We start from the raw sequence: 72,089 nt of genomic DNA, 5'->3' as shown, positions 1-72,089 counted from the left end.
AAAAAAAAAACCTAAAAACTCATCCAAACTTGGGTGACCAAATAATTCACATTAAATAATCCATGGCTCAAAGAAGGAATCACAGAGTAACTAAGAAATACTTTAAACTTGAAGGGGAAGAAAGCATACTGGCATTCGTGGGATGCACTTACTGCAGCATAATGAGGAATTTACACCAGTGACTGCTTCCTTGGGACAGAAAAACATGGCTAATACTAATTGTCTAGGACGGTACTGAAGAAGTGAACAAGTTTAACCCAAAGCAAGCAGAAGGGAGAAAATATTGAAAATAAAATGAGCATAATCAAATACAATAGGCTAAATCAAAGAGAATAAGCAAAACTGATTCCTAAAATGACAATGGAATGGACAACTTTTGGCTAGACTGACCAAGAGAGCAAGAGATGAGACAGAAATCACCCACACCAAAAACAAAGGAAGAGAAATCACAACAGACCCCGCAGACACTCACAGGAGAATGAGAGATTACTGTGGGCAGATCATGCAGTAGAATCAGTAACTTAAACAAAGGGACACACACATTCTTTAAAAGAAACAAACTACCAACTTTGACTTAAGAACAAACAGCCGGACAGTCCTAAAGCTGTTTAAGAAATACAGCTCACAGCTTAAATAGATAAATGCCTTTATACAATAATTAAGTAATAAATACAAACTCCGTAGCAAATTAGTAGTTAGTAGTAAATCCTACCAAAAAATTTGAGAAAGCAGTATATAAGATTACTTCTAAATACATCCTTCAAAAAAAAAAACAAACAAACAGGAGAGCAAATTTCTCAAATCATTTATTGAAGCGGTATTACTCTGACAAAATCAGATGAAGCTATTATAACAAAATTACAAATCTCTCTAAGGAACAAAGAAATATATTCTCAATAGGATATAATTAAGTTAAGTGCATAAAAGTAATAAAATTATTATATATCACTTATTATTTTATACCAAAATTACTAAAACTGATAGATTTTGCAGTGTCATAGGATATAAGAGTTATACATAGAACTCATTTTCACCCCTACACAGTAACGATGAAAAATTATAAACTGAAACTAAAAATAATATTTATTATAATATCAAGATTTGAAAATTTAGGGGTAGCTTTAAATATGTGCAGTCCCTATGGCTAGCAATTAGAAAATGTTGCTAAGAGAAATTAAAGAAGCACTAAACCACTGAAGACATATAATGTGGTTATGGAGTGGAAGTTCATGGATTGTTAAAATGTCTAGTCTCGCCACAGTGATATAAATATTCTCTTAAAAGAGATACCAATTAACATTGACTGAGAAGTTTTAAACTAAGTGATAATCTGATTCCTAAACTTTCAAGATAATACAAACTCAATAGAGGAGGCAAAATGATTTTTAAGGAGAAAAGAAAAAAGGGATAATTTATGCTCCTGACTTCAAACTTAGGATAAAATTACATTAATCAAAATGATATAATACTGAAATGAGGTAGACATATATGTAAACAGAAAAGAACTGTATGTTAAAAAATTTGACTAATGTATATATTGCTATTTGAAATACTGAAAATGCTAAATAAGTTGATTTATCAACTTAGTAGTTTATCAACAAATGGTGCTAGAACAACTAGATATTCATAATTGATATAATACACAAAATTAAATAAAAATAAGTCATGGTCCTAAGTATTAAATTAAAACTATAAAACCAAAACTTCTATGAAGTTTTTTTCCATAGAAAAAAACATTTTTGGCTTTTACTTAGGCAAAAATTTTCTTTTATAACACCAATCATAAGAGAAAAATAATTGATTTTGTATATGGCAGAGGATAAGAGTAGAATTTTGTTCTTTTCCTATTTCTAGAATTGAAGAAAACTATTTGCTGCAGTTCCTGTTTAGTAGTCATGAATTCTTTTAGTTCATGCATATCACGGAAGGTTTTTAACTCACCTTTAACTCTGAAGGATAGATTTGCTGAATTATAGAATCTTTACTGACAATTGTTATCTTCCAGAGCATGGTATGTATGATCCCAAGCCTTCTTCATGGCTTTTAAATTCTGGGCTGAGACACCAGCAGTGATTTGTGTTGGTTTGCCTATAAATGTGACCTCCCATTTTTTCTTTTTTTTTAATTTATATTTTTAAATACCTTGATTTTATTTACTTATTTCTATGTGGTGCTGAGGACTGAACCCAGGGTCTCTCCCATGCTAGGTGAGCACTCTACCACTGAGCTACAACCCCCAACCCTGACCTCCCATTTTCCTCTTGAATCTTTTGAAATCTCATACATGCTCCATATGTTAGACATTTTAATTATAATGTGTCTTGGAGAAGATTGTGTTGGATCTTATCTACTTGGTGGTCTGAATGATTCCTGTATTTGTATATATCCATTTCATTCCCAAGGTTTGAAAATTTTTCTGGTATTATTTCATTGAAAAGTCCTTGCATGATCTCAGTCTGTATCTCACTCAGTTCCTTCCTAGATACCAGTGATTCTTAGATTTGGCCTCCTCCTGTCCCATATCTCCTGAATATTCCCATCATGTTTTCTTATCATCTTTATTGCTAAGATTTTAAGATTACATATCTTGGCTTTGAGGCCTAAAAATCTGCCTTTAGGTGGTCTAATCTATTATTGATACTTTCCATTGAACTTTTAATTTGACTTCCTCATTGTTTTTATTTCCAGCATATTTTTGGTGCCTTTTCATAATCTTGCACTCTTTATTGATATCTTTCACTTCCTGTATTTTCTCTCTTTGTTTATTTTTCATATATATATATATATATATATATATATATATATATATAGTCCCTTGATCATTTTAACCATCAATATTTGAATTCTTTGTCTGACATTTCATCCACGTGGATACCTGAAGATTCTGTTGCTGGGGTTGCAGACTCTTGAAAGCAGTTTACTTTCTTGCTTTCTCACATTTCTCCTGAGCTGCTTCTCTGAGTTTGGGCCCAGCTCTTCCTCCAGCGGCCCCACAACCGTTGATGGCGTGCAGGCAGGGTGCTGGCAGGGGCAGCCAGCATGAGGGGCTGCTACTCATCCTCATGTTCAGGGATGCTTTTGCCTCTTTGTCTTACAGGGGTGTCTAGGACAATGATTAGGTCTAATCTGAATGTACCCAGCTCGATCACTTCAACAACCAAGGATTACAGAAGATACTCAAAGGGATACTGAAGTGTTTCCAGATGCCATTGGTGATGGTGTTGGTGCTTTTATTTATATGCATAGTCGTCTCTTGTTCTTTTCTCTCCTCTGACTGCTTTGCCATTGCCTTCACATGTTGTTTACACAAAGAAATGTTGGCAGGGACATTTGGACCCACCAGATTTCCTTGTAATAGCAGCTGACTGTTAACCTGGCTGTCATAATGACAATGAGAAGAACACAAGATTAGGAAAAAAAAAAAAAGAACTACTATTTACTTAACTCCAGTTACATGCAAAGTCCCTCAAAAGTTATATCTTGCTTAGTTTTCAAGACATCTCATAAAACACTGATGGTTTCAGTGTCATTTCTCTTGGGGAAATGGAGATTTAGGAGCCTGACCAAGCCCAGGCATGAAGGACTCAGCAGTGACTTCATTCGCATAGAGATCTTTCTGGTCCAGGGCCCAGGTGTATTTTGCTGCTTCTTGCTGTGCCCAGGAGAATGGGGCCTGAGCTCCAGTGTCGTGGCCCACCAGTGAGTCCTGGGTGAGACACTTGGGCTGTCTCAGAATTCTGCCCACAGTACTCCCCAGCAACTGGCCAATGACATGGGCATGGCCCTTGGCTTCTCCCAGAGCAAGCAATCCAAGAAAAGGAGCCAGGAGGGACAAATCGCCAGAGTCTTGCACTGTGACTTCTGCACATCATATCCTATGATCAAGAAGGATGCCACTAAGTTGGCCCGACTCTCAAGGACAGAGGAATTATTAAGCTTCACCATTTGAGGGGCTCTTATAAGAGGGCTGGATGAGTGTTAAAGTCACCACAGATGGATGGTAGAGCTCTCAGTTCTTTGTCTCCTCATCTGGTTCAAGCCAGTGGGCGGCTAAGGTTCTTGAAGTATGTTGTGTGTGGTGCGTGTTTATGTGTTTGCATTTAAGGTGGACTCGTCCTTGGGCTTCCACAAGGAATGCTCTCTGGTGAGCACTTGCCAGAAAATAAATTCATGCTGAAATCAGTCGGTCTTCACTTTATATCCCTGCCTTTTGCAGCAGCCAAGAACGTCACTCTGTAATGGAAGGAACAGACCCTGACTCAGAGGATGGCTTGAGAGTGTGTGTGTGTGTGTGTGTGTGTGTGTGTGTTGCCACACCCACTTGTGATATTCCATACCCTTTCTCTGCAGGAAGGATTTTTATAAGTTACCTTTTCCTGTGAAATGATGGGTGGAGCCAGCTATGCTTATTATTGTGAAAGCAAAGGGAGAAAAATCAAATAAATACATAAAAACAGTGATTAGCTTATCCATCCTGACCACCCTGGTTCTCAGGGAAATGTACTAACTAACCCATGTCCAGCTTTCCCACCAAGGGAAAACTGTGGTTAACGGCCTATCTGTCAGACCCATGACCTCATGTAGAAAGCATCTTTACTGTAAAACACTCATGCTTCTGAAATATATCCTGCCTCCTGTGTGCTCGTGCGGCTGCCTGGGAACACATTAGAGAAACCTTCCGTTGGTAAGATACCTGATCTCAGACAGAACACTTTCTTGGGGAGGACCGAATGAGCTGACACCCTTTCTCTCTGACATTTTGTGAATTAAATGCTGCTGTGCCATTTCAGAGTATTATTGCCAAAGGAAATTTTTTCCATTAGAGAAAGCTACAGCCACATTTTATCCTTTGCAAAATTTCTAAAGGAGTAAGGATTCAAAATTAATCTGAAACTATGATCTTTTCACAGGTCGACACAACTGTCACTGGGTTTAGCACTGTTTGTCGTATAAGTTTAAACATATCAAAGAGGTTGTGGAAGACCTGTTACTTTTAGGCCTCATAAGCCAATCCAAACTGGAGTGGATTCCAGGTGCTTCCTTAGAGAGCCATCCTCCCAGGGTACCCAAAGCCAAGAGACGACAGGACTGAAGAATAAGGTTCATGAAGTATTCTGAATTTTTTATTCAAGATAGGGACGGAGTACTTACGATCATGTAGTGATGTCTAATTTTTTTTTTAACAACTTGCCATTTTCCAGGGCTGTTTCATGCCGTATGTTAATCCTCACTACTGTATTAAGGACATTCTATTGTTATATGAAAATGAAAAACCAGGTCAGTCAAGGGGAGTCAAATAATGGGCCCAAAGTTTACGTGGCTGGAAGGTGGAAGAATGGAGGTTCTCTTCAGGGAAAGTCTGTCCCAAGGCTTGAGCTCCTCCATGTGGTCTAGTGACAGCTGATGACCTTACTGCTACTAACAAGTGCTGTGGCCATGGCTGTGAACTTCCCCTGGCTGCATGTGAAGGTCATCTAAATTATGGGACTGCCACCAACGGAGCACCTTCTTCTGCCATCTCTGCCATGACCCTCACTGTCTCTTCTAAAGAAATGTGCTGCAGTCCAGCTACAGCAAAATAACTGGGGGGTGACGAGCAACTTGTGTAGATTGACACAGCAGGAGTGGGAGCCGTTTACTGTAGGACAGGAGGGGTATAGATACATTCCACACAGCTTATCTTAATTAACATAAACTAGATACAGCAGTCAACCAATAAGGAATCTCCACACTTAATGGCTCACTGGCCTTACTTCACAAACCACTCCCTCTGCAAAATGCCAGGCGCCATCCAGACTTGTTTACAGACTCCAACAGAAATGTATTGAAGCAATAAAGAATATCTGTTCAAAAGGGTATATCCTAGTCTAATTTCTGCTACAATACTACGTAATCAACAATTCCCCACATCTCAGTGGTTTTTAGTGACTAACATGCATTTATTTGCCACGTGGACAGGTCTATGGGAGATAGCTCTAGTTTTGAGTGAGGTTCTGCACTCTTCCACGTGTAAACCACCTTGGTGTCAGGAGATTCGTGCAGTGGGCTCTTTGCATGGTAGGGGGCAGAAGTGTGAGCCAAGAAAAAGCACACACGCCTATTTCAAGCCTGTGTTCACGGAGAAATAGCGCACATTTTATTGACAAAAGTGTATTCAAGATGAAGGTGGGAGGGGTGGAGACGCCACACCCAGGCCAGGCCATGAACACGGAACTGAGGACAAGCGTACCTTCCACCACGAGAAGCCATGTATCAGCTCACTTGTGAGGTGGGCGTGGCTCTGTGGGGCCTGTTTGCAGAGCAGCCAACCCTTCCAGGGGCATATGTCACGGGTTTTCCTGTTCTAAAAAATGAATTGGAGAGTCTTATTTTTTGGTGCTTCTCTGATCTTTTTGGTTAGTTGATCCACAGGAGAGGACACGTTCTCTCCACGTGAAGCCACATCAGTGACTGCTTGTTCTGTCTCAGTGCCCACAGCTCCAGCACACACACCTGTGAGCGAGCGAGCACACACACACACACACACACACACACACACACACTTCTTACTTGAGTGATCTAATGACCATTTGTCTGGGCAGAGTCATTATCTTCACAGCCAGGCCTCACCCTCGGTGCACTTCCCAGCACCTAGTGAAGCTCAGCGATTCCTAGTTGAGCTGCCCCTTCTTGCCGCTCGAGAGCAGTCCAGCTAACTCCTAATGGGAGGATGAGAAATGAAGGTGGCCGGTGGTCAGTGGGATCAGGCCAGCTCTTCTTGTACCAGTGTCGTGCTGACAGAGTTGGGAACTTGTTCAGTGTGAGAGGGCATTGAATTAAACCCCAGGTTGCCCCAGATTTGAACTCCTAGCAGAGGCCATGCACACAGAAGGGAATCGGTGAGAGCCGTGGCAGTGACGAGTGTGAAAATGGGCACAGGTTATTCATCTCACTGAGGGTTCCCTCTGCTAAGAATAAGCTGTTAGTTTGAATCCATCCCATTTATTGAGTCTTGGTTTTAATTCTTGCACTACAGGAGTCTCATTGAGAAAGAAGGGGCCTGATCTGACATGATGGAGGTTGGGCCTACTTCGTCTTCCATTAGACGCAGAGTCTCTGGTTTAATTCCTAGGTCCTTCATCCACTTTGAGTTGAGTTTTGGGCATGGTGAGAGATAGGGGTTTTAATTTCATTTTGTTGCATATGGATTTCCAGTTTTCCCAGCACCATTTATTGAAGAGGCTATCTTTTCTCCAATATGTTTTTGGCATCTTGGTTTAATATGAAATAATTGTAATTATGTAGGTTTGTCTCTGTGTCCTCTATTTTGTACCATTGGTCTACAGGTCTATTTTGGTGCTGATACCCTGCTGGTTTTGTTACTATTACTCTAGAGTACAGTTTAAGGAGATGAATAGAGAGCCTACAGAATGGGAGCAAATTTTTACCACATGCACATCAGATAGAGCACTGATCTCTAGGGCCATATAAAGCACTCAAAAACCTTAACTCCAAGAATACACATAACCCAATCAACATATGGACCAACAGACACTTCTCAGAAGAGGATATACAATCGACCAAAAAATATATGAAACTATATTCAACATCTCTAGCAATTAGAGAAATGCAAATCAAAACTCCCCCAAGATCATCTTACTCCAGTCAGAATGGCAGCTATCAAGAATACAAACAACAATAAGTGGTGGTGAGGATGTGGGGGAAATGGCACACTCGTACAATGCTGGTGGGATTGCAAATTGGTGCAGCCAATCTGGAAAGCAGTATGAAGAATCCTTGGAAAACTGGGAATGGAACCACCATTTGACACAATTATCCTACTCCTCAGTTTATACCCAAAGGACTTAAAAATAGCATACTATAGGACACAGCCACATCCATGTTTATAGCAGCACAATTCACAATAGCTAAACTGTGGAACCAACCCATATGCCCTTCAGTGAATGAAGGGACAGAGAAACTTTGGTATATATACACAATGGGACATTACTCAGCATTAAAAGAGAATAAAATCATGGCATTTGCCGGTAAATGGATGGAGTTGGAGAATGTAGTGCTAAGTGAAGTTAGCCAATTCCAAAAAACCAAAGGCCAAGTGTTTTCTTTGACATGAGGATGCTGACTCATAATAGTGATTGCAGGGGTGAGGGTGGGTGGAGCATGGGAGGAATGGAGCAGCTTTAGATAGGGTAAAGGGGAGGGAGGGGAAAGGATGGTGCAAGGTGGTAGGAATGATGGTGGAGTGAGTTAGACATCAGTATCCTAAGTAGGAAGACACAAATGGTGTGAAAATACTTTGTTACTTTGTATAATCTGTGGCTTGAGAAACTGTGCTCTATATGTGTAATATGAAATGAATTGCACTCTGCCATTGTGTATATAAAAAAAAAATAAAATGGGCACACTTCACTCAGTTTGAGAATGAGAAATTCATCCTTGTTCTTAATGTGTGACATGTGTCCTGCAGGACCTGAACTCCGTTTTATAATATTGATGTGTCCTGATTTTCAAATAAATAATAACAAGTGTATACTTAACTCGTTTCCAATCCTGAAATTGGGCAATCTCCAAACCCTATCCACCAGTGGAGACTTTTACCAATTCTATCTGCTAAGATAGAAAATCCTACTGCAAATTCATCTTGCAGCTAACAACCAGTAACTGGCAAGATTCAGGAAGCCCAGACATAAAATACCTGTTCTGTGGCACAGCACCCTCCTGAATTGCCTCCATATTTCCTCGTAAACACACGGAGAGCTTTTATTCCCGCGGCATATAAAACTGTGAGCCCAATTCATAGGGTTCAGCAGACCTCAACAACTTGTGTTGAAATGTATTACCTTTACATTGTATCATGTTTGCAATTTTCCATGAATTAACATTTATTCTTTCTCAATAGAGAAAAAGTTTGCGATGCTCACAGATTTTTTTTTTTTATCATGATGTTGGAAAGAAATGAAACTAAATGCACAATACTTTTGGCAGTATCACTGGGAAAAATAAGCATGAATCCTTTGTGAGAGCTGTAGTTTCAAAACCACCTACATTATCTTCTTTTCAGAGAGAGAGAAATAGAGACAGATAAATAAAAGAAATTGAAAAAGAGAAATAAGATAAAAACCTCAGAGATCTGAGTCATAAGCTTGGACTACAGCCGTATACAGTATCTTTCTAGTGTTTTCTTAGTAGAAGCAGGTTTTTTTTTTTTAGTAGATTGTTAATAATTTATTCTTCTGCAAAATACCATTCCTTATATATGCTTTAGGTTATTTTTTTTCAAAACACAAGGTCACCTTCTCTGTAGAGGTCTTTAATGGGATGCTTCCTGAGGCAGACCGGAGGTGGACACGGAGGAAGCCGGCTGCCCTGTGTCCCATCGCGGTGACTTTTCCTCATCCCGAGCTCTCCAGAGGAGGCGGGGAGACCTCAGTGAGCTCAGCCTTGTCGCACAGAGCTTGAGAATGTGTGTGCTGACCTCACCTGTCCATCCAGAGGCCCCCAGTCAGAGGTGCGCAGATGGATTCAGGCTTCAATTTGTTTATCTGTCATGTCACCAAAACTACAAAACTGTCACCTCTGGAGGAACGGTGGCCGTGTGTTAATGAAGTATGTGGAGACTGTAGTGAGGGCGGAGGTGGAGAACCTGACCTGCTGTCATGGAGACAGCTCCTGTCATGGGTTCTGCAGACACACTGGGAGGGTGGAATTAGCCTTCAGAGAGGATTCCCTGAAAGCAATCTTCCCTCAACCTGCCCCTTCTGGAATCCTCTTCACAACAAAGGCGGCCAGATCACCCTGGGATCTTGCTGTTCAAAATGGCAGAAACAAGTTTGCTGAGCCTTCTGTGGCTCCAATGTGGCCGCTTGCCTCTCAGCTCCTTCAGAGGAACCCAGCTCCTCTGGCGGCCTTCACTCCAGGAGAGCACAGGATTAAGTTTGTCCTGGAGAAGCAGCTGCTGCCACTGGGCCACGGCAGAAGACAGTCTGCCACTTCACTTTGTCTCCCAGCCCAGCAGCTCCTCTGCTAGAGTGTAACCTCCCTTAGAGTAGCTGCAATCAGTGTTCTGGGATATGCTTCTTTCTGCAGAGATCAGGGATGGATACCAAGGCAGCTACTGGCTATCTTGGAACTCTCAGTGAAAAGATCAAAGATAAAAGGAATCAAGAAGAGGAGGTCGAAAGTACAAAGCCCCGTGGCCAGTGTCTGATGGCCTGAGCTCTCTTTTGAGAGAGAGAGAGAGAGAGAGTGTGTGTGTGTGTGTGTGTGTGTGTGTGTGTGTTTAACTTCTGCCAACTTGCTCCTGATGCTAAGTTATAATGCTTTCGGACGTCCCCACATACGGGAGCTTCTGCTCTCCAAATGTAATGACATCCAAGAGAAGCTCAGCCTTCCTCCGTCACTCTTCATTCACTGAACACACCAGGTGTGCTTGCTGCTCTGTGTCATCATGCTCTGGGTCCGGTTGTCGCAACCCCTCGCCGGCAAGGGAAACACGACACAGGATTCTTCTTTCAGCAGTTTACTCAGGACCTTTGAATCATGATGAGAAAACAGGAACAAGAGAGCGAGCGGTCGGTCTGCCCTAGCTTAAGTACCCAGCCCCGCCAATGAACTAGCACCAGGCGGGAAAGTCTAATAGGTGCAGCGCAGCGGAAGCAGGCCAGAGCCCAGCCCACAGCCTTACAAGGAGTTGTTTACCTCTAACAACTCTAACCGCTAACGAAGCGGAAGCAGAGACCAGTGCCATATTCAGGGTGCGGTCGCTGGCTCCCAACATCCGGTGCCTTGTGCAGCATGACCTTATGCATTCACCGACATGTGCTTTTTTTGTGGTACAATCTTGGTGCATGGCACGCTTCCGGACAGTGTTAGTGATGTGGTTGATGGATCCATGGAGGCAAGATTCCCACCTCCTCTTTCTGTAAGAACCCATCTCATGGTTATCAGGACAGATCATTTCTAGAGTCCAGGCAGGGTCCTTCCTCTCTGAGTGGCCCAGTGCAGCAGGACACTGAGCGCCCTCAGGGAAGCTTCAGAAAGATCCCCCTGTGAGATAGGGAAGCCATTCTGCAAAACTGTATCAAGACTACAATAAATCAAGACTGCCCTCACCCTTCATGGAAGCCATTTCCTCCAAGGTTTTGCAAACCAGCATCTCTCATCTATTGTCTGGAAAAAAGCCTTGCATCCCAACATTCAGGTTGAACTCTTCGTATTTGGATTCAGCAGTTAGTTAATGAAAGCTTGCTACCCATCTCAGACTCTCAGTAGGCACTACAATATGCTACATCAATTTAATCCTCCAAAACTTTTCAAACTCTGAGAGAGGTATCGTACAGTGTCATGATCAGGAATATTGGCGTTCAGAGGAATCAAGTGGTTCAAAATCAAGCATCTCATCAGTGAATGGGACTTGACACTCACATCCGAACCTGGGGACTCCATGTCCAGCATTCTTTTCGCCCTGCATCACAGCTGCTCAGCAAAACACATTCAAGTTGCATCCAGTCTCTTCTGATGGCTCCCATCTGTTTATCACTTTCCAAAAAGTTTAGTATTAAAGACTTGGACGACATCTATCAGATCAGATTTGAAGTGTTGCCTACCACTCTCTCCACAGACAATTTTATCAAATATGTCCCAGTTCAATTAGTGGAATTCAACACCCCAGAGTTCAGCTCTGATCCTGTGTGTTGAGTTGTACACACACGTTGAAAATAGATCAAACATAATCGAGAAATCAAAACCGACTACAGCAAAACTGTACAGGATCATTTTCTAAAAGCAGGCATTATGACCTGGGTCAAGCTTGGAGGATCAATGTTTGGCTTGAAAGAGCGTTTCAAACTCATGTGTCTGGATGTGTCTGGGGTGTTGCTGGTGTGGCCTGGTCCTCCCCTGCATAACTGAATGCGGGTTCCTATGCCTACTTATTTGTTGCAGCTGTTTTGAAGGAAACTCTTTTCCTACACTCCTTGCAAATATGTTTATTTGAGCCAGGGCAAAATACCTTTCTGGTTTTTAGACTTTTGACCCCATGGGAGAAAATAACACAGTACGCTTACTGATGGAGTTGGGTGGGGAGCAGCAGCGGCGAACACTGAGCCGACAGCCTGGCTCGGTCGGGAATATTCTCCATGTGCGCCTCGTGGAAACGCTGTCAAAGCAACTTTTTCCTCTATCCCAAAAGGTGTTAAGTATCTCACAGTGCCAGAAACACATCATCCCCAGCCAATTCTAGCAAGGTTTTTGCCAATATTGCATTTCTTCCTTCCTCCCCGAAGGTATGAGGCCAGCTGAGAGTCAGAGAAGTTGCGCACATTAGAAGGAAAGCTGGTACTTGCTGAAAAGTGTGGTTCATCTGCTTTTAAGACTTGGAGAAGTCCCAGTGAGGCCAAACCCCATAGTTCTTTCAGGAGGCCTGCCATCTGACCTGGGGAAGGGCTTTTGATTATAGAGATACTTTACACTTTGGTAGACATTGAGAAGGTCTTACAGCCAAGAAGGTTCCCTTCAGAGGTTGCTAGGAGAATTTGAATGGATGATGGAAGAGTGGCAGGTGATCCGTTAGGAACGAGACAGGGTAGGAACGAGACATCAGCATTGGAGAGGATCCAGGCATGCAGAAAGAGACGCTGAATATTCTCCAAGTGCAAACCTCTTTCCAAAACCCCAAGAGTTCTGGGCTTTGAAAGGAGGGTGTGAGTTAACTAAGCTGTGTGGGTGGGCGGGGAAGCAGGCAGAGGAAGTTAGAGAAGGCACAACAGGCCAGAGAAGGTTCCAGAGCCCCCAGGACAGAGACCTGGTGCAGGAGCTGTGCCTGCCTGGAAAGAAAGCCACACTCTCTACTTGCCTCCTGCACCTTCTGATCAACTTGCTTGACCTGCCCCTGTGAAACAATGGTTGTGTTTTGTTTTTATTTCGAAAAATACTTCACGCTGTGGGTAGCAGTAGCCATCGGTGTCTGCCCAGATCCAACCTTCAGCCTCATATTCCACCATCCCTGCTACTTCGTACCTTGCAAACGCTAATTCCTGGCGCCCACCCCAGCTCCCTCCCAGTGCTCCACCCCCAGCTCCCTCCAGTGCTCCACCCCCAGCTCCCTCCAGTGCACCCCACACTGATCCCTGCCCTCACTGCTTGCTTATGCTGTTCCCTTCACCCAGGCAGCTTCTCTGTCCCCCAAAAGCCAAATCAGTTCTTCAAAGTCCCCCTGAAAGACCTCGTGCTCTCTGTCGCCTGAAATTCTCCAGCCCCAGACGTCAACACTGCTGTCTTTCTGAGTCGCATACACACTTCTATTGTCACAAATGCTCACAAATGTGATGACAACGTTATTTCTCCCTGAGTGTCAGGTTCTGGGAGCCAAGGACCTTGCTGTCACCATTTTTATCTCAAGTGCACAGCATCGTGCTCATTACAAGAAAAACTTGAAATGTTTTAACATCTCCACTCTTATAAAACATTTATCCAACATTTACCACTGTGGCTAGATTTTAATTCTTGTGATCACAGTTTTAAGAAGATGTGGCTGGAACAACCTGTTGTTTCTCCAATTCTTGCCCCTGCTTGATGGCTGCCCTTTCTTCCTCCTCACCATCCTTCTCTGCTGGTCCCTGTCATCCCCTTAGCCTGGTTAACACACCTCTCCTTTCTTCAGTATCCACCCATTGGATCATTTTTGCCAACCCCCATGCTTCCCCGCCATCTTGGAATTGTCCTGCACCTTCTATTTAGCACTTCCACCACACCCAGCAATTTCCCTTACACTACCCTATAGAAATTTTCTCATGGTTATGATTTTGCATTTATTTGCATAATTCTTTCCTACATTTATATTTCCCTCACTCAGTTCTATAAAAGTAAAAAGCCATGTCACGCTATCTTCTTTTTCTAAATTTTATGTTTTTTAGAGCTCAGAACCATGACTACACTTAATGGCTGCTCAATAAAGATTTGTTAAATAGGCCAATGAATGGTTGTCTTTAATTTAAATATTTTAAAGAATGAGTCCAGATTTGTCCATGTTTTTTCCTTATTTAGGGAAATAATCATATAACCACTCCACATTTTTATCTGATTAATCCTAATGCATCCCTTACATCTCTGCTCAGGTAAAACTTTCTCTGGTAAAGTCCTCTCTCCACCCTAGCCTAGGAAAAACTGATCTGCTAAATGCTCTAATAGAAAAGTTCAACTTGCCTTCCTGACACTTAGCACATGTTGTAATCATTCTTTTCCATTTTTGTCTACTTTGTTCTCTGCTGGACTTAAGGACATCTGTGAGCAAGCACCATATCTGGTCTATTCACCATTGCATTCATAACATCCAGATACACACTAAGTGTTCAATCCATACCTGTTTAATTAACTATAGGTTCTAGTAAAGAAGCAGATCTGCTGAATTTGATCATTACTTTCTTTGCTCAGGTGAAATTTTGAGATCTCCTCCTCTCTTCTTCCCCACCCCAAGAAGATACTAGAGGAAAACAGAGCCAGTCATGATTCAGACAGAGCCATCAATACGTCATTCAGCCATTTCACCTGGAGGAGCAGCATGCCCTGTCTCTGGAGAACAAAGCCCTGGGCAGGGAAAGGAGAGGACAATGGAGACCAGAGCCATGTATGTCACTTCTCATTTTATCAACAATGCCAACAAAACCAGACTCTTTTCTTTCATTTTTATTGTTTCTGGTGTTGAACATTCAGCTTTCCCATTTGAATGAATTTAGAAAAATTTCTTATCTCATTAATTTCTTTAGTGAGCTCTCTAAATAAGCTTACAGGCCCTAGGACACTGTGAATAAGAGCAAAATAACAAATATGTCAACAACAACAGCTGCTTCAGAGGAAAGGTCTCCAGGAGTGGCTACGGGCAGTCAGGCCTAGTACCCAGTACCTTCCCCTTCCCTGCGGGTTCCTGGGTCTCTGCCCTTCTCCTGGGAAGTAAGACTATGAACTTGACCCAAGGACTCCCTTGTTCATAGGGTAATAAGCTGATCTTTTTTCTAGAAATATATTTGGACCTTATGGCTCTGTTCTGGGGTCCAATCCAGCCCTGGAGACAGGATCCAAGCTTCCCACAGGGACCAGGCCTGTTCCCCAGCCTTTCACACAAGGGTGCCCATGCACCAGAGGCTCTGGCCTCACTCTCCCTTTGTCCTACCCTGGCCACAGTGTCAGGCTTGGAATCCAGTGGGGATTAGGCCTTGGGGAGTGGCAGACAGGTGACATCTGGGAACCCAAGAGTGAGCAGCAGCACAGGGCACAGCCATGCCTGTAATCCCCAGTGAGAGCAAGGGCACAACCCTCCCCGTGTGTGCACATCCAGGACACTGTGTGCACTGATCCAGAGAAGCATATCTCTCCCATGCCAGCTTGTGGTTGGGAGACTCAGAACCTCTATCCCCACCCCCCAGGGCACAAGCATCGATACGCGTGCAGTTTGCAGGACTCCCGCCTCTACAACCTTCTACACTCCCACTCCCTCTAACTGATGGAAAGCAGACTTTTGACTAGTCCTCTCTTGGAGTTCGGCATGATAGGCTTACTAATCTGTCTGACTGGATGCCAGGCATGCAAGATCCACTCAGTTTTGGGCCAAGGTAAAGAACTTCAGTTCTCCCCTTCTTCGAAGCTGCTGGTTGATGCAGCATTTGAAGACACAGTCTGTGGTCCCAGAAGGGTGGTGTGTTTTGCTCAGTGATCTTCAGATTAGGCATTATTTCCTTGATATCGGTGTGGTGCACTGCACTGGAATGAATTTCCAAGACCAGTTGCTGAAAATCACAAACTGCATTCTACGATCCTTTGAAATTGAAAAAGGCTTGGTTGTGGGACTGTGGCAACTCCTGCTTCATCATTTTCAAGTGTTAAGGTTTTGCTGCAGAGGATTTTCCTAGGCAGAGTGGAGGAGTTTCACGTTTCTCTTCCAGAATATTGATTTAACAAAAGCGGAGAGGCTGCGTCTTCCGCCAGCTCTTTCCACTGAAGACTGATCACTGGCGGTGGCGGGCAATCCCCCCGAGCCTGGTGCGTCTGTACTTATTTATACACACAAAGATGGTGTCGGGAAAGGCAGCGCTGGACAGCTCTACTGTTTTATTAACACAATTACTCTTGCCACTTCCACACAATGAACAGGAAGCAAAAAGTGTAGATGATTAAAATTTAAGAATACATCATTGAAAACAGAGGACTTTTACTTGCATTGGGTGGAAGATTTTGCATTATTGATCAACTTTATCTAAATGATCTTCCAGGCCTACTTGAGCTATTCTGATTTAAACTAAACATGCTTTTAACAATACTTAAAGAAGATTGACAGGAGTTCGGCATGAGACTTATTCTACTACACTATAAATGATATACTATTTGGTAATTTATGTTGTTTGGTTTTAAGAATAATTTTTAAAAATAATAAAATGTTCATGAAGATTTCCTAATTGATTTTGTGGGGATGTATTTGTTTCTAGAGTATTTTTCTAGATTCAAGTCTTTGTGTAGTGAATATTCAAGAAAAAAAAACAAAGCAAACATACACAAAATGGAAACAGAAAAAAAAACTGTGTTAAAAAATGCATTTGGGGACTGCTTCTGATGAGGAACATGACTGACCGCTAGAACCCCTCCCTTCGGGTTAAGATTATAAAACAAGTTGGAGCAAACAATAGCCCACACCCTCGATGAAGCGTGCTGAAGCAAGACAAGCAGTTAAACATGATACTGTTCGGTGTTCCAGAAAAGAGAGAAGCCAGGCTGGGAATACTCCCCTCGCTGTATAGATCATGTTATATCACACAGTCAGACGACGCCTGTGCAGGCAATCACAGAGAAAAGCTGTCTAAGAGCCTGCGTTGCTGTAGGCATTAGACAAACGAGCCTTTGTGTGCCTTGCCTTCAAGGTGGCCCAGGGGTGACAGCAAGCAGGAGCCTGTCAGGACCGGGGCAGGTTGTTCCTCCCCACTTGCAGGAGAAGGACACAGGAATCTTTTTAATAAATGCATTTTAACAATGTAGTCTTTCTATATTATTATAAGTCTCAGAGGCCATCTGGCCTCAGCACAACACAAACGGGGATGAGTTGGCAGCCCGCCTGTGGATGGTGGTTTCACAAAAAGCTGACCTGGATTAATTGAGGAAAGAAGTGGATTTTCCCCCAAAGAACTGAAGTACAGGTGGGCGGATGGAGAGAGTTGCCCTTCAGGTAACTTGGTGCAGCGAGGTGTCCCTAGGGGAAGGTGGACTGCTGTCCTCATGTCCTGGCAAGAGCATGTTGGCCACAGTGCCATCCTCTGTGTGCCTGCAGCAAGTGACTGGGCTCCATGGAGACTCAGTGTCCTCGTGAGGGAGGACACCACCCTCGCTCAAGACTGTGACACCCAGGCATTATGGACAATACTACTTTATAAATTAACCCACCATTTTATAAGTTAGTCTCTTGTAGGCACAGAATACTTAGAACATATTAGCTACTAAAGCACTAGAGAATGACATTAGATGCAAATAGTAATAAATAACTGGACAAAGAAATGGGCCACATTGGCTGTAGCCATTTTATTACTGAAATTTAAAATATTCCATTCAATTTAAAAACTTAGCTCTAACTTAAGTGTACTCTTTGAGGACACTATTTCGTTTTATTTTAATTAATTAACTTATTAGCAATACTGGGGATTGAACCCAAGACGACTCTACCACTGAGCTACACTCCCAGGCTTCCTCTTTTTTTATGAAATTTTGAGACAGGATCTCACTAAGTGGCCCGGGCTGGTTTTGAACTTGCAATCTTCCTGCTTCAGCCTCCTGAGTAGCTGGGATCACAAGTGTGCACCACCACGCCTGGCCTTGGGACTATTTTATTAAGGCACATGCATATAGTTCTCCATCTCAAATTGCAAATAGTTTAGGAATAACTCAGTGGTAAAGTACTTGCCTAGACGTATGAGGCCCTGGGTTCTGTCCCACTGCCCCCAGATAATAAATAAACAGGAGCCCAATTCTGTGTGCACTTGCCATCCTTCCAGGAAAGCACAGCTGCATTTCAGGAAAGACACAGCATGCTCAAGGCACTTATCCTTATATTTCAGTGAAAGAGTAGACCTCAGCTGGTCAGAGCTCTGGTCCGAGGTCTGAGGGATGCTGGGCCCAGGGGTCCAGGGAGAAGGGCAGCTCCACAGGTGCAGGAAGTGGGTGGTTAGCTCTGCGTCTTTCCTCTAGTGCCTTTATGCTACAGGACTGATGCATGTCAGTAAGTGGTTTGGCAGCAGCTGCGTGGAGAAACCACCAACTTATGCATATTCATTATTCACACTTTAAAACACAGTCAAAGCTGGTGTTTACCTCAGTGCTCTCTCCCTGCATCACTTTCTCTCCACTTTTCCTCTCCCTCCTTCCCAGTGCGTCATAACCAAAACATGGCAATGATGTCCCCCATCCTCTCTCCAAAGGACGTCCAACAGGCACATTAAGAGTCAGAGGAGTTTCAACTCACGTTCAGTGGGATTTGTTGGTAAATCCCACCTGGATGGTGATTCTCTCTGCCATACACAATGCAATCGAATAATTTCTAGAACAGGAGTTCAAGTTGTATTTGTTTTTTCATGGTGTAGTTTTCCTTCCTGCTGAAGGGCATGAACTTGTACTTTGTCCCTTGTAGTTGACACTGGTGCACCCTGATTGATCAGATTTAACCTGTTTAAAGAATACCTAATATGTCAGAGACGTGTGCTCCTCCAAAGACAAATCAGTGAGTGGGGTGGAGAAGAACAAAGTCCACCTTCAATCTGCTTCCTGAACATTCTTCATGGGTAAGGAAATAATGAGCAATTTGCAATGAAATAAGGAAAACGCAAAATTTGTCTTGGTTCTTCTCTAATTTTCATTCCTGTTCAATACATCTTTGTGAGAAGAAGAGACATCTTTGCCTGAGGTAGTGAGATCCATTCATGGAGGGCACCCTCTCAGGAAACACAGGAAGCTAAATTATTGGATCACAAACTCAGAAAATTTGGTGGATGCTCAGCCTTGAATAACAGCTTCAAGTCATCCTTAACCATTCCATCACCTGGCCTTGGATTTAAATGTCAAGACATTTTTATTATATATTAAAGTAAACAAAATAAAATTTAGTGGACACAGCTTGCTATGTTTTGCTGTTCTCCTGAAGTCAACAAAGCCCATGCCATTTCTCATGTCAAAAAAGCCTTGACATCCAGTCTTCATCAGGGAGCCTGCGAAGGGATGAGTTTGGGGGATGAATAAAAAGCACACTGTTCATCTGATTTTAATGTTTGTTTAAGGATTTAAACCTCACAAATAGAAAACTCTACCTTGTTCCAAAATTACTGTTCACTGTGACTTTTGTCCTGACTTTATGATTTTCACTATTTTTATGTTATACATCAAAGTCCTTTAAACATTAATTTTGTTGGTGACCGTTATCGAATGCATCCTGCATTAAAAACAACTTGCATCTATCTTACCAGCACTTGGAATATAACAGGCATAGTAAGTGGAATCTGAGCAGTGCACACTCCACCATCTCTAAGGACAGATTCAGAAGTACCAACTCCCTTCCAGGTTGTAGAGAGACATGATTGAAGCCATTTGGCATGACTGCATCTTTCTATGGATAGAGTGAAAAAAGGTCCCTGAACCTAAATTGACTTGATTTCAAAGAACGCTCAGAGATTCCTTGATTTCTGTAGAGTTTTCAAAGAAAGCGCTTTGACCGTGAGTCTGAATCTAGATTGGAGGATGTTCGGTGGGAGGCTGAGGAAGAGCTAGGTAGTTCTGCCCTCCCAGACACCCACACAGAGAGCGCTCACCACTCGGCATGACCTTGATTTCACCCAGTTCCACTGAGCAAAAGAAAATCAATGTTCCTGTAACAAATGGTGGGTCTCTCCATCCAGAGAACCTGGAATGTGGAGTTTATCTTTGCCAAATCCTCTGGATTCGATTGAGTGAATGGTCTTTGATGATAAAAGGTCTGAATCGCACATTGTCCAGTGTGACATGACATAGCTGGGCAACTGAAATGCACCTACAAACCACTGGAACCTCTTCAAAAATACTTAAAAAGCCTTTCCATTGAGTCCAGGGAATAGTGTGGGTGGTTCCTAAGGAATCACCAATGAAACAGGGAAGAAACTCCTTCTGTGAAAGGGGAGTGGCTATTTTTATCTCTGCCAAAGGTACTTATTTCTTTATAGCCCCCCTCCCATGAGCCAAACTCTTGGCCACTGGCTCAAAGACTACTTCCCTCCATAGTGCTGCCCGACCCTGTAATGGAATCCAGATGTCTTTCTTTCAGTTTTCTGCAGTGCTGAGCGTGGTCCATAAAGTCCTTGAATGGCCACACTGATTCAGTGAGACCTCTTGCAGTTCCATTCATATCTCACAAATTTCCAGACAGGTTTGATCAGAAGAATCCTGTCATTTTTGCAGCAGTCCTGACAGTTGTGAATTCCTGCCCTCCCAGCTGTGGTCTCAGGTTCCTGGTGAATGCTAAAATAGGTAAACAAAAGAAAAATTCTGTGTTCACACAGGGTCTCTAGGATTTAGGTCAACTTCCTCTCTCACACTGGGGGCACCATGCCGAGAGTAACAGGGAGACAGGGATCTGGCTACACACAAGTCATTAGCCCTAGTGTGAACACAAAGATTTGCAAAAAAAAAAAAAAAAAAAAAAAAAAAATATTTCAGACTCCATTTAAGTCAAAGGAAGGTCCTCAAATTTATTCTGCAGTTACTGAGACTCAGTTTCCTGTGTGTGTGCATGTGCACACCACTTTGACTCTGCAGTAAGTAGAACAACGTTTCCCTTTCCCGGGGATGCCCAAACCTGACAATCTCTCAGTTTCTTCCTATGGTTTGGATCTTCAATGTCCCCCAAAGACTCATGAGCTAAATCCTTGTTCCCAGCTTATGGCACTGCTAGGAGGTGGTTCAACCTTCAGGAGGTAGGACCTAGAGGGAGGAAGTGAGGTCTCTAGGGGATGCTCTGGAAAGGGATGTCAGGGACCTGGCTTCTCCTGGTACGAGCTGTACGAGGTGAAGAGCAGCTCTGCCATGCACTTCCCACCATGAAGTTCTGCCTCAGCACAGACCCAAGTGGCCAGGTGATCATGGACTGAAAGCTCTGAAACTCAACCAAAATGAACTTTCCTCCTTACATGTTGACCTCAAGTATTTTGTCACAGCAGCAGAAAACTGATGCAGTTGCATGGTATAGAGCTTTAAAGTTACAAATAGGATTAACATTTCTAATCACTGACATTTGGATGGGAGATCATCTGGCTTACCCTGGTGGTGTCAGGGAAAGCACATGGGTATTTCATAAAACAGGGACACGTAAGAGGACAGAGCAGTATGAAATGAGAAGGACTAAGCTCATACTATTGATACTGGGTAAGGGAGCCACAAGTCAAGGACTGTGAGCATCCTCCAAAAGCTGGACAAAGGGAGGAAATGGATTCTTTTCTAGAACTTCTTTAAAGAAGCACACCTTGATTTTATCCCCATGAAATGACTCCAGACTTTAAGCTCCCAGAACTGGGAGATAGTAAATTCATGTTGTTTTAAGCCAGAAAGATTGTGCTGATTTCTATGGCAGCATCAAGGAACTAACCCAGATTTCCTAGCTTCACACTATTATCTTATGTAATTGGGTTCTACATTCCTGGAGAAGGAGATGTCAAAGAACTTTGATAATGGTCCAGGATGAGGGGCAAGAAACATTTCCAGATGAAATACAGTGTGAACTTGGAAAAGCATCTCATCACCAGAGAGCAGGCTTCTTATAATTTTCTTCTTCTCTGTCCTTTTGCACTGTTAACTATTTCAAGAGATTGACATCACACAAAATATTATCTATCTTAGGCTCAATCTAAAAAATTTATAGTCTTATTCCAAAAAATATTATTTTAACAAGGTTTTCTTTGTACTAAATAGAAAAACATATTTCAATAGTCCATTTTAATAAAATCAGATTTCATGGCATTAGAAACACATTTTTTTGCTACAATGCACCTAATCAATGTGTGTGTGTGTGTGTGTGTGTGTGTGTGATATAAACCTGCATTCATATGCTATAAGTGATTTCCTTATAACTATCTCTCTCATTATGCATAAATACCTTTCAGGTTTTGTTCTAGAGACCACTCTGTTTCTATTTTTTAGTTAACTGACTTTGCATGGATTCTGCATATGATTTATTGCTCTTGGTTTAAATATATGGAGTCTTATCTTGAGAGAGATGTGCTTAGCCTGGAGGCTTTGCAATTTTAGTCACTGGAAATCTGAATTATAGGATTGGAGGGGAATTCAGAATCCACTAACTTCTCTTTATGTAGACATCTACGTTAGACTGCTAGACAGATACTTTCATTTTTCAGTTCTCCTGGGAAGACGTTTTCATAGCACATTAAAATAATGTGAATTTGTACTTCAAATCCATTACACTGTGTTTCCCTATGTCTAATCCAAGTTCCCCCCAATCCATTCTAAGTCTCTCTCCCACTCTGGTCCTTGTGCTGATGTCTGACAGCTCCAGTCTTTGAGTCATCCTGCTTTTCATACTAGGAATCCTCTGAGGCACTGCCCTCATCCAGGTACAGGGAGGTCTACTGGAGGCATCTTCCTACAGATCTCCCGTGGGGCCCAAACAAGGCAGCAGACCCCCATCAGTCTCCGACCTCAGTGACTCCAGTGGTGGTAAGAAGCCTCAGAGGGTGGCTCTCACTCTGGCACATTATGATATTCTTATATCACACATTTCGTTTAACCCCTGGCCTCCATGGCCTGGTTTTCTTAGCACAAATGAAATCAAAATTCCTACCTTGATATTAATCCTTTTGTCCTCCATGAGGGGGGGTGGCTATAGTTACAGCCAGGAGACTACTGGACTGGGAATCAGCAAACTCTTCATAAAGCCCTTCCTTTCGCTAGTTCTCAGTTTATTCTTTAAAATTAGTCGAGTAAAGTAGAGATTTTCAGTTCTTGTCCCTGTTAGGGTCTGTAAACAAGTCAAGATGGCGCCTGGCATTTTTCCAGAGGGAGTGGTTTGTGAGATAACGCCAGCGAGCCATTAAGTGTGGAGATTCCTTATTGGTTGACTGCTGTATCTAGTTTATGCTAATTAAGATAAGCTGTGTGGAATGTATAAATACCCCTCCTGTCCTACAATAAACGGCTCCCACTCCTGCTGTATCAATCTACACAAGTTGCTCGTCACCCCCCGGTTATTTTGCTGCAGCCAGACTTCGGCATGTCCCTGGGACGTTTTAGGGCATTAACGTCTGTTTACTAAACGTGGAACTCATTGCAGAGATATCCACTGCCTGCTTGGAAGTGCTACTCCATCTTGTCTCACACTGGGCCTTTTTAGGACCTTTTAGAACTAAAAAAAAAAAAAGCTGTTGGAAGCTGTTGGAAAAATCCAGAGAGTGACTATTCTGCAGGTGATCATCGAATCAACTTACCTCTGAATGTTTTTTCAGTATTTATTGAGAAGGGTTAGTAAAGGCAGTAGGCCTCTGATTTCCAAGGGTGTGTTTCTTGTGAATTACAAATTAACTTTGAATTCATTAGTTTTTAGATGAGAATGTCTACTGGAACTTCACAAATTGCTCAGGAAGATATGTGATGTATATGCACAGCTTTTCTTTGCAAAATCATCTATATTTATGAATAAATGGAAATTAACATATTAATAGAAAAGGAAAAATTTTAGGTAATTCTTCACATAAATGTAAGGAAGCCTTAATAATAAGAAGAAATGTTTAAAATATAATCTTAATATAAATTAAAGCAAGATAAAAGGGTTTTTATGGTTTAGATATTAGGTGTTCCCTAAAAGCTCATGCACGGGACAATGCAAGAACATTCAGAGGTAAAGATGATTGGGTAATGAGAGCCTTAACCCAATCAGTGAATCAATCCCCTGATGGGGATTAACTGACTGAGTGCTAACTGAGGGCGGGCAGGGTGTGGCTGGAGGAGGTGGGCACAGGGGACGTGGCTTTGCAGTACATATTTTGTGTCTGGCACGTGAGTCTGTCTCTGCTGCCTGATCATCATGGGAGCTGCTTCCCCCAACACACTCTTCTGCCATGATGTTCTGCCTCACCTCGAGCCCCAAGGAATGCAACTGGCTGTCTATGGATTGAGACCTCTGAAACTGTGAGCCCCCATGCAAACTTCTCCTCTTCTAAAACTGTTCTTACCAGATTGTTTAGTTATCGCAGTGAAAATTTTGACTAAAACAAGTGTCTGAGTAGTTTAGTTTCAATTTTATAAATATGTTAAGTATGTATATTGACTATATGAAAAGAAAAATAAATAATGAAGAGGAGATTAACATTTTTGTTAGTGTACTTGTCTTTGTGCTAACTGTCTGAAATTGATTTTTTAAAAATGTTTTTTAGTTGTCGACAGACACAATACCTTTATTTTATTTATTTTCTATGGTTCTGAGGATGGAACCCAGTGCTTCACACGTGCTAGGCAAGCACTCTACCACTGAGCCACAACCCCAGCCCTTGCAAATGTGTTTGCTGAGAATGGAGACAGTTCAACAAATGGCTGAAAAACCATAATAGGAAAATATGATGTGACGTGAAGTTGAGAAATTTCAGTGCATTCAGTTATACATCCTTATCACCTGCTGCTTCAGGATCCTCTATCCTAGCTCTATTCTACATTATCGGAATTCTTATCACTAAGCTTGGGGTTGATATTTTTTCTTGAAATAATTTCATTTCTAACCTTTCAATGTTTCGCATTCTGTATTTTTTCTTTTATATTCCTTTAACATATAGTTTGCAATCAGTAGTTAAAATGGCTTCAATTTAACCCAGAGTACAATTTCCTTCAAGAAAATTTGTCTGTTTCAGCCATAGTATTCCCTTTCAGAGAGAAGACCCGGAAGGCTTTGTAGGGATGTAGCTGATGAGGAATGAAACATTTAAGTTCAAATTTATTTCTAGTTACAAGATGTAATTAGAGCTCCTACCTCTTCAACTCTTTGTATTCAATATTCATATTCTTAGCATTCTTCCACTGGCAATCAGTACCCCATTGGGCCTAGGGTGGGCAAATGAAAATCTTATAAATCCTTCTCTGAATTAAGGATTCAAATACACATATACTTGTATATATTGATTCGAGATATATATATGTTGATTTGTGTGTATAATATATGCATCTATATACATATATTTATTTGATTCCTTAATTCTGTATGTATGTGTGTTTGTGTGTATACATACACACACAATCAAACGGAGTAACTTGATTGGGTCGACCAGTGGTGGTTGTATTTCCTTCACCTTCTTTACCTTCTCCTAATAAGCTCTACATTAGAAAACTCTTCTGATGCTGCTGTTCTCAAAACAGCTGTTACAGAAAACTGGCCACTGAGCTTAGGAACACCGTGATGAAGACTGATGCGGAAAGTACCGTTGAGTAATTGGAAGATGTGGTCATCTTTCTTCACTCTCAGATTGCATGAAAATTGTTCCAGAAAAATAAATGAATGAATGAATGAATGAAAACCTTCACCTGTAGCAGACCTGACAGGGCACTCCCGTGGGGAGCATGGTTCTCAGTGACACACAGGGCAGGGAGCCAGGAGATGGATTGCAGTCAGGTCCTGTACTTTGAGTCGGTGGACAATGAATGGCTCCATGGAGCCGGAGCTACCTTTCTCCTGCAGGAATAGCACTCGGGCAGGCAGGCCACACCATCCATTATTTTTAATTGGAGAGAAAAATGACAGAGCGATGCCACACGGCCAGAGCCTGTGTGTGGTGAGGAGGACACCTGCAGCAGAGCAGACCGCCCTGCTGTGTCCAGCTCCTTCTCCCCCCTACAGGAAGGGGGGAGGGGAGGTGTCTGCATGTCAGAGTCGGGAGAACCAACCTTCAGCTCTTCAGCCCGGGTAATCAGGAGGCCCATTGTGAGTCTTGGCCTCCGTGAAGGCTCCTTCCAGGATGGTAGCACCCAGCCAACGTCCCTTCTCAACCAGGAGCCTTCCCCTCTTCATTAGTTAGTCCATCAAGAGGCCCTCAGTGGGACTGCAGTGAGCCGTGACACAGGGCTACAGGTGAGAAGGTCAGGAGCATCAACAGCTCAAAACGGAGGGGCAGCTCGGAGGCCAGGTGCCAGCCTCTGACTCCCCCCGTGTGCCCGCTTCCCGCAGTGCCCTGTGTGGGGGAGCCTCTGCACGCCCTGGTCTTCTCTATCAGCAAGCTGCTCAGGGCAACCCGTCTCCGTGTCAGAAAGCAGCGTGTCTCCAAGGCCCCTTGGCTTCCCAGTGGCCTGAGTGAAGGGATCCTCCCAAGATGAGACAGACAGACGGACTTCACTGTGAAGGTCTTTGCAAGAGTTGTCCTGCAGAAAGCCGTTGGCTTAGTCTCCAGACCGAGGCTCTCCTGAAGGCAGGGCTGTGCTTCTGCAGTACTGGGACGCCGGCTGGACCAGGCTCTCCCTGTGGCAAGGTGAAACAGGACACCGGTCACCTCACTCGGAGAACAGGTGCTTTTCTTCTCAGGGAAAAGCCACCTTTGTGTTCCCCAGAGACACAAAACCAACATAAATGGACAGGATGACTAGCATGTGTCCAAGGAAGAAGTGAGTTCAGACAGCCCCGGGGAAGGGCGCTCTGGCACACTCGCACTGCATGTCGGGGTTAGGGAGCGGCAGTGTCGATGTGGTTCAAGGTCAATTACAGCTCAGGTTTTCAGTAAGAAATCCCCAGGTTTAATCCCCACCTGTCAATGATTTTAAGTTGGATTTTAAGGCATCCAGCATTTGCAGTCGGATGCTGTGTGGATGGCTCTATGGAGTATGACTCCTAGGTTTCCATAAGCAGGACTGTAGTCTAAACAGCAGGGGCAACAGGCCCCATGCCCTCAGCTAGCCCTGCACCTGTGGCTCCGGTGCCCAGTGAAAGCCTGTTTTTCTCTCTGTCCTTCCTCAGCTTAGATTTGTTTGCCTGGATTTGAGTTTATCATGATGGTGTTTCTATAAGAACAGCTAACATGCATGACCTGTCCTCTGGTTCCCTCAGGGAACACATCCAAGGGACAGCAGATGCCAGGGAGGACTGAGATGGCTCTTGCTGTTAGAACCATCCTGAGCTGTTGGTCCCCATGACTCCTGGAGCAGTGGATAAGGCCGACCTGAGACGCCTATCAAGGAAGAATGTACGATTAAAATAAATTTAATTAAAAATAGGCTTCTTAAATCACAGCACATTCCACTTAACAAAAAAAAGCCATAATTAACAAAAACATATATGTAGTGTTTCGCAGAGTGCACAAACTGAACCCAAACTGCAAATATTTGTCAGTCCGAAATGATGCAAATTGGTTCCCTGGTTATTTGAAAAAGGGAAGGATTTGTGTGAGTTACAAGATGAGTTCTGGGGTGCTTCACTTAGTAACATCTAGGGTCACTGTCAGATCATTCGTATGGCGGCTCGCTCATCCCATTCCTGTGGTGTCTGTCCAGAGACTCTTTAGATTCTCTGTGTCTGAGCAAATGTTTAAGGCAAGTAACAAGGCTAACAATGCTTGAATTTAGAACACACAGTCACATGAGCAAAATAAGAAAAAAAAAAGTTTAACAACTGGGGTAGAAAATAAGATGTGGAATTTGTTGTGTATGCAAGCCTCCCTGAGTGGGTGGCCCATAATAAGCCATGCGAGACCAGTGCAAGCCTGTTCCGAAGATCAATACCACGGCTGCAGCCATCCATCATCTCTAACACAGGCAGGATGCAATCAATGGTAATCCATCTCTTTCCCATTGGATAATTGATTTTTTAAAAAATTTGTGGGATTGATCTTTTCTCATTTTAAGAAACTGTCATTGCATAATACAGTAGTCTTAAGGGTTGAGAAAAAAAGAGTTTAGTTGTTTCAATAAAATTCTAATGGCTGTCCTTGGGAAAAATTATAAAGCTTTTATCTTCTGTATTTTCCTGTGTTCCCAGTTTGGCTACCCCCCACACACACACACACACACCGCACCCCATTCTTTGGAAGGGAACATATCTCCTTTTAGGTACTGACCAAAGTTTTCTATGTGTGTCAATTAACTTGTATTTAAATTGTTTTTCATTCGCGATACTAACAATACTGAGACTTCCAACTTAACTGAGGTCTTTTAAAATTAAGACCTTTTTGTTACCTTTTAGAGAAAATTATAGCACACACACATGTGCATATGAATATATAAGTACACACACACACACACACAGATGTGCTAGATATTGAACTCTGGGTCTTGCATATGCTTAACAAGTGATCTATCACTGAGCTACACTCTCAGCCAAACATAGTTTTTGAGTGAAGATTTATGATATCACCCTACCTAGCAAGGTTTCTAATTTTCTCTTTTAACTTTGTGTTCCTGGCACTTACAAGCATACCTCACATTCATTCATTCATTAATGTGTATTAATTTTATGTTTTTGATGTGCTAGACACTGTTCATTGCTTTGAACACACATTAATTTAAGAAGAATCCTCTCCTCCTTAAAGACCTTATCGCAACAGAAAGAGAACAACAAGATATACAAAAATATGTTTTAGTACTGGTTGGTTCTAAAAGGTCTCATCTCAAGGGTCCCTGGAGACTGCTCCATGTAAGCCAGCTGGTGGAGGTGACATTAAAGAGACAAATAGAAAGTCCAAGAGCAGTATAAAGGAAATGAAAAGGAAAACCGGAAACAGACAACCACCGGTGGGAAGCTTTTACTTTTGCATGCGTGAGTGAGCACACCCACACTCTGCAGTGAATGCTGCCTGTCCTGCCACCCCAAAGGGACGTATCTTTGCCTTCTGGCACTGAGACTAATGAGTATGCTACGCTCACAGAAAACCCCTGCCCGACATCCTCCATGTTCCTCACACCTTGAGCTCATCATAACAGATGGCAGCATCTGTAAAACTCCTTTGTCAGAGTGCTAATTCTCACTAAGTAGCAAACCAGACTTTTCACAGGACAATCTCAGATTCATGTTCTTGAGGCTCTTGTGAGGACTGTAAACACATTGCTTGACTTTAGCCTGTGAGTATGCAAGATGAGTTTCCTAAGATAACTTCTTGCAATATGGAATTCGAGAAAGATTCGCTTGTAACTCATCTTTTCTTATAATGTTCTTGTCGGGTGTGGGATTGGAGTTAATGTTGACCTCATTAGAAATGCCCTTCCTCTCTACTTTGTGGAATGACTAGATAATGTCAGTCTCATTTCTTCCTTAAACATCTCCTGGAATTATTCTGTAAAACTAACTGGATTTCAAATTTTCTTTCTAGGCAACACTTTGACAATTTCAATGAAATATCTAGAAAAATATAGGGCTATTTGGCTTTTTATTTTCTTATAGAGTCAGTTTCTATAGGTTATGTTTCCCAAAGGCTTACTTCAATTCATTTAGATGTTCCCATTTATTTTAATAAGACATTCCTAATAGTTCTTTATAGTGCTGTAAGACTGTAAAATCAGAAGTGATACCTCTCTTTTAATCTTGAGATGGCTAATTTGCTTTCTCATAACTGTTTTTTGTAAGCACTGTTGCTTGGAGTTGCTTGTTTTGACAGTTATTTCAAAGACCTCTTTTAGTATTTTATTTTTTAGTTCCATTTTATAGGTGGGTGGTACAGTTCTGCAGCTTTAGTGGCTCAGAAAATAACTAGACATCAAATTCTGGACAGAAATATTTGGGCCTTATTGACTTTTCTGGATTTATTGATCTCAGTTCTTTAGTTCTTTATTGTTTTTCTCATCTACATATTTACTTAGCATACTGATGTGAATACGTATACATATCTAAGATATGTCAACTATTCTTCTACATTTTGCATGTGAATGTCTCTCTAAACATTAATAGAGGTGCATCCCATGTATTTTGGTTACAACTTTCCTTTAACTAGAAGGGTAAAACTTTTTTTAGTATTCATTTTTTAGTTATAGGTGGATACAATATCTTTATTTTATATTTATGTGGTGCTGAGGATAGAACCCAGTGCCTCACGCCTGCTAGGCGAGTGCTTTACCTCTGGGTCACATCGCCAGCCCTAGGGTAAAACATTTTTAATACCCTGAGACTTTTGCTTTCATGCATGAATCATTTAAAGTCATGTTACCTAATTTCCTAATATCGGAATTTTTTCTGCATATCTTATTTTTGATAATTTTTGTTTTAATACTTTATAGGTCAGAGAACATTGTTTGTCAGATAGTAATACTTGAGAAGTATTAAGACCATTTTATGGCCCAACCTATACTGTGTCGTGGTAAACATACCACAAAGAAGCAAATGCTGATCGGCTGTAATTAGGCATAATGTTCCAGGAATGCACAACCAGGTCAAGTTGGTTGATTGTGCTACTTATCTCTTATTACCATTCCTATCCTTAATGATATTTTTTGTGTGTCTATAAATTACTTTTTCTATGGAATAAAGGGAGTGTGTTAAAATTTCCACCTATGATTGCAGAATTGCCCCTTTGTGTCTTACCCTTTCCCTACGTTTATTTACAAGAGTATTGTTTCTCAAGAACATTTGTGGTTGTTATGACTTTTTGAGACATTAAGTCTCCCCTCAGTATGAATTGTGCCACTTTAGCCCTGCTAATGCACCTTCCAAGGTCTACTCCCTCTGAAAGAACAGAACCACCTCATCTTCTTTATGCTTAGCATTTAAATTTTGTTGTTCCTTCATTTCCTGATCAACCTGAGTCTGGGTATCTAAAAGGGTTTCATTTTTTTTATTGTGTCTGAAAGTTGAACTCTGTTTTAGTCATCTTTTCATCTCTGTGACTAAAAGACCTGACGAGAAAAATGTAGAGAAGGAAAAGTTTGTTTGGGTTCATAAACTCAAAGATTTAGTTCATGGTCAGCTGTCTCCAAAACTCTGGGCCTGAGCGTGTCATGGTGGAAGGGCCAGTTCATGGAGGAAAGCAGCCCAGGACATGGCAAAGAGGAGGCAGAGAGAGAGCTCCACTCTCCAAGGACAAAATAGAAACCACAAAGGTGTACCTGCAACAATCTGTCTCCTCTAGTCACACCCTCCACACCTATAGTTACCTCTCAGTTAATCCATACAAATGGATTAATCCACTGAGTAAGTCATACCTCTGGATCTAATTGTTTCACCTCTGAAAACTCTTGCATTGTCTCACAAATGGGATTTTTTCCTCACATTTTTATTGGTCCATTATAATTGCACATATTGATAGGACTTGTTCTTACAGACTTGAGGATGCGCACAGTATAATTTGGCCATTTCCCTCTTTCCTTCCTTCCTCCCACTCCTGAGTCTCTTTCCTCTACTGATCTCCCTTTGACTTTTAGGAGACCCACCCCCACCTTTCTTTTCCCACTTCCTCTCTAGCTTTCACATAAGAGGGACCCGTACCCTTCTGAGTTTGATTTATTTCACTTAACATAATGATCTGAAGTTCCATCCATTTCCCTGTAAATGCTATAGCATTTTTCTTTATAACTGAATAAAACTCGGTTGTGTATCCATTTTCTTTATCCATTCACCCATTGCTGGACACCTAGGCTGGTTCCACAGTTTGGCTCTTGTGAATTGTGCTGCTGTATAAACACGGGTATGCATGTGTCACTGTAGTAAGATGTCTTCAACTCTTCACAAGTGGTATAGCTGGGTAATATGGTGCTTCCATGCCTAGTCTTCTGAGAAGCTTTGTAGCCGTACTAATTTACAATCCCAACAGCGTAAGAGTGTTCTTTTTTCTCTACATCTTTTCCAGCATTTATTACTCTTTGAATTTTTGATGACTGCCATTCTGAATGGTCACACATGAGCTTTTGGGGAACACCTCATATCTAATCCTTAACAAACTCTAAATTGGAATTTTTAGTCCATTTACCTGTCAAATAGTTAGTGATACATTAAGTCTACCAACCTGGTACTTATTTTCTTGTTGTCCCCAAACTTTATTTTGTTCTTATATTCTGCCTTTCTCCTCTTATTCACAAAGTTAATTCATTATATAGAAGTAAGCCATTTTACAACTTTGAATTATACATCTTCATTTTATTGTATTAAACTTTTCTGTGTGGATTATAAATCACTTACTTTATCTAAAACAGTCTACTTAGCATAAGTTCCATACCACTTCAAAAAAAATGCATGAGTCTACCAATAGTACCATTCCACTCTACTCTCTTTTTACTATTGAGTATATGATGACACATCTACATGTATTATCAATTCTGTAGAGCAATGTTATTTTTGTTTTAAATCGATTTTAATTTTAAAAACCTAAGGAAAGAACATAATGAACTTTATGTTGAATAGCATAGTTGAATTTGTACTGTCCTTTTATCCTTATAAACCCCGGCTTCCATGTCACATAAATTCAATTTAATGTGATATATCTTTTAGTACTTCTTTTAGTACAGTTCTGTAAGTGATGAATTCTTTCAGCTTTTACATATCAGAAAATATCTAGACACATAATTCTGATTGATGACATTCTTTTTTCCACTTCAGTACTTTAAAGATGTCTCTTTGTCACTTTCTGGACTTCACAATTTTTAGTAAGTAGTTAAGCATTATTCATATTTTAGTCTCAAATATGTAATACATCGACCTTAATATTTGTAGTTATTTTTTAACAAATTACTTTTGTCTGATTTTCATAGTTTGATTGTGATTACCTATGTATTCTTCTACTTTGTATTTATTTATTTATTTAGATCCTCAGATCTAAATAAATAAATATGCGAGGATCTAAATAAATAAATATGCTGATATGCTGATATTTATTACAAATTGCAAAGGTTTGGGGGTCATTATTTAAAGACAGATGGATAGATAAACCCATTCACATTCTGTATCTTTCTCTCCCTTTTAGGAACATCCAATATGTATGTTATACTGGTGAACTTTTCTGCATGTCACAGAGTCTTTGTTCAGGTCATATTTTTTTTTCTATATAGTTCTTCAGGTTGAATAATTTTAATTTTTCAAATTAATGCTCCCTTTAATGCCATTTCTAATCTGAGGGTAAAGAATTTCAATGCATTTTCCATTTTAGATGCTATATATTTTTCAGTTTTGGAATTTCAATTTGGTTCTTTTGTTTTAGTCTTGAATGTTTTGCTGAGATTCTTTATTTACTTGTGTTAATCTTTTTCTTTAAATTCTTGAATATACGCAGATGACTCTTTCATGACGTGTCCTTGTTAATTTCAAGACTTGGATCATCTGTTTTTATGAAATTGTTTTTGTCTTTACTAGTGAATATATTTTACAACTTTCTTACATTTCAAATCATTTTTAAAATTTTTATAGTTGAGATAGTAGACATTAAGTATTAAGGAGTCTAGATTATGATTTCTTCCTTCCTAAGTGTTTTTTTTTTCCCCTTTTGGCAAATAGTTAAATCACCGATGGATATTGTTAAGGTTAGGCTGTTTTATTATTTCTTTGCATGACTGGCTCTACCTTCCTTAGTTCTGGGGCACAGATCCTACTCTGGGCAATAATCCTTACTCATAAAGTTTGTCTCTTTGGAATCTCAGTTCAACTCCGAGTTGAACACTCCAAAATACTCCTAGCATTTGTGACTTTGTGGATTGCATTTTGATTTGTGGTCTTCTGGCATGTGATTGACTCTGGCCAACTCTGAAAACTAATCTAAGCCTCAGCCAGATTTCCAAGGGTGCTTACCCAAGGGACACTGCTCCCTGGGCCTGCCCTTTCTCCACAGCTGTCTTCTCTGGTGCTCTGCTATGGATGACAGCCACAGCCCTGAACTCTGCAGGTGTAATTGGACGCTGCATTTGTCCCTGGGTTCATATTCCTGTGGCATAATCTAGAATATTTCCCAAGGCAAAAAGTCCTGCATTGATTTGCTGGCCTTGAGAGCAAGTCTGTATAGCTATCGTAGCTCTCATAAAATAGAAACTCACTGGAGATATTTTTGGCCTTTCTTCCTTTATCAGTAACATTCAGGGTGAAATCTTATTACATTTACAGGGTGTATGTAAAGCTGTTATGCACACACACAATATGCATAAATATCTCAATCTCTATATGTCATATATCAAATACATATGTGCATATTTGTATCTCTGTGTTTCATATGTCAAATACACATGTATGTGTATTGTCTAAATTGTTAAATTTTAAGTAGTCAAGGTAAGAAAAATGAAGATGCCCAGGATATCTTGAATTACCTCCAAACATCTCTTTCCTTCACCATAATGAAGAAGCACTAAAGGCTACCTTGCCCACCTACTTGAACCTACTGTGGTGGCCCTGGGTGCTAAATTCCATACTTTTGTTTGATTCTATCAATACACACAACTCTGGGACTCAAGGTAGGGCCCACTTTCTCTCAAACCTATGAACTTCATGAATAAGAAGTGATACCTGAAGACAAGATGCCATAGTATCAGAAGTGGGGGTCTGGATGTCCATTGACCATCATGTCAGCCACAAAGTGCCATAGATGACTGTATGACCATATTACAGAGCTGATGATGAAGGACGTGTATTCCTCCTACAAGAGATGAAATGCCAGAACATCACCATGACTTATCCATTAAAAATAAACATAATGGCATTTAATTATAAGATGGCATATGCTATTAAATAGAATGCTTAAAAACATAAATGCCTATTTATAACCACTGTAAATCATAGAGGAGAAAGTAACTGTTAATGAAGAGTGTACTATGATAGATGTTTTGGAATGATTGAAAACAAGATTCATGTTTGTGCTATTGCATAGAAAAACATAATGACATTTATATTCTCTCCACTGGGGGAACTCATTTTTAGTTTTCATCTTGTTCAGGAAATTACTGCCCCAAATACTGAAGTCTACTTTCATCCTAGTTGCAGGGTCAGAAAACAGAAAGACGCAGAGCCTTGAGGTAATACAGCTGAAGATTCACTGCACAAAGCAGAGTCATGGAAATCATTCCTTAAGCACCGACCAAAGAAAGAAGTCAGCAAATTACAAAACCATTCTGGAGAGAAAACGAAACTTCCAGAGAGACACCATGGTGATGGGTGAACCTTGAACATACTTATTACCAAAGATTGATGCTTTCAAAAATAGACTATGGATTGTGACTTGGCAAGCTGCCGAGCTCCAGGACAAGAAGAAGCTCAAACAGAAGAGCTGTGGTTTGGGACCCCAGGTGGTACAGTATCACAGCCTTGCTTTAGCGAATGCAGTTCAATCTCTGTGTGCTACTCTTTGAAATTGGACTGCTGGAGTTTTGTCATTCTTAAGGTGAATTTGCTATGGTAAGATTATCCGTGAATATGTGTGCCTGTAAATATGCTCACTTCCCAATGTCATCCCGACAAGGAGGTGATGAGCACACATCTTATGAGGAGGACCACTGGAGCCAAGTACTTTCTATAGAGGGATACCTTACAAATAATGACATGCTGAGCATTCCTGATCCAAAAATCTAAAGTCCAAAATGCTCCAAAATCTGGATTTCTTTTTTTTTGAGAATTGACATGATGCTCACTGAGGAAAATTCCACACCTGTCATCAAATTATGGAGCATGGGTCACAGTATAAAATTACCTTCAGTCTATGTGTATAAAACATAAATGAATGTCATGTTTAAACTTGGGTCCCAACCCCCAAATATATCATTTATTCTGTGCATGCAAATAATACAAAATCTGAGAACATCCTACAACTGGAAACATTTATTGTACTCAATATTTTGGATAAGGGATATTCAACCTGTACAAGACTCACTGAGGTCAACACCTGCCGCAGTCTGGCTGGGCACAAAATAACCGGGGAGTCAGGAGCCACTTGTAGGTTCAAACAGGAACTACTTTATTGCCAGAACCCAACAGGAACTATCCAGAACTCCACGGAAACTCTGCGAGAACCAACAGGAACTCAACGGGAACTCCACGAGAACTCCACGAGAACTCCACGGGAACTCTGTGAGAAATCAAAAGTAGCGGGCACCCGAGGTAGCAGGAGCCGCCTTATTGCTGGACAGTAGAGGTTTATATACACAACTGAATACACAGCTTGTTTCAATTTAGCATCCTCCAGTTACAGCAATCAGTCATTCTCTTAATAATTATACACAGCTTAACTTAATTATCATCATCTTAATGGCTCGTTGGCGTTCCTTCTCAACCACTCCTTCTGGCAAAATGCCAGGTGCCATCTTGACTTGGTTGTGGCTCTCAACAAACATCTACCCACCAGTGTGGAGACACTAGCTCTCTTTATACATATCTTTGCATAAAGAGATGACTCCAAGCAATGTTATTTTGCCCACTTCAACCCCATTTGAAGCATTTCCGAGTACCTGGAGGGCACAGAAGATCTGTGAGGCTTGCTCCTATGCCAGGGGCTGTCCCCATTGTGGCTGGGCTCTGGAGTTCAGCCCTCGCTGAACCCTCTGCTGCTCTGGCCAACTGCTTTCCCAACTCCGCAAGCACCTGTGATCTTCCTGGGGAAGTGTCAATCAAGGCCATTGTTTAAAATCATTGGGTATCAGTTATTTAATTATTTAGATCTGCTTAACCTAGGGGGAAAATCTCCAAATACTCTAATTCCCTTAATAAATATTTAATATTAATTTTAAATGTATTCTCAATTATTCTGGGTTACATCCTGCCTTAACCTCCACAATTATATGACAGTTGACCCACGAGTCTTGTTTTTTTTTCTTTTTTTTTTTCATTTAAGAAACAATTTTCTACCCACCTGATAAAGGCTATTTCAATTCAAAGCAGTTAACTTGTAGAGCATTCAGAATGTTATCAGCCATATAATAAGTTCTCTTTAGGGTTGGTAAAGTAGTCATATTATTTATTATGCAAATAGAAATAATTTTCAGGATACAGCGGCACTGCTAATGATATGTGGGAACCACAGGTATAAACTGGAACCACTCAGAGCAAGTGCAGACACGTGGTCCTCCTAGTTATTAGCTACTCTTAGCTAAGAAACGGTGTTTTCTAATGGAGTGCCTGCGATTCAGCATTCTTGATCCAACTTAGAGCTCATCCCAGAATACCTATGTTTTTCCTGTTAGAAGATGTTTAAAGAGAACTCCTTCTGCCTTGCTTGCCAACGAACCTACTGTCCATCTCATAACATGAAAGACCATTCATCATTACTGGGGCCATAAAGGTCACAGAAGGCCTCGGGCCTTACGTGGTCCATTTGCAGCCTTTCCTTTGTGACTGCTTCTCTCCCTCTACATCCCTTCTCTGGTGACTGACCACAACCCCATCCTTCATCTACACCTGTGTGTCTACATCCATAGTAAGTGGACTAGTGCCGGAGCCCTTTGGCACCAGAGCTCAATTCAACAGACGGAGAAATGGAAGAAGTCGGAGCCAGGACCCCTTCCCATCACAAACTCTGAGCACAGTCCAACCACAGATGAAATGAGCACTGGAACTTTCCCCTCCAGCCTACCGACTCTTCCAACTCCAGCACACCGATGATCCCCCAAGCCCGTCATGACTCCAGGCCACCTGCCGCTACTCACACCTCACTTCAGCCCTGCCACGCAACTGAGAATGTCTTAGGCTTGTCCCCAACACTAATGCGCATCAGTACTGACCCTGGGGAGGGAGACTGTGGGAAAAGGTAGCAAACTCCTGGGGCCTGAAGCAGGTGTGGAGGAGGCTGGACATACACGGTCCTCCTAAGTCAGCCGACTTGGAACTCGCTGAAGGAGGAGATAAGGCACTCTAAGAAAAAGGACGTCTAGCAATGCCGATGACCCCCACACTGTCTGCAGTGGGATCGACTGACGGAAGACAGCTCTAGACTGTGAGCTGGGACACACGTGTGTGGTCAGCTAAGAGAAAAGGCCCTCCCAGGGGGACTACAGATGCCAGAGAGAGTCCAGGATCCAGGGCAGCGGAGAGCATCAAGTTGGGAGCCTGGGTCTGGAGGGCACGTCCTGCCTGCCTTGTGGAAACATGGCCGCACCCTGGGAGAAGACGGCGACCTACGCAGAAGCTCTGTTTCTTATTAAAATGCGATTTGTTATCTCAGGGACATTTAAAACCATGATTTTTGCCTAGGGTACTTTCTGTTGGCTTCTGGCTGCTTGTTTTCAGGTCTTCCTAGTGCTGATTTTCATGGGTCCTGTAAGTTTGAATCACACCTGTTTTGTCCTTAGTCCTCCAAATGCTGAGCATTCCTGTCAGGGAAGGGTGCTAGAAAACAAAGACATCAACTTTGTGACTTTGATGCAGCTATTTCTTCAATTACGAATTTAGGTAGAGAATTTTACAGGGAGGTACTGAGTGAACATCCATCTGCTCAGGCCTTGGAGTTGATATCTAATTTCTTTCCATGGCAGGACTCACTGCCGGGAGGCCTCGGGGACGGTTTGAGTAACATCATTGCTACAGGCTGTGGAAAATTCTTGCATTGCTTTCCATACATGCTTGGTTACAGCTGGAGCTAGTTTATGTGTTTTGAGGTTTTCCAATGCAATTACTGCTGACTTCATATACACCCACTGGATCTGCACCCGTTCCAACTGAAGGCTCTGAATTCAGGGTTTGAGGTGTGAAATGCACTGATTAAAAAATTTTAAAAAGCCCAGATAGACTGAAGGAAACTCAGGAAGACATAGGAAGCCTCGGTGCTATTTTTTTTCCAGCAGCAGCTACAAAAGAAAAGATGCAAAGAAAAAGAGGAAAAAAATAAAAGCTCGATATTTTCCACGTTTAAGATTCTATTAGAGTCCTTTGTGAGCTATGTACTTTTGTTTCAAGTGTCTCACTGGAGAGAATAATTATTTCCCTTTTCTGCGGAAAGAATTCTCTCACCAGGAGCATGATGTATTCTGCCCGGACCTGACAGATCCATCCTATTCCTACCGGATCAATATGGGCCTCAGTCTTGCCGTCACCGTGGCTTTTGTTCGATCTCAGTAATTCTCAGATTGACTACCCACAAATGCAGTGAGGAGAGCCAATTATCCCACACAGACACTGGCTTGCTATTGCCACATACAATTATTGGAAGAGAGGTGTGCAGCCTATCCCTGGGATGCTACGAGAAGGAATGGCTTTTTCATCATTACGGTCTCAATAAAATCAGGCATTACTCCATCACCTGACTTTTTAAATGAAGGGATACATCACTTCACTGAAAATATGTGCAAAACGCGTGGCTGCAGACAGAGTACGTCCGTGCCTTCCATATGAGCAAGCAAAACATTTTCCACATTAGCTCCATTCTCCTTTATGCTGAAGATATCGCTGACAGCAACTGAAGTCATGCTCAAATGCATTGACCCTTTGGATGCCGCTGCAGAGACACCCGCAAACACGGGGAGGGACTCATGTTTGGGACATGTCTGTGCTATTATCTGATATTCATGCAGTTCGCAGAAGTGAATTCTAAATAGTTTGCATTGGCAGCAAGGTTACTGTGTCAGAGATGCCCTGTCTCTCAGTTAAGAATATGACAACTATGCAACAACTCCCTAACTTGCATTTAACTTGCTCACTTAACAGTTTTCCAAATAAGCATAGCAATTGAATACAAAATAGAAAAAAAAAATACCCTTGAAATGAAAGAAGAGAAATGTAAATGGCACACTTTAAAGAATTTCTTCTGGATCCTTAAATTTAAGGAAAAAATGAATTGAGGAAGGGAAGGCTTCAGGGACCAGAGATACAGCAGAAGGGAAACCCACCCAGGAGCGGGCTAGGAACCGTTGTCACCACGTGGAGATCTGAGGTCTTCAGCTGTGAGTGTGCAGTGGGGGCGTGCAGGTGAGGGAGTCACCTGAGGCCCACTGGGGACCCCAGAAGGTAATTCTGGTTCTGGGTACATCCAGCCTGGAGGATGCAGAGGCACCCATCCCCTGTTTCCACCTGTCTGTGCTTCATCCCAGGCCAGCAGAGATGCTGCACCAGGCCAGGCGGAAGAAGGAAAGGAAACTTCATGCAGGTCCAGAGAGGAAATATCAAGTAAAAACAAAACCCAACAAAACCCACTGTGGTGTGCTTTCCTCCGCTCCCCTGTTATCTCCCTGTGTCTCCAGCTGGCCGGCTGGGGGACCAAGGAAAGGAAACGTTATGTTTTCTCCGAAGTTCCCACTTCCTGCACCTTCCAGGACTGATTTGGGAAAACCTAGCCCAAAACATAATCAGAAAATTAAATAATTGTTTTTAAAGTGATTAGATTGCTAATGATATGCAATTAAGAGCTTCTGCAATTAATGACTTTTTAAATGACCTGATAGAATTCATTGATAATTTTTTTAAAAATTTCATTTCCATAATTTACATTTCCATAATTTCTCAAGAAAAATGTTCCAGATAGATTAAGACATTAAATATAGAACACACACACACACACACACACACACACACTAAAACAGCAGGGAGAAAATGCAGGTTTACATTTCCTTTGAGGGAAAAAAAAGCCTTTGTAAATATGAAATGAAGGTTGTAGACCTTGATTTTTAAGAAAATATTGTTACATATAACTAGAAAATTTGTAAATGCCTCAAATTATTTTAATGATTCTTCAAACAGTGAAATATTTGTAACATTTCTAATGAAAAATAAGTGATTCCCTCAAAATATTTCTCTATGTATACATATGAAGAATGTTTCCAAGCTTGCAAATAGAAAATGAATAAAAATAAATAAAATTGTAATTATAATGCACCAATAAAAATATGAAAAAATTATGAATGGCCTGAAAACACACATACACACAACATACACATATACACACACTTCATTTAACTTATAACTAAAGAAAGAAATATCAGAAGGAAAAGAGAAGATGTCATTTATTAAAATGGCGAACATATTTCATAAATTACAAATAGGTTTGGGCAGAGTGTTCCTGGAGCACCTCTTCTGAGTACTATTGGAACTACTGGAATCCTCTTTCTGGGGAGCAATTTAGTCCTCACAGGGACGGAATTATACATGTGTATGTCTAGTTACTGGCACAAAGACTTTTGTAGCAGGATTTTATCAAACATGACTTATAATATGAAAATTATACCAAATGCTAATAACCAGAAATTTTGTTTTCATAAGATGATAAGAAATCCACGTAGAATATTGTGTAATTATTAAGATAATTTTAAATAATAATGTTCAATGGAATGACATTATGATAACAGTAAACTACAAAATTTAAAAAAATCAAAATAAAAACATCATATTACTTAACCACATTTTTTGAAGAAAGGATGTCAATTAGCATTATACTAAAATTGGAGAGAAATAGATTAGAAATGGGTATGGACCATGAAGTCTTTGTGTATTTCCTTTGGTATTAGACACACTGACTGATCTAACCCCTTACAAACCTCATTTTATTTTTATCTCAGGCACTTCAAGCCTTCAGTACCAGAAGGTCCAATATATCAATATAGCAGCCCAAAGGCACAAGGACCTACTGGGCACTTCAATGTGGCCACTGGACATGAAATGTGCTACAATATGCACGAATTTCAAAGACATAGTATAAAATATAAAATGTCTCTTTGGTAGTTTTTTTTTTACATTGGCTATTAAAATGATAATGTATTTTATGTAGTGAATTAAATAAAACACACTATTAAAATTAACTTCACCTGTTTCTTTTTCTTTCTTTCATGTGTTTACCAGAACATTTGAGAAGTCCCTATGTGGCTCCCACTGTATTTCTGGTGGACTGACTTGGATAGATTGTGATGCGCTTTTCTGCTGACCTTCCACCTCTGTTCTGCTTCATCTCTAAATTTTGCCCTTCTTTGTTAAAGTAGCTTTGATCTCAGGGAAGATCTCCAGCATAGGAAGTAGACACAAGGTATTGGAATGCAAGACTTTTTTTTTTTTTTTTAATTATTTGTGAAGAGTTGCTACCCAAGACCTGACTAATAGGAAATGTTTCATCAGATTGTCCAGGAGAAACTTGGACCATGCCAAAAAGAAAATTCTGGAAGAAAGGTAGAGTGCTGGTCATATCTCTACAGGGATCATTTCTTCTAGGTAACTATTAGTTTTTACCCCCTTAATATCTAACTTCTTCTGTGATGCTGGGCAAATTATATTTCTGGGGTTCAGGTTTTTTTTCTAAAATTTTAAAATCGGTGCCTATTAATTATACAGAAGAGCAAGTTTCATTGTGGCTGATTCATACATTCATATAACAACACTCAATATTTAGGCTGGAGGAAAGAGGTGAGGGGATGGGTAGGTACTGGGGAGTAAAATGATCAGATGATGATGTATGCATAGTTCTTTTCAGCTCTCAGAGGAATACAATAATTCATCTGTAAAGGGAAACAATGAAATATATGGAGTCATGGACGCCAGCATTTAAGAGTTATCTTGCACATTCTTAAAGTAAGTGATATAGGCCACCGATTAGAGTTTGGGGGATATGGGTCAGAAAAAAAAAAGAAGCTGATCATCAAGAAAATGTTGATTTTATCAGAGAGAGAACCCAGAAAAGTAGTTACTAGTGCTGCCCCCACCCCACAATGGACTCTGGCTGGAAAACTGACCCTACCTCTTGATAGCGTGCATCTTGGGCAAGTTACATACAGTCTACGTGTTCTGTTGCCTTTTCTATACATTGCAGTTATGCAACCCAAGCGGCAGTTGAAAAAGAAGTGAATGACAAGATACTTAGGGCAGTGCCTGGACAGTTACATAGGTTCAGAATTGTTATGTATCTTGGCAACAACTATGGCAAGAGTCCTAACGAGTCCCCACACCTTCCAGGCTTGAAGTGCCTGGAAAAGCCTTGCACACTTCATATATTCTACTTCACAGTGACGTGTCCCGGGGTGGATGGTCCCCTTTGTGTTCTGTAGGCAGGGGGATCAGTGGCCCAGAGCTTATGCTTCCCGATGATCCTGTGAAGATACAGGTCTGGCTGAGCAGGCTGCCTGGGTGGGGTCTGATTGAGAGTCACATATTTAATAAGCTCCCACATGAGGCTGGCTTAGAGCGACGATGGCGGAAGCAATACTGTCTGCTTTGACAGCAGGGGTAATTAAGGCACGGGATCATAGACCAGCATCAGCACGAGAGCGTGAAACAATCCACTCCGCTTTTCACGTTGACTACTCACACAGGGATAGATTAGCTTCTTTCTCCTTTAATTGAATTCATCTCGTTAATTTAGACAGGGGTCAGGCACCAGCCCCTTTGCAGAGATTATGATTCTGTAGTGCATACAGTTTATGACATTTTTTTCTGAATTTCAAGCCAAATAGATGGTGAGCAGGACTTTCAAAATGTAGTTTTTCAGAGAAAATATAGATTTTCTTTTTTTAAATATTTATTTTTTAGTTGTAGTGTTTAATATTTATTTTTTAATATTTATTAAAAATATTTTTTAATATTGTATTAAGTTTAATATTTATTTTTTATTTGTTTTTATGTGGTGCTGAGGTTCAAACCCAGGGCCTCGCGCTTGCTAGGTGATCGCGCTACCACTGAGCCACAACGCCAGCCCTCCAAAATTATAGATCTTCTAATGCTAATACTCCTTTTACATTCCTTAGAAGCCTCCAGTTTGGTCACAAAATGTTTATGGTGCTGTGTTAAGCTTGCCAATATCTTAGGTGGCCTGCAATGGGATTTCCTAGTTTTCATAGGAAGGTTGCAAAGCATTGTAGGATTATTTGAATGTATTCCACATGTTCGATTCCTAGCATGCCTCTGTACTGAAGTGTTACCCTTTCTGTGCTTTTTCCAGCATCAGAATTTCTTCAATACCTTAGAAGTCTCTGAGATCAAGGAGGTTCACTGCATTCTCCACCTTCATGAATGTCCTGGGTCCAACAAATTCCAGGGGCAATTCTATCAGGTAGGATAAAGCTTTACACCAGGAGTTAGGCCACTTCATATAACAAGCACATGTGAGTGGCCACGTGTTGAATCACGTGTTGTGGATTATAACCATGTAGTTTTAGTTCCCATTATGATACTGATTTGCTATGTGAAAGCACATTAATGAAGCCGTGGGTGCCTGTGTGGGTGCTGCAGGGCCCTCTCTGTCTTAAACATACAACAGAGAATCTGTTCACCCATGTCATCAGGAGAACCAGGAGTGAAGGAAGAAACGTTCAGGACTCTCTGCTCCCAGGTCTTCCAGAACAACCGTCTTTGCCATTATTTATTAAATTGTCCACATCCTACATTCATTAATGATCGTGTGTAATCCTCAAATACTCCTGAAGGAAGTTATTTTCTTTCCCATTTTTCATGAACTTGAACTTCAGAAAGGCAATTTCGTAGGCCAAAGCATATGAGCAAAGGGGTCAGGTGCCTGGCTTAGGCTCCTGACTGTGAAGTCCAGATGCCTTACAAGGGGTGTCCTTTGACTCATGGTGAAGGTCCCCAAGGCAGTGTACACAGTTCCCAACACTCCAACAGGCCAGGCTCCGTGTCTCGCCCCAGGTTCTGGGGATAAAACTCACAAGACGGAATTTTTCAGGCCTCTCCATTGTGCCTCTTCCTCACCCTTCTTATAATTGTTTCTAGGTCACTAGAAACACACTGATAAACAATAATAGATGGTTTTTAATCAGGGAAGCCACTGATTAAAGTTCATTTATGGGTTGCAGGTACCTAGCAGACAAGGTTACCTGGCAAATCCTCGAAGCTTAAACCCTGAAGTCCTTCTTCCTTAATCATATTTAAAATGTTGAAAGCTGAAAAATACATTTCTTTGGAATGAATAACAATGACATATCAAGTGATGGAAAGAGTAGCATTGGAGAACTAAAATAATTTCAAGTATGTAAAACTCATTTAGGGTATAAGCTTGATCCAAATGAACAAAGGTATTGGTTCTCCCAAGAAAAATGACTTGGAACCCCACAAATATTTAACCTGCCTCCTCAGTAATGTGCCTTATAATTTCAAACACCACTGCATTTGTATTCCAGCCAATTTCCATACTATAAATGTCAGTCAACATAGGCTGATTATTCCTAAGAATGATTTAAAAAGAACCTTAACAACAGTAAAAGTCATGTCCGTATTTTCATTATGCATCTGAGCCTCTGGATTGTAAATATTCCCTCTGAGCTAATATTTTAAAATTCAAGGTCATATACAGGGGATTTTTTCCTTGCTAATTAGAAAATAGATTACTCCACTTGAAATTATGTAGGTGGAAATTCTTCCCTGAGGAATTTATCTTTTTCAGATGTGTTTGATCATGTTCAATATTTTTAAACCATATTATATTTGCTTTTCCTCTCTCACCTACCAAATATGGTGCACAGAATGCTTAAGGACTTGACTTATTATTCTGACATTAGTAATAAAGTTATATTAAAAATAATGTACTAGAAGTCTTTCACCTGCATACAATTTCCCTTATTAGATTTGTTTATTATTTCACTTGTCAAATTTCACAATGCCTAATGTTCCCTCTGTATATTTATAAAAATACTTTATGGCAGATGACTCTAATCACTATGTAAATTAGGTAATTATTTGGTGAATATTAACATTCTTATACAAAATAAAACATATATTTTTGAATTTTCTTTCTTTGCTTTGGGTGGGGACATAGCAATTAAAATAGTTATTGAACCCTTATTTGCATGCAAATGAAGCAAGTGAAGTAGCACATCAGGATGTGCAAAAGAATATTTAATGTTCAATTTCCAATGTGTTTTTTATTGGTTAGACTCTGCATCATTGTCAGTGTGATTTTCTTCTGGCACATTAGGACTGTGTATCATAAAAAGCTTTCCTGAAAGCTACTTGCTTGTATGCATGTTTTTAAAAAATTTTTCTAGATTCTTTTTATGTCAATAGAAGATAAATCTCTTCTAAAATAGAGGAAAAACCCACATGTTGATATGATTAATAACCAAATGGCACAGAGTGGGTACTTAATATTATACAGAATAGATGGTTGGAAAAGGCGGAAATATGTTATTATAAGGAGAATGCCGATGATTTTTTAAACAAACAATAATACAGGTATTGGTCATGGAACAGCATATATAAAAAAAATAATTAATAGATACACCCCTGGGCAAATTGTGAACAGATAAAACAAAGGTCTTTCTGGTGAAGATGAAAATTCATGGCATTGACAATTCTATAAACATGGTGTAGAGACAGTAAATAAATATTTAGATCTCAAATGCTATAACTATAGAGGAGCAAGGGTACCTCTTGACATTTAAAGAAAACCATTACAAAAGAGAGAAACAAAAATACTACAATATTAAAATACAAAATTAACTGAGTGAAGAACTGAGGATTGGTATAGCCTAAAATGCAGTGAATCTAAACATGTTGGACATCGCTGTGATCTTCCACATGGTCCACCGCACAGTGTCAACCATGTCACATTGGGTGGCTTTGATATCAGACATCAACCTGCTGGTGACGCCCAGGGCTAGACTTAGCGATATTCTTTACGTCCTTATATTGAGATTGAAGAGTAATTTTTCATAAAAATTTTAAATATGTCTTTGGGAAAACAAATTCCCATGTTATGATTATCTGTCATTTTGGTGACATTTAATAAAGAGAACGAAGAATTATTTCCCACCATCTTCGGCTCTAGTGGTATCCTGTCTTGTCCCTGGTACCTGTCTCAAACCTGCCTTTCCCCCACCATTCTCTGGCTGCCCTCGGTGAATCTGGTACTCGTCCTGAGTTCACTACCTGCCGCTCTGTGGACCCTTAGTCCTGAGCTCTCTTCCGATTTCAGTGGCACCTGTGTTTAAGTGAGAGCCTCTTAGCCAGCTGGGTCCCAGGAAGTGCCCTTCTGGCCGTGTCTTCCCACCGGGCATGTAGGGTGGCATTGGAGCTACGGCTGCCTGAGGCTTTCTTAACTGGGAAGTAGATGCTGGTGGTGAAGACTGGAGCTTCATCCTCTTTTTGCCCATTTTGTTGTCTATAACCCCACCTGGCGTAGACATGAGGCATACGGAGGATTGAGGCCTGTGGATGATTCAGCTTCCAGAACAGGTTAGTTAAATGACTCGTCACAGTTCTGCCTAGAAGGTAGCCTGCTTTATCTGAAACGTCACCATGTCAATGTCTAACTCCTCTCAAGGAAGGCCGGCCCCAGCAAACCTTTCATGGCCCCCTGTGCCTCTCCAAGAGCAATTCTCAGGGTTGCAATTTTACACTCTATTCCTCAATGGCTACAGTCAAGTCTGCATGTCTCTAAAACTTATTCTTTCTAACATGCATCTTTGTCTCACTATTGTATTTCCGAAGTCTGACATGCTGTCATCTGAAGTGAATGAATGAAAGAAAATTTGGGTTTAAAAACGGGTTTGAGGGCTGGGGATGTGGCTCAAGCGGTAGCGCTCTCGCCTGGCATGCGTGCGGCCCGGGTTCGATATTCAGCACCACATACAAACAAAGATATTGTGTCCACCGAAAACTTAAAAATAAATATTAAAAAATTCTCTCTCTCTCTCTCTCTCTCTCTCTCTCTCTCTCTCTCTAAAAAAAATAAAAAATAAAATAAAAACGGGTTTGATGTTTAACTCCACCACTAAATAGCTGCAGGATCTTGACCCAGTCCCGTGACTACCTATGTTTTTGCCTCACTTTGCAAAATTATGAGGAATAAAGCATGCACACCTGAAAGCAATATACAGGTGTTCCTCATCATTATTACAGAGTCATAATGCACACTCTAAGGGTCACCATGGAAGAAACCAAAAGTAATTTATTTATTCTGGGTGGGTCTGTACATTGCACATCATCCTTCTTTGGTTACAATGAATTTGAAACAGAACCAACATTTACTGGACACATACCATGTGTTGGGCTGCACTAACCACCAGAATGCCAGACGGGAAGGCTAAGTTGCTGACAGTGCAGCCACATTTATTTCTCTGCTATTGCATGATAAGATGATGTTTCCAAAAAGCTGAACTCCTATCATTGTTGGCATGAATATAAAGTTTCAGCTCTTACATGAGATGTTGCCTAGAGTCCAATATATACTTATACAGTCAATGAACAGGTTACTGGGAATGGACAGTGGCCATGCTGTAACAGGGTGCTGATCGGAATGGCCAAGGATGGCAAGTATACCTGAGGCAGGATTCCAAAGCCCAGATCCTGCACAGAGCCTGTTCCATAGACCTGGAAAACAAGGTCTATGGAAACTGAGGGTAATGAAAATCTTGGACAGCTTGAGGGACTTCCCCAAATTTTCCAGTTTACTTCATAAGTGTGGAAAGAGCAGGAGTGTGAAAAAGCTGATCTGGGGCAACTGAGAGAACAGAAAGGGAGTGCAAATATCTCCTGGAACAAGAGAAGAGAATAACAACTGTGAGCAGAAATGCCTCAGACTGAACTGTGTCGCCTCAAGGCTCGTAGGTTGAGGTCCCCCACCAGGATTCAACACGTGAATGTCTTTAGAGACAGGTCCTTCCTGAGATGACTGACGTTACCCGAGGTCATAACTGTGGGGCCAAATCTGGGAAGACTGCTGTCCTTACAGGAGGGAGAAGCTCCGGAGGCCTCTTCTCTGCCCAGGTGTCCAGGAAGCAACCTTGTGAGTGGAAGGCCACCGTCTACACGCTGGGAAGAGAGGCTCCCCAAAGCCAGCACGAGGGTCCTTGACCTTGCCCGCTAGCCCACAGAACTAGAGCCTCCACTCTGTAGTGTTGGTTATGGCAGCCTAGGGGACTAATGTAGGAAAATATTTTTTTTCCAACTTTAAAGCAGAAAGATTCAGGTATCTGGATAATTCTCCTTGCCAAGAGAAGTTAACTATTTGGGATACTGTATTCCAAACCATTTTGCTTAACAGTTAAAAAATTAGAGCAAATGAGATTTCTTAAAATAAAGAGAAAAAAAATCCTGTTTCTCCCTGATCATCTGAAACACAACTCAGTCTTTTCACAAAGGCTTTAGCATAAGCTCCCAAGATTGAAGGAACTGACCACCACAGACTGCAGTTCTGGTGGAGACTGGACACAACTTTTAAAAATCCTGCTTATATAATTTGCCTTTCTGGGTCTTGTTTCCATATTGAGAGAGCAATTGCATTTGACTAACATTGCCATAGTGTGTGAATAAATTTAATGATGACAAAAATAGTAAAAAAAAAAAAAAAAAAAAAAAAAGTTCAAGTTAATGTTGGACAGAATTCTCTATTAGAAAGCTTCTCGGGGCATTTAATTTTTTTATTATTTATTTATTTATTTGCAGTTATGGAGACTAAATTTGGGGTGCCTTACCATTGAGTTACATCCCCAGATATTAACTTATTTATTTGCTTTTTTTTAATTTGAGAAAGCATTTGACTAAGTTGCCCAGCCTGGCCTTGAACTTATAATCTTCCTTTCTCAGCCTCCCACATAGCTGGGATTTCAGGCATGCAGTCCACACCTGGCTTCTCAATGAATTTTAAGTATTAAAGAGCTTTACAAAAAAAAAAAAAAAAAAGAAAGAAAGACACAGTATGCCATATTTCTCTCTCTCTCTCTCTCTCTCTCTCTCTCTCTCTCTCTCTCTCTTTTGCCAAACAACACTGGAGAGAGATTGCTACTCACTGTCTTGACCCCAGGTCTGAATTATAAAGACTTTGACCAGAGTGTTCCAGGGCCATGTATGGATCTTTGGTTGTTCAGCCACTAGGAAAGGGAAATATCAAAGGATCTTGTAGGAGATTTACACCCTAGAAAAGATATTTTAAAGAAATGCAAATGCACTCTGGACCCAGGGAAAGCATCTTCAGGAAAAGCTGGTGAAGCAGCTGTTGCAATCCTGTAACTATATGCTTCAATTTCCAGTCTTAAGAAACTTTCCTTTCAGCCATTGAGCAACCCCTATTTCAATCAACTTTGTTGTAGCATTCCTCTTCATAAATGTGCATTGAGTGTCTCAGTCTCTCCAGTGGCTGTGACAAACTACACTAGAATGGGTGGCTTATAAGCAAGAGAAATTTATTTCTCCCAGTTCTGAGGCTGGAAAGTCCCAAATCCAGGTGCCCGCAGAACTGACATCTGGGGAGGGCTGTGGCTCTCTGATTCATAGATGGCACCCTCTCTCTGTGTCTCCACAGGATGCAAAAGGGAACAGAGCTTCCTGGTGGCCTTCTTATAAAGCCATGGATCCTATCCTGGGCGACCTTTCATGCCCTAACCACGTCCCAAATACCCCACCTCCTGAGACTGTTGCAGTGTGGGTAGGTTTCAACATTTGTGAATTTGGAGGAAACACAAATGTTCAGACCACAGAAATGTGCTTTCTGTTTGGGTTTGGATTTATTGTCCTTAAGCATGGAAAAATAAATTCATGTGGGCAGTGGCATGGAAGGAAATGAGGACAGTGACGGGCAGGTCACTGATAGGAACAGGAACCAGGCGTGGTCTGAGCCTCCCTGACACAGCCACACTCCCCAGGCACCAGCCGCAGGGTTCCACTGGAGGAACATCCGACTTCCTTCCTGGTTCTCATCACAGAAGTAGAACAGGCTTGGTGCTGTGAGCACCCTACAGTGACTTCCTTTAATCTGCATTAAATGGTGCACAGTTTGCTAGGTTTTCTCATGCTTCCTTCTCTTAACCTCAGCAGCATCGGCCTCAGATGGACTCATTGACCATCAATCATAAATCAGCCCTTTATTGGTGAAGAGGTGAGATGGGTTAACAATGGATTTACTTGTAAATTGAGAAGAGATAAATCTTTGCTCCCTCAAGGGTAGCAGAGTATTTATAGGCTCAAAGCAGTACCACTTTTCCAAAAGCACTTTATAGGAAGGTAAAGTCTTCCAGACCTTGGTGTTTATGATCTCTGAAGCTTGTGTATCTGCAGAATTGTTGTAAAATACACTAATAAAATAAAATAAGATGGTGCTTTATGTTTTCTTGCGTTACCATTTGAAGCACTTGTATGGGTCGAATGGAGGCTCTATAAAGTAAACTCACAGAGGAAATTGAATTCTTTGGGGAAATATGCCACTTTTATTTACAGGTCTATAAGCCCCACAGATAAAACTAACTAAGGACAATATTGCAGATATATGTCATATCACTCTCCAATCAAGGTCCCTGAACGATCTATAAGCATTTCCATCCCGTAAACCTCGTGGCAATTGTCATGGGCCTGAATATGTGGAAATAATCTCCTCATCAGCAACAACCTAAAACCACTCACAGAAGAAGAGAAACATGGTGTGACCTCATGTTTTGTGTTTATAATTCTCTTGTGACACACTGAAAGATTCCTCTCTACTAAAAAAATATCGGAATAATTACAGAAATTTACTGTAGAGAACATGGTGTTTGGCATACAAAACACTGATGGAGATTTCAGAGCAGTATTCAAATCTGAATTACACTAAGCAAAAACAAAAACATGGAAAGTTTCCTCTAATAAGAATCAAGCCTTTAGAATACCGTGGAAGAACTGAGCAAATCTGGGTTTGGATATCCTAAGTCATTTCCATTCCATCTCAGCATTTGGGATACCCTAAGCTATTTCTGTTCTATTGTAAAGGGCTCTATTTCGGTGTTGGGGAGGTAGCTCACTTGGTAGAGAGCTTGTCTCGCATGTACAAGGCCCTGGGTCCAATCCCCATCACCACACACACACCACAAAAATTCTCTGTCAAGGGCTCTATTTGAACATCTTTGGCAGAATATCAGGGATTTTCAAATTCCCAAGTCATTAACCCCACCATGATGTCCAGTGTCATCCGTGCATGTCCTAAATGAAGAGGTACCCCAGTTAGAGGGTGACAAGATGGTTCCCGCTGCCATGACTCACACGCATAACTGACACCTGACACTCAGAGGTATGGCTCTTCTCTCCCACACCCACTGCACACGCACCCCCAAGCTCATTCCATGGCACCTCCATCTTCCCAGGTGCTCCCTGTGAAAATCTTGGGGTTATTCTTAGCTCCTCTTGTTCGTGCATACCCTGTATCCAATATGTTGGCAATTCCGGTCCACCTTCCCAGTGTGCTGCCCTGGGACCTCTTGCCTTCTCTCCTAGCACTACCTTTCTAGGCTCTTTCCTGCCTACCCACCTTTGGAATAACCCTTCTATATAATGGCTGGCATGCTCTTTTATAAAGAAAAGTCATACCTGTGTCTCTCCTCTGTCTGAATTCCTGCAGTGGCTCCCATCTCAGCCCAAAGCAGGAGTCAGTGAACTGGCTCTCCTTGTCCCTGACTCCATCACCTACCCCGGCCTCCAGGCTCCTAGATCCAGCTACCCTCGTGTTCTGCTCTATGTCATGTGTTCAGGCCACGGACATGTCCACCCAGGTAGCTAGAGGCTGAATCTTCCACCTTTCACTCAGTTGGCACCTTCTTAAAACATTTTATTCTGAAAGTTACAATGTCCGGTCCTTATCAAAAAACCCCAAACCTAATAAACATCATTTTCTAAAGGCTAATTTCCATTGAAAATCTGTACAAAATTTCATGTATGTTTCTGATGATTATAATTTTCATGAGTATCATTATTATCTCCAAACACTTCTATCAATAATATATCCATCTTGTTTTTTATTAACTAATATTGCTGCAAAAACCTCAGAACAGGCATTTCCATTGTTACTTATTGTGTGACTCATATTTCTGTCTACCTAACATTGAGTGGATTTGTTCAGGTCCAGTGATAGACAGAAAACTTCCTAGTGAAAGAATAACCAGACACCTTCAGGAAAACAATTCATAGTCCTCTTATTTTAAAATAGTTTTCCTGTTTGAGTTTAAAATTCTGGTCTAATTACATTTCAAAATCATTTACGTTCTATTCTGTTTGCATGTTGCCAAACATCTGGAATAAAAACTGAAAAAAGGATTACTCATTCATACTTTCCCTTAAATACAGAAGATTAGCCCTTTAAATTCAACCTTCCAAATAAAATGCATCACATTCAAGTATACATTTGGCAGGTTTTGGTAGATAATGATGGCTTAGGAAAAAAGAGCCGCACAACGGGGAAGATTCACTTTGTTGACCTGACTGGGCCACAGGATGCCCAGATGTTTCATTCAATGTTATTTCTGATGTTATTTGTTAGGATTTATCTGGGTGAGATCAACATTTGAATCTATAGACTGAATAAAGCACTTTGCCATCTCTCTTGGGGGGACCTCATCTAATTCATGGAAGGTCTGAAAAGACTCAGTAAGAAAGAATGCTTTCTGTCTGCCTGTCTGTCTCTGAGCTGTGACATCAATGCTCTGTTCTGAGACTCAGACCTTCAGACAGGGAGTGGACTCTGGGTCTAGACTTTGCAGCCTCCATAAATGGATTAGCCAATTCAGACTTTTGTATGTAGAATTGGTTATGTTCTTTGGACAGCCCTGATTCACACATTAATTCACAGAAATATGCACAGTTCTCTGTATTAATCAGCTTTGACTATGGTATTCTGTACTCACAAAGTCTCCCAAGTCTCAGTAGTTTACAACAACGATGGTTTTTCCTGACCACCGTCATGCCCATCGTGGTAAACGGAAGTTCTGCTCCACAAATCCTCTTCTGTGAATCTGTAAAGTCCAGCCCCTACTGGAGAATGCTGGCTTTATGGAGGGGAAAATGAGGAAACTACAGAATTGTTCCTATGGTCTCTTGTAGAAAGCTGCATATTTCAGATGCTCTAGCATTTCACAGAATAAATCATGTGCTCAAATCTGATTTCCATGTTGTGGGAGGTATGATTCTCCCACAAGAAGGGGAAGCAGATAATGAGGAGCACTGATGAATTAACTGATCCAATACATGTCACCTAATATAAGAAGTTATTATTATCAATATTTCTTCATGTTTGCAAATGGATTTGAAGGCAGTTTCTTCCTGTGAGGCTGAATCAGATTAGTTCAGATCGTGGTGTTGCTCTGCTAGTAGCTCATTTTTAGTCATTAATGCTTATGTAATGTTAGCCTTGTGCTAGTACATTCCACTTAGTACCAGTCTTCCCAACAATTATATCCCTATTTCATAGATAAGAACACTGAGTCATAAAGAGACTAAGTTAACCACCCATGGAAACACCAGAAAAATAATGATGGAGTTGAAGATTAAATCCACTGTATGATCAATTTTTCTTAAGTCATCTGAAACTTAGCAAATCATATCAACAATAAAATAAAGGGGTTGTACCAGATAATTTAAGAGTTATTCTATATTTCTATACATGTATATTCCTACCATATGCATAATGCTATTTTTTAAATTTTATTTTCTTACTTATTTTTGAAGAAGTAGGGATTGAACCCAAGACCCCAGAGCTACATCTCCAGCACCCATTGTTTTTACTTTTACATAAAAAAATTTTAAATTTATATGTTATATGTGTTATGTGACTGTTAAAACAAAAGGCCATCTCCATTCAATCTGTCATGGTGCTTGAAACCCAGTAAGAAAGAGGAATAAGATATTCCCCAAGCTTCAAACACCTTTAATAACACTCCACTCCTTTGCTCACCTCTGAACAGAAGGGGAAACACAACCAATCATGAGGGAGTATATTAAGTTATTGAATGAACAAATGACAAATTTCTTACCCCAAATAAACTTTCTCAACTGACTCAATCGATATTTAGTCACTTCATTGATAACCTGATGATAGAACTCTTCATTATCCTCAGTGTCTTAGGCCAAACTGCAGTACTCCACACCAATAAGTGTATGCTCAGAAAACAATGACATATCAGGAATAAATGTGAATTATTTTCAATTTGATAAAATCCCATTTTTTGGTTTTACATTTGTTTCCTATGCTTTTGAAGGTCTTGTCCACAAATATTTACCTTTAAAAACTTGAAAACTTTACCTTATGTTTTTCTCTAATATTTTAAGAGTTTCCAGTCTTATATTTAAGTCTTTCATTCATTTTAAGTCAATTTTTATAACTGCTAAGAAATAAGGCATAATATTGTTTTTCTTCATTTAAAGAGTCAATTTCCCAATGCCACTTATTACAATTACTATCTTTTCTCCAAAGCATGTTCTCAGCATCTTTGTAGAGTCAGTTGGCTGTAAATGTGTGAGTTTAACTCTAGGCTCTCTATCCTGTCACATTGGTCTGTATGTCTGTTTATGCCCATGTCATGCAGTTCCACTAAATTTTAACAAAAATGTAAATGTGATCCAATTGAGGTTGCATGGTCTTTTCATCAAATGGTGTTAAAGCAATTGTTCCTCTGTATAAAAAAAAATGACCCCCAGCCAAAGTTTCACAGTTTGCAAAAATTAACTAAATATGAATTGCAGAAGGAAATACAAAAATATAAAACTATAAACTTTGAGAAAGAGACAGGTACTCTTCAGAATTCAGTGTTAGCAAGAAATTCTCATATTTGACACCAAAAAAGAAAAAAACAAAAAATGATTCATTAAAGGAGAAAATGACAACTGAACTTCATCAAAATTTCATTAAAAACAATAGTATTCAAATTAAACTAAAAGTAAATGGCATAAGCTTCCCAATTAAAAGAAAGGGATTATCAGATTAAGTAATAAAGGGAGACTCAATAAATCCACTGAAAATATAAATGCACAAGTAAATTGATGCTTAACAATGGAAACAGATGCCTTCTTAACCTGATCAAAGAAGGTAAAAGGATGATATTGCCATAAGTTATATTTCACAGTAAAGAATTAAAAAATTATGTTATAATGATGTCTATCAGAAGATATAAAAGTTCTGAATGCTTATGAACTAGTAATAGATCTTATATAAATTAAAAGCCAATATAAGCAGCAAGGAAATAGAAACCTTCACAAATACAATCCAAATTTTTAATGCACTTCTTTCAATACATGATTAATCAAGTTGATAGAAAGATCAATAAGAATGTGGATAAGTGGAATAGTATCAATCAAATTGAGTCAATATTTATAAAATGTTCTACTCAGTTTAATTCAATCAAACAAATTGAGTTGATATTTACAAAATATTCCACCCATTATTTTCAAGTGAACACTGAATATTTACTAAAAAGATCGTATTCTGGACTATAAACAAGTTTTATCACTTTTTACATTATTCAGGTCATATCTGAAAGCTTTTTTTTTCTAACTATACTAAGTAATATTTTTAAAAAAGGAACAGAAAGATATTGAATTATCACCAAGACAATTTGAAACTAAGGAATAATGCTAAGTAACTCATGTGGCAAAGAAGAAATGAAAATAGAAAATATGTATTGAATGAAAATGAAGACACAATACATCAAAATGTTAGATTCTACTAAGAAAATAGTTCAAGGAAGCTTTATGTTCTTATATTATAGAAAGAAAATAAATACCAAGACAGTTATCTCAGTTTCCATTTTAAGTAAATAGAAAAACAGGAGCAAGGTTAAGCTGATATTCCTGGAAGTGATGAAACAGCCCCACATCAGATCATAAATAATAAAACAGAAGCAGGGAAAAAAGAGAAGCCAAGAGCTTCTTAGTTGAGAGGATGAACACAAATGATAAACTTGTAACCAAACTGACCAGGCAAAATGGTAAAAATTGCCAATTTCAGGAAATAAAAACGTTCTGTCACCATACAGTCTGCAGGTTTTCAAAGAGCAACCAGGGGTTTTTATGAAAAATCTTAGGCCAAAAAATTTTAAAATTTACAAAAAGTCAAATTTCTTGAAGCACATTTACTGATGAAGATCATTTGTACAGCCCCGTGTTTAATAGGGAAATTGTATATGCAGTCAGGAGTGTTCCACAGAAAACTAGGCCCAGACATACCCAGTGGTGTGTTTTACCAAACATTTATAGATGCAATAATAATAAAACTGGAGACATTACAAGAAAATCAGAGTCTCCATGGATATAGGCTTTGACACAATTTTTGCACATCAGATCACACACTCATGCAAGCACACACACACACACACAGAGTGAGGAGCAGGAGATAGATGTCGGAGGATGACAAGGGCAGGGACTGACAGAGAAGGAAGCAAAACTGAATTAACGTCCTCAGATGGCCACGGTGACGACTCACAAGGCATCGGTGTGATTCTCTATGCACATGCTAAAGAGCATCTCACAAGATCACACACCCATTTCTGATTTTGAAAAAAAAATAAAACTTCTGCCTCATAAAAAGTATTTATGAAAAACCTTCAGCTGACCTCAAATTTAATGAAAAAAAATATTAAATACTTTATCCCTAAAGTGAGAAAACAGGAATAACAGAAAACCAGAAGTTTAATTTTTAAAAACACATTTAAAATATGTTTAAAATACTATATGTAATGCACATATGTGAATAATACAGAAATAAAACTGGAATGATGTGAAAACTAAAAAAAAATATTGATGAGAAAGTAAAGAATGAAATAAATGGAGTGTTGTGTTCATAAACAGTAAATTTAATATTGTTAAGTTGTGAATTCTCCTTATTAGAATTTAAAGGTCAAAGCAATCCAAATCAAACTATCAGTAATTTTATTTGTAGAAATTTTATTATTTTATTATCAAAAATAATTCATATGGAGATTCAAAGACCCTAGATGTCTTTAAATAACATCAAAAAGATTTTAAAAAGCTTAAAAACTAGAAATACCTGACTGCAAGTCTTAATATAAAGTTGGAATAATCAGGTAAGTTTAGTATTGTTATCAAGATAGACAAAACAATATAGTCCCCAGAAATTTATATAGTAAACTGATTTCTGACAAATTACAAATGTATATTCCTGGGAAAAATATTTTTAAATGGTGATGGAAAAATTAGACATCCGCTTAAATCTTTGATCTGACTTTTGACCATATAAAAAAGTAAATTAAATTGGATTATAGACATAAATGGGAACTTGAATCTCTCAAACTTTTAGGAAAGGAACACAGATGAAAATCTTGGGTTATGCAAAGATTTTCTAGACCACAGCCAAAAGAATTAGCCATAAACAACAAATTGATTCATTCATTAAAATTTATTAGAATTAAGAATTTTTGCTCTTTAGACTATCAAGAAAATAAAATGACAATCCAAAGCATGGGGGAAAATATTCGAAAATAATACAAATGACAGAAGATTTGCAAGGGGCACGTGTTGCTCTCAAAACTCAATACTAAGAAAACGAACAGCTTAATATCTAAATAGTAAAGATCTGAACCAACATTTCACCAAATTGACATACAGATAGCAAAGAAGTACATGGAAATGTTCCACATCATTTAGTCATTAGGTAAAGACCAATTAAAAGTACAATAATATATCACTAAAAATGTGATAGAATCTTTCAAAATAATACATGATCATAGCAAAGGCAGGCGAGAATGTATATTAGCTGGAAGTCTCAGACACTGTTGAGGGATATGTAATTTCATACATTTCAGATAATAGTTTGACTTTTAAAAAAATATTAATCTATCAACCATACAACCTACATATTCCATCTCTGGAAAATTCCCAACAGAAATGAAAACATCTGGTCATACAAGTACTTGAAGACAAATGTTAAAGCATTTTTAGTTAAAATTATCAAAAACTGGAAACAACTTGAATGTCCATCAACAAGTGAATGGATAAAGGAATTGAAGCCAGTCTGTATCTTGGAATCCTATTCAGAAACAAAAAGATCACCCATGCACTGCATGGGTTGATCCCAAAAGCATCATTCTGAGTAAAAAGGAGCCTGAAGAAAACCACAATACATCTTTTGTGTTTCTATTTAAATTCTGGAAAACGTGAGCTAATCTATAACAGCAGGAAACAGATGGGTGACTGCATGAGATAGAGGAAGGGACAGGTGGAGAAGGTAGGAGGGCTCCTGAAATCACAGTGGGCACAAGGAGCTGTTTGCAGAGGTGGGTCTGGTCGCCATCTTGCTTGTGCTGCTGATGATTTTTCCATTTATATGCATCCATGCATATAGGTGCATGAACCTACGCAAATGTCAGATCTCGTCAAATTTCATCTTTAAACATGTGCAGCTGATTTTATGCCAATTACATCTCAAGCTGTTTTAAAAAATGAAAGCAAAGGATGGATGTTGGATGATATTTATCCCACCTGAAAGAGTGAGAGGTTATGTATCGTGGTAGATCTGTACAGGTGGTTTCCTTTTACTATTAAGGCTCTAGCTATTCTGTGGAGTGGTGCTTATTATATTAAAAAAGTGTTTAGGTAAAATCAGGTCAGAATGATTTAATGATGACCATGGATTTTAAAACAACATCTGCAATGTTTAATCTGACACCCTATGCCTTTCTTTTAAAAAAATTATAATTACAATGATAACATTTTACAGGGTCTATTGACATGTGGAAAAACATCCCCAGTAAATTTCAACAATATGTTAAATTCTACAGTATCTTGGAAGAGAAGACTGGTTTTGTTTCTAATTCAAGTTTTTTTTTAAATATTTATTTCTTAGTTATAGGGGGACACAATATCTTATTCTTATTTTCATGTGGTGCTAAGGATTGACCCCAGTGCCTCATGCATGCTAGGCAGGCACACTACCTCTGAGCCACAACCCCAGCCCCTCTAATTCAAGTTTTGATCTCAGAGAAATGAAGATGTCCCCCAGTGTCCTCAAGGATCTGCTTTAAAGTATCTTGGCAGTTATACTTCAGGATGTTTTTGAATTTAATCACGGTAACCTCTGGAACAAGAAAAAGGCCACAAGAAAAATCACCTTTTAAACTGGGTTGCAGGATGCTGTATTTCACCTCTGGCCCGTGCCATTTCTGTGTGCCTTCAGACCTGAAACTTAACAGTCCAGTCCGTGCGGAATCCTGGCTATTGCTCTGACTTTTGGGAAAGGTGGAAAGATGCTAGTCCTGGACTGCCTGTTTTTTTTTTTTTTTGCTGTGGTGAGGGGTGGGGCGATGTGTGGACACGTTGTTTTTCCGAGGGCTCTGGCAGGCATCGCGCCTCTGACCATGATCTCAGCTGGAGGACCTGAACCAATTATCTCCCCACAGGTGGTTCTCCTGTAATATAAGGGCTTAGAGCAGACCTTAAATCAGAGCTTCGCAATGTGTTCAAAGCTAGGACTTTAATCGTCCTTAAAGGTGCAGGGTTTGCTGGAAAAGATAGTGAAGTCACCCAGCTCATGGCCCCAGATTCTTCCCAATAGATGCAGGTGGGCAGCTTTCAAACTTGCCTAACACCAGCCAGAAAACGCACATGGATGTCTGAAGGTGACCCTGGACTGGTACTACCGATGCCCCCCAATGGTCAGGGGCAGATGAACGGAAAACCTGAGCTATCAGAAGTCACTGTCTGATCAGTTTACATTTATTACTAAATTTTATGTTCTAGGAGTAAAATCAATGGCTGCTTATTCAAGAGAGTCCTATCCAGGTTTTCTGATTTTTATGAGTGTTTATATTTGATTCTTGTGATAAAATAATTTCCTCACAAGTTTTGAATCCATACAAATAACTAACTGTTTATCATTTTGAAAATGCTCAAAATCTTGCACAAGACATCATGGAAATACATTTCCATTTTGTACCTATAAGCATTACCTTGTCTTCTCATAGTTTTAGAAATAAGTAATGAAACAGACAAGCAAAAAACATCTGCTCAACCGAGAGGAGCAGGTGAAGCGCAGGAGGTTCCCTTGCACTCCAACCCAGCAGTGGCTCCCGATTCAGCCCACACCCACACCTCAGTCTGGCAACGGGCCCTTCGCTGGTGACCTGCTTCCAGGGACAAGAGGAGGGTATTAGTAGGGCCCATGTCCTGCACTATGGCCCTCCCTTTCTCCGAACGGACCACTATTTCTCTTCTACCCCCTCATTCTCCTTTTTGCTCACCTTCTCTCGGCTCCTTGTTCTTGCATGGTGACCTAGGAGGAACCATTAGCGAACTTAGGTGTGTCCGGCGAAGGTCTTGGCAGTGTCAATTTCTGGTTATCATTGGGCTTAAAACACCAAGAATCGCCTTGATATAGCTCTTCCTACCCACACTGTGAGTAGCCCTTTCCCCCCACGATCATCAGGACAGTTCCTTGTCAGCTTATCCTTGTAATCAAGTAACCGCTATCACATTGAGATCCCTTTCTCCCCCCTTTTTGTACATTAGCATAAGAAGCCCACTAGAAAGCATGCAGTTCCTGTATCTTCAACTTTAGCCAGCTCTTATTGTCACCACCGCATTATTCCCCCCCTTCCCCCCACCCCCAGGAAGCAAGATTTCTTCTTGCACAGATAGACCACTGATCACGTGTGTGAGTGTGAACAATGGTAGTGGGTCCATTGTACCTACAGGCTTCGGTTGTCAGACTCATGTATTCCAGCCACTGGGATACACTATAAACGGGGCGTGTTTGGGAAAGTTCCAGTCTCTGCCCTGATGCTGAGTGTGTAAGGACAGCACTCCTGCTCTGCAAGGTGTTTGTTGCCAACCCACAGCCCAGCTCCAGTTGAGATGGCTCTTCTGCACTAGGTGGGTTGTTCTGGGTGATGTACATATGGGTCTTGCTTGCACCCAATACACCTTGGTCTAAAGCCGGGCTGTGTGGGGGCCTGTGTTGTTAAATCTGCCTTTGTAAGTTTCACGTGATGTTACTATAAGCATGTAATGGGCAGGAAACATCTGGAACAGGTACCAGTTACTGTGGAGCTGAATCACTACCTCCCTGAAGATATAGTCACCTGCCATGATCAGCCTGCCACCAAAGGGCTCACTGGTTCTTGAGATAGAAGATCCCTCATCACACGTTGTCTCTTACCCAAACTCGCTTCCTCCAGGATACTGACCAACCACCACCCAGGGGCCTATGTACTCCTTTACCTTCCATTTCAACAGAGAAAACTGACAGGTGAAAACCAGGATGTGCTGGTCACTGCTGTGCACCTGGGAACATCTCCCTCATTCACAGGCAGCATGAGTGGGGCCACGGAGAGAGCAGTTCATTTTCTGTAAACAAAAGTGTATTAGACAATTGAGCTCCCTTTGTTACTTGGTTGTCTGTGACCCTTGATGAGGCCACAGTTGTAAATTAAGAGCAAAGAGTCAATATAACTACATAGTCATCATGGGGTGCTAGGCCACCTGTGCATGCAATTTACTAGTGACCTCTAGATTTGTTTGGAACTCACCCCAGCTATTATGTTTATCATATAATGGAATGTTTCTCTGTCTGCCCAGTCTAGTATTTCCATAGATCTAACAGTTTTTCAGCTCATGATGAGAAACTCCAGTTCTCTGGTCACCATATATTTCAGTCAGACAGTCATACTTTTTTGAGGGCCCCCAGTAGCACCCTGTTAAATAGCAAGTGGTCCCATGCTATAATGTCAAATGGCCTTTCTCTAGAACCTGAGAATGAGATGTTGACTCTACTGTTGGAGATTTCAGTAAACACCACCCAGAACCTTTATCTGCCATTGAATCACCTCTATCCTCCTTGGACTGCTTTGTCACCTGGCCCAAGTGACACTACAGCTCTAACTATTGGCTGAACATTCACAGAGCTTTCTCTTTCTCCATGCCTCACTCAAAACCAGCAGTCTTGCACATTGAGTCGTCAGGAAGCAGATGATGAGATGGACCTTGGATGGAAATATTTACTGGGGCTCAATGTCTTGGATGGAAGGAGGGAGTGAGACTGGGAAGTCAGTCTGGGCTGCATGTCAGGGCCATCGGAGCTGGGGGCCACCTTATGGGACCAGGTCAAAGATTTCCCATCAGTGTTTCTCACATGAGACACTCTTGTCTTTCTTGGTGCCTGCAGGAGGGTAGTTCCAGAAAGTGTACACTGTGGAGTGAAGCAGCTGTCCAGAGCCTAGGCCAACCCTGGCTGGTGGAGGCTTCCTGTGACCTCACTCCCTATGGCTGAGCATGAACCTCGCTCCCCATGGCTGAACCCTCCCTGAAGGAAGTTCAGATGGCATATCTGTGTGTTTACAGGTTACTTTGACCCACTTTTCCTTCTACATTTGGGAAAGATCTCCTCCAGGATTATAATGGGCCTCCATCCCTGATTGTAAGTGCAGAAAAAAGAGGGTGGTAGAATGAACTGCAGTTCCCACTGCCAACGACACTCATCATTTCCCACCTCACTACCTGTTCTAGGCATTCCTTCATCTAAGCTACTGATCTTTGCTGGCCTCGTAGAATTATCTGCTAGTAGGACCCTAATTCACATTCCCGAGAATTCTGAGTCTCTACGTCAAACACCTTGTCAAGCCAATGTCACTATCACTGCCCATTTAAAGCCACAGTTGGGCAAGACAGTACCAAGATGTGTCCAAGTGGATCACCTGTCTTCACACTATGGTACTCAGATATGAAGGATCCTCAAAACCTTCTGTGAATGCAGCAATGTTCAGAAATAAAATTATTAGATTATGAGAGCTGAAACCTGGTCAATTGACCCTAGTTTGAACAGACTGACTGGGTGGTGACTCTAAGCAGGCAAGGTGAGGCTGGAACAGGGGTGTCACTGGGAGCATGCCCTTAAATGCTTCTGCTTCCCTACCGCCCCTTCCCTCACCCACCCCCCTCTCCTTCCTGACCCACCACGAGCAGCTTTCCTCCACGTGTGCTGCCGCACCTCGGGCCCAGAGCCACGGAGTCAGCTGTCTGTGGACGGAGACTTCTGAAACCTTGAGCCCCAAATCAACTTTCCTTCCTCTATGTTGTTCTTGTCCGTTGTTTCGGTCACAGTGGTGAAAACATTGACTCAAACACAAACTCATTTCTTCCCACCCCAATTCATAACAGCATCTTTCTCTCATCTTATTGATTCTTATCAAGATAATGACGATTCACTTTTAGATTCCTGGGCACACAAGGGCCCATTGTGCCCAAATGGAAGTTAAAACTTTCAATATAATGGAATTCTTGTTATGTCCCCTACTGAAAATACACCCACTGAGGGCCAAAATCTCTAATTGTTCAGATCCCAGAACTTCAAGGATGAGAAAAAATCCCTTCCTCTGGTGACTCTGTGAGTTATGGTGAATAGATCCACCACTACTTTGACCTCTCGGGTTTCTAGACCCAGAGGATCTTTCTCTGTGGGGGATAAAGCCATGGAGGATTATTTATTGAAGATCTGCACTGTGTCCTCTAGGATGACACTATTTTCACAGAGTCTGTCCTCCACATTGCCGCAGGCCATGACCCTGATCTAGTAAGTGGGTTTCAAGTGACCCAGCATGTGAGACAACAGTGAGTTCTGGGTCTGGGCCTGCTCTCACTCTGGCTTCACTGTGGAGTGAGCTCCCTAGTCTGCCCTGATGCCACAGCTGACCCATTCAGAATCGGGATGCTGGAAAGCGGATTCCTGAAGTATGGACTCTCAGAATGAAATGCTGGCCTCTTCCAAGAAAGAAGGGACCAAACCGTCATCAGCTTCCATCTGGGAGTTGACTGATCTCCTTAAGGCACCATGCTTTATTGTGGGCTCTGTGATGGTTTTGCTTCTGCGAGAGTGGGTGTTGGACAAGAGCAGTGTACAGGTCAGCTTTGTTCCTGACTGACCGTGTGGGTGAGCCCATGACACAGCACTCCCCTCCCCTCCACATGCAGATGTGCTCTTCATGCCACTGTCGAGGTGGCTGATCACAGCATCTAGCTAGGGCAACTGGTTGTGCCATATCTTTTTGTTGGCTAGTTAGACCCTCTTCTGTGGTCAATGTTCTCTTTGGGGTATTACCATGATGCAGGTGGCAAAATTTTGAATTGTATTGTACTCAGAGAATTGCAGCACGAATGCTAAGAAAGTAAGCTTTGGAGCACGCAGCATGATCGAAAAGTACTTACGTTTTAACACCAAGGGTCCTAAGGCAATAAGGTCCCGGCAGACACTGAAGATGTTGTAATGCGGCTGCCATTCACAAGCCAGTTGTTTCTCCTCCCATCACTCTTGTGTTGGGTGTAATTGGGTAAAATGTTATGCATCATTAGGAAAAGTTTTTATTGTTGTTGTTCAACTAAGGGTACACATCTGTCTGTAACCTATATCCAGTCCTTTCCCACTCTTGTATATCCTATAAACTCTTGAAGAATCAGCAAAAGTGCTTTTTGTAAAAGTGTCTCTGAACTTGTACACTGGGTTGGGTCCTTAACATCAGGGGCCTGTAGCACACTGCCTTTGACTCCTTTATAAACATCATGACATTATACAGAACATTTGGTGTTCCTAGAAATCAGCTTTAACCCTGACATCTAATGACTGAATTAATATATATTTTCACATCAGATGAAGAAGTGATTCATCTACAGTCTTGCCAAGACCTACACCTAGCCTAAGTCCTCGGCCTATCAATTTATTAAGTCAGGGGACTTTTGATGCCTGGCTTGTATTCTGAAAGAATCTCAGATTCCGGTTACTGTTTCTTACTATTAAGATGCTGGTGGCAGGCCTTCCCTGGCCCCTGGGGCTCAGCCCCGAGTTTCTTGTTCTGCATGTCAAAGTGGCCAGCTCACAGGGTCGTGAAGCAGGCTTGCGGTTTCATGTTTATCTGCCTCAGACATATATGCCTTTTTGGGAACATCTTGGCCTTCTCGGAGCTTTCTGATAAGGGACGGTCACGGTAACCCAAGAGTAGCAGGTGTTATTCCTCCTCTGTTTTGGCTAAATTTCCACTGCAGTTATAGAAAGTATATAAGGGAACAAACTTGGATAATAAACGGCACACATGCCTCCTCCTGGATGAAGAACCTTGGTGTCCTGTGATTTTTTTTTTTTATTTTTTAACCTCGACGTCTCTCGCCGGACTCGGTTCCCGTTAGCCGGACGCGGCATTAAGAGATATAAGAAACTGTGGCTTCGATGTGCATTTGTGATGTAGATGAGAGAAGATGGATGATCTTCATGGGGGCGCTGGTTTTATCTAAGTGGGTCCTGACCCGTAGCTCAGGTGCACATTACAGCACCTCATCCTGGGGAGCAAGCAGCAAGAGAACTGCAAATGTTCATCCTCTTTGAATTCATGTAAACTGGGCTGTGAGACTTACATTCCCTTAGTACTCTTGTTTTTTTTTTATGTTCACAGATTGAGGTAGTCTCTGAATTCAGATCTTTCACATATTCCATGAAATACTAATTATATCCATATATCTACATTTTATATAATCTTGTTGAGGTGGAGTGAATTTCTGTAAAGCTGAGACCATATCTGCATTGCTCATTGCTGTATCCATAGTGCTTGATACAATGTAGGTAATAATTTATATCCACCTCTTTCATTTAATAATATTTGTTATCATTATAAAATAAAAATTTAAAAGTAAGAAACATTTCTTAATGGCATGGTGCCAAGAGAAGTCAATAAGTACCTTCAGGTGAAAATTATGTCTCTATTTCTAACTGCAAAAGATATTAAAAATAATTGTTATGTTGATACACTGATTATTATACCTTTAAAAATTTTAAGTCTGGTAATGCTTTGGGAATTGCATGTGCACATTGTATGATGAACGCATGCCTCAGAACATAAGGTCCTACCTGATAAATTAACATAATTTTATCTGATAATATTTAAAAATTAGATGCATGCTTGTAATCCTGGCTACTTAGGAGGCCAAGGCAGGAGGATCACAAGTTTGAGGTCAGCCTGGGCAACTTCGAGGTCCTCTCTCAAAATAAAAAAATAAAATAAAAAATAAAAATGGGTGGGGATGTAGCTCATTCCTCATGTGTGATAGAGCACCCCAGACTCAATCCCCAGTACTACTAAATAAATAAATAAGTATTAAATAAAAATTAAACACTTTAGAAACAACAAAAACAGAATAAAAGTTTATTCATCTTCCAACCTGAGTAGAGTTCAATTCTATCCTTTCAAATTTTTCTTAAAAAATATTTTCAGAGCTGGGAAAGTGCCTCAGTGCGACCATGCCTGCCTAGCATGCGTGAGGTCCTGGGTTTCACCTTCAGTACTGCAAATCAATCAATCAATAATTGAATCCTCAGAAATCATATAAAAGAGTGCTAATCAATAGTATTAAAAATCCAAACAAATATTGAGAAGTAGGAAAAGATAACACAGAAACTTACCTACTCTTAAAAGAAACTTACTTATAGGGATTGGTGTATAAAACTGTAAGAAATAAGTCAGCTTGCAGGAAAATGATGATAATCTGCACATTTCATTAGTATAACAAATTTATGCTTTCTTTGTAAAGTACAAATTATTTCTCCAAGAGTGATAAACCCATGGCCAAAACCTAGGAACAGATCCCAAGCATCACCAACCATTAGGGAAATGGAAAGCGAAACCAGAGGGTGCTACAGCTCGTACTCATTAGGACGGCCACCCTCAGAGCCGGAAGAGATGCTGGTGCAGAGGCGGAGAGCCTGGAACTCTCCGGGTATAAAATGGTGCAGCCACGGTGGAAAAGAGCAGGACATTTTCTCCAAAAACTAAAAATAGGATTTCCATGTGACCCAGAAATTCCAATTCTAGTAAATATCCAAAATGCTTAAAAGAAGAATCACTAAGTAACCTCTGCATATCTACGACCTCAATAACCAGTAAGTGGTAGCAATCCCAGTGTGTGTCAGTGGACAAGTGAACAAAATGTGGTATGTTCATACAACATAATATTATTCAGCCTTTAAAAGGAAATGCATCAACTTCACAACATTGTGCTAAAATACGAATACTGTGTGATTTCACTAATCTGAGGTATCAAGAGTAAATAGTCAGATCATAGAAGAGAGAGTACAATGGTGGTTTCCAGGGACTCGGGGAGGGGCCATTGGGTGGCTTTTGTTTGAGAATAGAGTTTCACTTTTGCAAGATGAAAGTGTTCTGAAGACTGGCTATAACCAATGTACGTATACTCCACACTAACAAATGATATACTTAGCAATGGTAAATAGGGTGACTTTATGTCATGCATTTCTACCACAATAAAAGACTTAAGAAATATGCATCACCCTACTTCTTTGTGAATTGGGTGACATCAGATACACACTGTTGTGTGACCACGAAGGCCCTACATTTTCAGTGAAGGTGTACAGGTGACAGGCGAGAACACTGGAGTCACTGGACTCTCACAAAACCAATTATTTTAATCATCCGTTGTTTACTCCACAAATATACCATCTCTCTGAAATTTCGTATGGACCTATCTTTTAGGACAAGTATTGAAAGGACTCAATAAAAAAAAGACTTGCTTCTTTACCTCCAGTTCACTAAATTTTGAGAGTAGGGAAAACTTGCTTTGTTAAATATGCAGAAATAATTCACTGACTTATTGTTTTGGTTGGCTTTTTTTGTGGCTGTGACCAAAAGACCTGACAAGAACAATTTTAGAGGAGTAAAAGGTTATTGGGGGCTAACGGTTTCAGACGTCTCAGTCCACAGACAGCTGATCCCATTGCTCTAGGCCTGAGGTGAGGCAGAACAGGGTGGTGGATAGGTGTGGAGGAGGACAGCAGGTAGGGACATGGCATCAAGAAGCAGAGAGAGGCCTCTTCTCAACAAGAACAGAATATATACCCTAAGGAAGGCCTCCCATAGCCACCTCCTCCAGCCACACCCTTCCTGCCTGTGGTTACCACGCCTTAATCCCTACTTGGGATTCATGCCCTGGAGAGGTGAAATCTTTTATAGCTCAACTGGTTCACCTCTAAACTTTCTAGCATTTTCTCACATATGAGCTTTGGGCGGGGGGATACCTCATATCTCAATCAAAACTGTTGTTAAGAACAGAAAACGTCACTTTTTATATCACAATTCAGCATTCATAGCAGAGGGACTCACTGAATATGTGCTGAGTTTATAAACACATGTGTCACAAGCAGATTTCCACTGGTGATCATCGTACTGTCCAATCTGAAATGTCATAAGAATAAAGTCAAGAATACGTTCTGGCAGTCTGGTGGCCGCTGTGAACTGGTCATCCACCTCAACACCACACCAAGGCCAGTCTGAGGATGAACCGATACAGCCCAACAGAGGCAAAAGTTTATTCGTGATTTACTGCTGTAAGGATAAGTAGAAGTTTTGGTGGGAAAACTGAGCTGTAGGCACTGTGTTCTGCTCTTTACATAACAAAGCATTTAAGTCTTTGTGACCAACCCAGCCTAAGAATTATTAGGGTCGATTCAATATGCAATGTTACCTGAAGCTAGGAATCAAAAGCAAGTGTAGCTGATTTGAAATCCCATTTGTCCTGGGACAAATGTCACACTATTATTTCTTTGCCTCCCACTTGTTAGTAAAAATGATCATTAAATCTGTTGTTGGTGGGCTGCTCTGCTCTGAGATTCTTTTCTGTGTCTAAGTCATTTAAACTTCACCAAAACCCCAACTGGCACTACCACAGTCTCTCATATGAATATGATAAATGAAGCCCAGAAATAAAGCCCATCTGCTGGGTTGACACAATTAGTAAAGGACTGAGGTGGGATCAAAACCAGACGCCACAGCCCGGGACTCTTCAAGACCCCCAGAATTCTCTGGTAGCCGGGGTCTACTATCAAGTGGAACACCCCAATAAACTGAGGTCGTGTCAGGTTTCACATTTGAAAAATAGCTCTTGGGGCATTCAGCTGATAGCTTCCAGGCCCACTTAGGAAGAGCATGGAAGTCATTCTTCCCATCCTCCCAACAGGAAAAAAAATAAGACTCAAATAAATACGGAATGAATGACTCTTGTGAGGTCCATAATAATGGAGGTAACTGGGCCGACTCCTGCCACACAAACTGACAGACAGCAGACCCAGACTGATGTCCTGAAGCCTCTGAGCCAGGGCTAGTGCTTCCAGGGTCAGCTTGGCCCAGAGCTGGAAGTTAGGTATGGGCACTGCAGCAGTGAGACTCTCCTGAGGGCCAGTCCAGGGGCCTGCTCTTCCATGGATCTTACTTCCTGGGCCCCACAAAGTTCTCATGATGAAAAAAGTTCTCAGAGAAAAGTTTGGAACTTGGATGAAAAAGGTAACCATGTAAAATAGCCTCAGAGTAAGCATTTAAAAATTATCCGGAGCACCCCTTCCCAGGAAGGGGAAAACACTGACTTGGGGAAATAGAAATTACCTAAACACAGGCCCTTCTAGCCTGGCTTTCTTCCATAGGTAGGGGAAAAGCTGGAAATGCATGTGAAGGTCACAGTCCAGGAGCACAACCAGCTGAATGCTGAGATCTAATTCTGAGATTGTAGATGCTTCGTCCACACATACTGTACCCCCCAGTAAAAGAACCGAGGAACCACAATGGAAAATTACTCAGCCTTAAAGAAGAATGAAATTATGGCATTTGCAGGTAAATAGATGGAATTGGAGAATATCATGCCAAGTGAAATAATCCAGCCCCAAAGAAAACCTAATGTTTTCTCGGATATGTGGATAAAAATTCACAATCATTAGGGATAGGGTGCTAGGGAAGAATGGAGTTACTTTGTATTAGACAGAGGGGGGTGAAGGGAGGTGGGGACATGGGGTTAGGAATGATAGTAGTATGAATCAGACATTATTGCATTATTACATAATCAGACACTATGTACATATATCATTACATGACCCATGTACATCATATACAACCAGAAGAATGAGAAGTTATACTCCTTTTATGTATAACGTGTCAAAATGCATTCTATTTTCATGTGTAACTAATTAGGACAAATTAAAACAATGATTTTTTAAAAGCACAACTGAGGACCCAGCTGAAGGAGCAGCCATGTGTGGCTTTATTTCAGGGGGAGAACCTAGGGTAACATAAAGAGAGCAGGGAGAAAAACCAAAGCCCCTAGAGGAAATTCATGCCTCTGATGACCACAGAGAACAGGAGGGAGCCTAGCTCTGGCCCAGACAAACCAAAGCCCACACTGACAGCCTTTGCATCTCAGTTCCTACTAGAGTATCATGTGTGCCTGATATGTGTCGCCACAAACACTACAAGACAAGATAGGAGGCAAGGCCAAAAAACAGAAGAGACAAAGCATGCGTCAAAACCAGGCAGATGCAGTGGAGACTGGGGAATTGTAAAGAAAAAATGAACTATAATGAATATGCTAAGCAATACAATGCAAATACTCTACCCTGGGGCAAGAGTAGGTGGGGATGGTAACAGAGATGACATCTCTACAGAATCCAAAGGAAGTGTTTGAAATTATAAGCACAGTAACAGAAATGCCTCCAACAAGACCATGAGTGGACAGCACACAGTCAATATGTCTACAGAAACTTCCCAAGTTGAAATGCAAAGACAGAAAAGGAACAACAGCAAAGTAAAAATTATATTTACATATTTACACACACACACACACACACACACACACACGTCCAAGAACATAATGGGAATACTAGAAAGAGAAAAAAAAATGCTTGAGGTAATAATAGCTGAATGTTTTCCAAAGTATTTAAAGGAAAAGAATCCAACACCTTAGAATTCTGTGCGCAGTGAAATTGTACTTCAGAAGTGATGAATTAAGACTTTCTTAGATAAAAAAAGAAATGAGAGTAATTATAGCCAGTAGACCAATCTTGGAAAAAATGGTGAAATAATTTCTTCATGAGAAAGGAAAATAATAGAAGCCAGAAACTGGGATCTATGTAAAGAAGAGTATCAGGGGGAAGAAAACAAACATAAATGGGATATTTTATCTATGCCTATCTAACAGCTGTTTGTTCAAAGTAATCACGGCAACAATGTTATATGAAACCATATCTTTGTGTTTATATAGGTATAGCATGTGGATAAATGAAATAAATGGCCACAGTGTCACAAGGGATGGGGGAAACTTGAGCTATTCTGGCACATTATGTAGTTACTATCTTTTGAGCAGTGTGGTATGATTTGGACATGTCCTTGGACCTGGACAGTCTGTTCAATGATGCCATGATTGTTTACATAGAAAATTCCAAAAAAAAACTGCTCCTTAAAATTATCTTATAATTAATGGTCAACTACAGCAATACTGAAGAATATAGGGTTCTTGTGAAAAAGTCCACTGCTTTCTAAAATAGCAGCAATGTAGAATTAAAATTCAAATTTTTAAATGCAATATAATCTACATTAACATCAAAATAGAGGATACACACACACACACACACACAAACACACACACTGACACACAGTGTGCACAGAAAAGGACCGCCACCTGCTAGGGGAAATCTGCAGAACACGGATGCCATAAATCAAGTAAGATTTAAATTCCATGTTCATGAACAAGTCTCAGGCCTAAATGCAGA

This window comes from Urocitellus parryii, chromosome 8 (assembly GCF_045843805.1).
Source record: "Urocitellus parryii isolate mUroPar1 chromosome 8, mUroPar1.hap1, whole genome shotgun sequence".
In the NCBI taxonomy this organism is placed as follows: Eukaryota; Metazoa; Chordata; class Mammalia; order Rodentia; family Sciuridae; genus Urocitellus; species Urocitellus parryii.
This window is presented reverse-complemented; position numbering follows the sequence as displayed.